Below are 72,089 nucleotides of genomic sequence, written 5' to 3' on the forward strand. Positions count from 1 at the left end.
AGTAGAAAAAATTGACTTTGTTTTTTTTCTTTTCAAATTAGTTAGGGTTAAATAAAAATTTGATTGACTCTTTTAATATAATTGCAATGCTTAGTGTGTGATTCGTAAGTTTTTTCTTTAAAATTTAAAAAATAAGAACTGAAAAAGTCAACTAATCCTTACTAAAAACTTTTTTTGTTTTAATAAAAAAAAACCAACCTATTGCTTCGTATTATCAAGATCCCAAGAAAAAGTCACTATAATGATTTAAATATGAATAAATCATATATTTGTAGCAACTGAAATCTCTTCATTTTTCTCTAATTCATAAGAGAAAAAATCCGATTATTTATTTAAGTAAAAATAAAGGGATTTTTATAAAAGGAAAGGTGATAGAAAGAAAGAACAAGATATCAATGTTATATCATCCCAATATGTATGGTCTATAAATCACGTGATAAAAGAAAAAGCAGTGTAACAAAGCATCAATAATTAAAATTTGAATCTTAATCAAATATTCAATTCAAAAATACTGAAAAAAGAGAAATATTAATAAAATAAAAAAGAATAAAGAGTCCTGAGTTAATAAAACTAAGGAAATTGACTCAAAAACAAATTTTGTTGGAAGCTCCATTGCAGAGTTTGGGCCTAATCATGACATTTTGCATTGGTACTCGAGACATATCTGCATCGGTTTAATTTGGTCATTGTATCAGCTTATGGAAACATTAATTGCATCTATCAGTTTTCCAAAAAGCAGGGGCAGATCTACATATATGTCAAGGGGTGCTAAGTGACTCTATATTTTTTAATTTTTTAATTATGTATATTAAAATTTAATTAAATTTTTGTATAATCTAGCCCTCCTCATAAAATAACAATTGTATGTTGGTAGTCTAGTGGTTTGAGTTTTAGTTGGTATTTGTAAGGTCATGGGTTCAATTCCCACTTACCATACTATTTTTGTCTTTTTCACATATTACATTTTAGGAAAAATTAGTTATTTGCCACTCCAAAATCTTAAAATTTGAAAAATATCACTCCAAAATTACAAATTATCCTAATGCCACTCTAAACTTAGTTAATTTTTAATTTTGTCACTCCAAATAATTAATGACTAAAATACCCTCCCCATCCTCTTCCTCTCCATCCCATTTCTATTTCTATTATTTTGTCTCGTCGAGTAGGGCTGGAATACTTTTTTTTTTAAAGCTTGACAGAAGCTGTCAAGTGATTAATATATACCCTATGAGTTACATCACAGCTATTCCGGCACCTCTATGTACCAGGTTGTAAGTTAACAGAAAAACAACCACAATTTCATTTCATCTATACATCTTTTAGCTATTACTAGAGCATCAGTCTCTTTGTTGTTGAACACCACATTGTTCCTTTGCTTCCAAATGTGCCACGCTACGCATGAGAACCTGACCACCCATTCTTTCATTGACAGATAGCCTCTCTGTTTGACCATTTCCCATGATACATTCCATATCTCCTTCACATTTCCCATTGGTTTCATTAGCGGGTATCCAAGCAGAGTTGCGACATGGAACCATACCGATACAGCATATGGGCATAGGTATAGAACATGTGCAATCGATTTAGTAGGGCAATTTCGGCATAGAGAGCAGTGAGATCCAAAATTCATGCCTCTTCTTCGCAAAACATCTCTGGTCAACAATTTTCCTTTGATTGCAAAGAAAACAAATAGTCTGACAGTAGGAGGAATTTTGCATTTCCAAATTATGCTATATTGCCATTTTTCAAGGGCAGCTTCAAAAATTACTTTGTAAATCGATCTGGTTGTGTAAACTCCCCTCTCTTCCAATCTCCACTCAAGCTTATCCTCCTAATTTGTGAAGGTCATACCTGTGCAAGGTGGTTCATTTGGTCTAATATGAGATTGAATTGGCCACGCCTATTGTAGAGATATGGATGGCTGCGTTATGACATCTTCTGCATCTGCCAATCTAGTATGCCGATGCCATACATCATACCAGTGCCATTACCTACCTCCCATGTAGTACATCTGTGAAACAGACCTATCAGTGCATTAATTGTTGGGTTTTTGACGGTTCAAACCCATTGATTAAGTCTGTTGGGGTTTTGACGGTTCAAACTCATTTATTTGCTTAAGCTGCAAAAAGAGTAAAATAAAATTTTTACATCTAACTTAAGCTACGGATTAAATGAATCAAGAAGATCCATTTAATTCTATTTACATATCTACTCCATAATTGATTTCTAAAACATTAAATCTATTTACCAATTAAATAGATTAATATAACATGTTTATACCTCGTTTCCAAATTCAAATTGGAAAGTAGACCGAGCGAGTAGAACGATCAGGAATTGTTGCCTCGGAGTATCAAACGAATGATACCTCTATCGGTTATCCACCAGGACTAACCGGAGAGCGGTTTATTTCTTTTGCTAGAAATACCGTAAACTGCGATTTTCTGCAAAAACACTATTCACTGATCTCGTGAAAACCGAAACCGTAAAAGAGAGAAAATAGAAACTCGAATCGATCAGACAGATCAGATACGATATATGTGAATTAGTGAATTTCTATCTCCATGTACCTCTATATTTATAGACTTTTGAGGAGGTTCGCAAAAGACCGAAATACCCCTCAAGTTCAGCCTATTTACCAAAATGTCATGCCACCTTTCATTCCATGCCACCTTGAATGACACCTTAGGGTGTAGAAGCATGGAGAAGAGTGTAGAAGGTGGTGTGTCATGATTAGTAAAAGGCTTTATAAATTGGGCTTTGACTTTGGGCTTTTAATTTTAATTAAGGCTTTGATTATTTTTGGGATTTAAACCCATAATTCAAATCCATAATTAACAATTAAAATCTAAATCAAATATATATATATAATTGTCATGTACAATTATATTTCTTTTCGGTTGTTGTTCGGTAACTTTTATACAATGTAACGTGTGCGTTTATAAATTAATCGTTGTTTCTGCTTGTCATTTTTGTATGACATTTATAATTTAATTATAACACGTATAATTAATTATAACCATCTTAATATTAATTATAATCAATTTATAATTAATCAGTAAGATTCTCCGAGTAGCTCCTATATGGTGTGACCCAATAGGATCTGTGTTATGTTGGTAAATAGAATTAAAACTGTTTTAACTTCTATAATCATAGGAGGCATCTACCCGTATACACTATGACCATCCAATTACACAGATGATGCTGTACTGTACAATATCACGATCCAATAAACAATTTACTTGTGTCAGTTCTTTTGTCACATAGCTATCAGATCAGTTTCAAGGTAGATGTGTGTCATCCTTGCTAACTTAATCTTTTCTTGATCTTGAGTAGATTATCAAATATAATTACTCTTGTAATTATACCGCATGCAGATAATCTAACTCTACCAAGGGGCCCAGTGATGCTATAGCTCGTACAAAAATACGAGGGACAATAGTACTTTTGGTAAACCATCACTTCCTTAGCTAAGCTATACATATGGAAGTGCTACCGTTATGACTGTTTTTTACGGACAGCGTTAGATAACACTCACACATACACATCTCTTAGCTAGAACGATGAATACCTCATACTGTAGAACTTTACACTGAATGAAAACATTAATGACACGAACACAATTCTATTCAATGTTTCATTCGAGGTCTGTCAAATACCATGTTCCTAGAACATGTATCTATGTGATTAAAATGACATCTCGTGTCTATGGTTTGTAAAACTTAACCATCTTTTAATCCACATACTAACCTAGTAACGGTTAATTAGTGTTCCTGCTAATTACCTCGGTTAGTGACTTCTTAAGAATATATATATTATCTTAATTATGGAGTTTCACAATTCCAGTCATGAACTCGAAATGATCCATAATCCAATAATATTCAAGGCAACAAAATGATATATAATTAAACATTCAATTCATGAACAAAGCTTTATGATAAATTATCATATTATTGACTTCTAGATTATTACAAACTAACATTAATTTGGTTCCAAAAGAAGGATCCCATTTTAACCCAGATCCTCGGTCTATCTGTTACTCCACCTTTCCTCTTCATCATCTCAATTACCAATGTCCAGAGTGAGTTTGGCTCACAATACATCTTCCATAGCCATCTTCCTAAACCCCAAATCCCAATTCCTGATAAACTGAGATAAAACTGAGATAAACACACTGTAAAACCAATTATCTGAAACCTAAAACACTATAAAACTGAGATAAACATACTGTAAACTTCAATACTATAAATTTAAAAGATATAAACAGTAAAACTAACAGATGCAAACTATAAAATATCAATACATCAATTATTCACAACCACATTGTTAAACATTAGTAACTGTTCACAAGCATAAATTGTTACTATTAAAAACATCAATGTTCAACAATAGCAAAAACAAACAATAACGTTCTAAACACAAATTCATACATTCCACACTAGCATACTATTCAGCATACAAAAACGTTTACTTCATAACCCTTTGTTTAGCATTGTTTGGATGAGTTAGAAGTCTCATCACTAGAACAATGCGTTCTTTAGAAATATCATCCTGCAAAAAAAATAAGGTTAAAAAATGTGAACTATATCATGTAAAACACTCTACATATCATGTAAAATTGTAAACTATATCATGTAAAATTGTGGATTATATATTGTAAACCTTTAAACATCAATAATAATAGATATTGTAAAATGATGCATATATCATGTAAAATTGTGAATTATATCCGGTAAAATACTCTACATAATCTTTAAACCTGATTCATAAATCATGTAAAATACTGTATAGATCATGTAAATCTATTAGAAAAATACTAGAAATTTAAATCAGTATTAGAAACAATTGCATTTTTTTTTGTAAAACTATTTCAAGAATCTTGTACAACTAGTCCAAGAATCATGTAAAACAATTACATCAGCTGGAATACTAACTCAACAAGATGCATGAATTGATCTATGATATGTAAAATAAATATTTGAAAACTATTGCATAATAAACATTAATTAAGATCACAACATATATGAACCTTGATTTAAGTTATATAACATATAAAAGAACGATCTAAATAGATGTAAATAGAAGAAAACAAATTGATGTAAATAGAATGAAACAAATAGATGTAAAAGAACGATCTAAATAGAAAGAAACAACAGACCTAATATGATTGGACGCCGTAATAGCGTTGGAGAGGTGGTGCGGATGAGAAGGAAGTGGTAAGCTCTGTCGAATACTATAAAACAACAAGATTAATAGTCCATATCGCCTCTATGTCATCTCTCTCCTCCATATCGTCTTCTCTAATCTTCTCCAGATCACCTTTTCATCATCTCTTTTCTCCAGATTTCTACAAGATGAATACTGTAAAATCACAAGTTGCATATTATAAAACCACAAGGTGAATACTGTAAAACGACAAGATCAATACTCCAAATCGCCTCGCTTTCATCTCTTCTCCATATCCCTCTCTCATATCATCTCCTCATATTTCCTCCATATCGCCTCTCTCTCATCTCTCTCGTCCAAATTGTCACAAGATGAATATTGTAAAACCCAAGGTTTTAAATAGCGATTATCGCGTCATAGCGGAAAGGCTTAAAAAAAAGGTATTGCGAATAGCGTAGCTATAGCAAAAACTATCCTACATAGTTTTATATTTCTACTAATTATCAACATTATCTAAAGTCTCATTGAGCAATAAGCCAAAAATTAATACAAAATTGATTAAGGAATTAGAATATTCATATTGAACTAGTACAAAGTCCAAATTGCTATTCAAAACATCCATAATAATATCATAAAATATATTTCTTTTCTATTCAAAATAACATAAGCATCACGGCATAAACTATATATTTTTTTTCTATTAAAAAATAGGCATTAGAATAAACTATCTACCTTTTTTATTTAAAAGCAAAATCAATCTAGACCTTGAAAAACTGATCTTTAAAATTAATTTTTAGTTTGGATTTTTATATAAAGCCTGTGTAGCATAGCGTGCAGCGCAGATAGCGAACCGCTATTACCGCTATAACGGTTGTAGCTGAAATATCACACTTTTATCACATAGTGTAGCGTTTAAGGTCCGAAAATGCTATAGCGCCTACAAGATGCATATTGTAAAACCACAAGGTGAATACTGTAAAACAACCCGATTATGCTCCAAATCGCCTCTACCCTCATCTCTCTCCTCCATATCTCTCATCCAAATAGCCTCTCTTAGATCATCTCTTCCCATCTCCGTGGTTAGAGCAGCGACTGGGCCGACAGTTGTTGCGAATTCCAATAGCTCCTGCAGCTTGAAATGACGCACCTGATGCGAGGAATAGATGGAGAAGAGGCAGAGGGACGAAGATGGGAGGCGGAGGCGGCCAGAGAGAAAGCAGCGTGAGAGTAGTTCTCCATCTGAAAAGGGTTTTGTTTTTGTATGGGAGAGAGTGAAAGAAATATGAGGAAAGGAGAGAGAATATGGAAAATAGAAAAAGATACTTATAAGACTGTTATGAAGCCTAATTCAAATATTTGTGGACAAAGTGTGGATAGAAACATTTTCTCTATTATTATTATGATGAGGGTTCAAATGTCTCCATCATGCCTCCATTTTTAAAAACTTTAATAACTAAAAATTTGAAACTTACAATTCAAAATAAAACCGTTGAATATGATATATATCATTTTCACCTATGCACATGTAAAATATTACGACATTTCAACTTTGAGAAAATGTGATAATATTTTATGAGCATATAGAGAAAATAGCATAGATCACATGTAACAATTTTATTTTGATATTTATAGTTTAAATTTTGAGTTATTTAAGTTTTTAAAAATAAAGACATGATGGAGGCATTTGAACCCTCATCTATTATTATTGCTACTACTACAAAATTTGGATTTCACCAAAAAGGAAAATCGGACAAGGCGGTACAATACACGCTAGTATATATCTTATTTTTACTATATAGTACGTACCATCTGTGATGGGTGATTCCTGGACATTTCTGTACCATACAGAGCTTAGGGCATCTCCAACTCAGCAATTGGAATTAATTGTTAAATAACAGTTATGGAAATTTTAACAATTTATCTGTTGTATTGGTGCAATTAATTTTAATTTCTTTTTATATTCACATCAACACATCTTTCTTTTTTATTGGAGAGAGAACATTAGAAAAGAATTTGAATCAAACAAATATTTGTTTTTAAAGCAAATTTATTAATTTAAAAACTGTGGTATACTCTAACAATTATATTAAGAATTGACACATCAGCAATTTAAAAACAAGGGTAAATTTCGCTGGAGGTCACTAAACTTTGTTATTTGTCACGAATTGGTCACTCAACTTTGATTTGTCCCTTTTGAGTCACTCAACTTTGTTATTTGTTCCAATCAAGTCACTCAACGTTTTCCATCCAAATTTTTAACGGAATATGCTAATTCCGTTAGTTTTTTGGATGGAATATGCTAATTCCGTTAAAATTTTGGAAGAAATTGGTATATTCCGTTAATTTTTTGGACGGAATAGGAATATTCCGTTAAAAATTTGGATGGAAAACGTTGAGTGACTTGATTGGGACAAATAACAAAGTTGAGTGACTCAAAAGGGACAAATCAAAGTTGAGTGACCAATTCGTGACAAATAACAAAGTTTAGTGACCTCCAGCGAAATTTACCCTAAAAACAATTACTGTTGAAGATGCACTTAGATTCTGCGCAGCGCCATGTTATATCATATTGCATCAGATATATATATATTTTTGCATTTTGATTTCACATCTCTCGAAAATCTACGCAACACCGCAGATTCTGCGCAGCGCCATGTTCTATCAGATTGCATCAGATATATATTTTTGCATTCCGATTTCAAATCTCTCGAAAACCTACACAGCACCGCCCAATCATGATGATAACTGTCAAAGTATGGTGTACGTGTTTTTAAGTGCTGAGGCCATGTCCCGGGATTTTATGGTTATTGCCTTCTTGCTGTTGGGTAGAGTGAAAAAAACGTATCGTGCCGTGCCGTGTTCTGACTTTGGTCTCGTGCCGTAATCAAGTGAAACAGTAACATGTGCCGTGTCGTGCTGTGACCAAAATATTGAGGGGTAATTACGGCACGCGAATGGTCACGGTGTGCACGCGAGTCACGCCATAACTATTCACGTGCCGTGTCCAAATGTAACTGATTATGTTTCTCACGTTTAACTATTTTTTTTCATAATTTAAGTTAGTTTATTCAAAATTTAACATTTGATTAAGAACTAACGGTACTATTTACACGTGACTCACGTGATTACGTGACTCATGTGATTACGTGACGTGCTGTGCCGTGACCAGATCTTTCGCGTGACGTGACGTGCTGTGTCAAAGTTTCAAAAGCTAGTCACGGTACGCGAATGATCGCGACACGGGGGGCACGTGAGTCACGCAACGGAACAGTCACACGTGTCATACCGTTCCATGACGGAGCCAGCTCCGCTGTGCCATTTTTCCCACTCTACTGTTGGGCCTTTTTCTTTTCATCAGAATATGAATCTAGGGCTACATAAAAAGTTCGTAGTTCGTGATTCGATTTTAGTTTGATTCGAAAAAAAGTTCGCAATTAATTTGATTTGAAATTAGTTCGTTATGAAACAAATCAAACCAGTTCAGTTCGAGTCTTATTCAAATCAAACTCAAACTGTATATAATTTGTTCGAAATTGATTCGCGAACTATTTAGATTTGAATCTCAAATAATGCAGCTAATGGATTCAATCATCAATTTTTTAATAATGCAGGAACCAAACTTAAATCAGAGTTCAAAATTATTAATATAATGATAACTTATAATAGAAAAATATTTCACCAGCATAACAAATTAACAATGGAATAAGCTATATTTGACTAGGTCCATACCGTGATTTTAATCAATCCAGAAGCGTAAAAGGTAAGGAAATCTTAAGCTGGTCTATAATCTATCAATGTGAATTCGTAAAAGGTAAAAGGAAACCGTGTGAATTTTGTTCCGCGAGAAGAAAATTAATGCATAAACTATCGATATAACTAGGGTTTTCAAAAGAAATTATAGTTTGTAATTCGATTGACTTCGATTTGAAAAATTTGTAGTTCGCAATTAATTTGATTCGAAATTATTTTGTTCTGAAACAAATCAAACTAGCTGATTTTAATGAAATTAATGTACGGACACCTTTAATATTAGTGCAAATTCTTATTGAAATATATATTCTGCTGTTTTTAGCGAGAGAAAGCAAAGCGAATTGTTTAAGAAATATAATTCGGGTGTGACTTTATATAATAATCTTAAATAGAATAGTAAAATACAAATGAATCCGACTATCTAGTTAATTTATGATGTGACTTTTCCGTAATATGCTCAAAATGAAATATGGGAATCATTCATTATTGTAGATGCTGATGACGCCTAAGGTAAAGCATTGTAACAATTCAATGCCATACCGGACTTCAACGGTGCTTAGAGGTGCTATCGGGTCGGGTCGGGTCCGGGTACTATTATATTTGGACCCGGATCCTAAAAGTGTTCTGATCCAAATTTCGATCCATATACTTATTTGTTTCAAATCGGGTCGGGTCCGGATCCGGATACCTATCTACCCGTAGATATTTCGGGTCCAGTCTTTCGGTTCCGGGTAGATAGATACCCGTAACTTGTTTGTGGATTATCGGGTCCGGTTCGGATACGGGGCGGTTCCGGATCCAGAGCGGGTATAGATCACAACTCCAAAGTATTCGAGAAATTATTTACATTTAAATATAATTATAATTTCTTAAACATCTCATATAATAAATCATTACAATATAAATTAAAAACTACTGCAAAATAAAAATTATACTATTAATCATGTTTATAAATAATAAAATATATCATGCTACATAGCAAAATAAAAATAATAACTCTAAATTATTAGTTGGTTGTTGGTTGTTTGGAGTACTCATGGTATAACAAAAAATATTGAATTCAGTTTTTTGTTAATAGTTTTTGAATTCAGGATGATGGAGGAGATATAATTTTTAGAAAGTAAAATATTAGAGATGATGATTTCCTTTTCTATAATTCAAAAAAATCTATGAATTGAATGTAATAGAAGAAAAAAGGTATAAAATAAGCTGGTTATGGAAGAATAAATTTGACAATCATGTGTCATGTGTCACATGTGTATAATATAGAACAAAAATTAAAGAGCGTAATTAAAGGGCTAGTTAAGGATGTAATTAAAGGGTAGTGTAAAACAGTAGTATAAATTTGGTTAAGTTTTATCAAATTATAGCTCGGCTGAAATATATTATCTAACACAAAAACTTGATGCAGAGTTATTAATATATATTTTATCGGGTATTTATACGGGTATCAGGTCGGGTCCGGTTATGGGTCGGATAATTAAATGATACCCATATCCTACCCATTACAGTATCGGTTCCGGTTCGGATCCAGATCGGATATTAAATTATTAATTTTGTACCTATACCCATAATTTAATCGGTTATATTTTTTAAACCATACCCTATCCAAATTAATCGGATCCGGGTCAGTTCCGGATCGGATCCGGATAATCGGGTAAAAGTAGCACCTCTAACGGTGCTATATAAAATTCTATAACAACTGTATTAAAAATGTAATCCAAAAAGTTGCACGTTCTATTTGATCAGGCCAACTGCTGATCAAATAGATTTCCATATTTCGAGGTATTTTGACTTACTAAAAAATCCGATATTTTTAATTTTATCCAACAAATAAATTATTTTATTATAAATAACCAAATTAACGACAAAATTTTATTTCTACTCAAACCGTAAATAATATTTACGGTTCGAATCTGAGAATCTACATTTGAATTCTGATAGTGAATCAGAACTTTCTATTTTCACAGAAGGAAAAGGTTCTAGGAAAAATGATGTAGCGGGTCCTTCAATCACTCAAGATAAGTTGCCACACAAAAAATCCACAAACTCCAATCACAATAAACCTCTACGTGAATCCCCACAAGTTTCTAGAATAACTCACGTTACGTTACGTTGTTGAAAGAAAAACTCACGTTACGTTGTTTTTAACTTTTCAAATGTAGATTCTCAGATTCGAACCGTAAATAATATTTACGGTTCGAGTTAACAATTCGAACCGTAAATAGTATTTACGGTTTGGGTAGAAATAAAATTTTGTCGTGACTTTGGTTATTTATAATAAAATAATTTATTTTTTGGGTAAAATTAAAAATATCGGCTAAAAAATGAACTGTTTTCCTTTTTCTTCTTTTGTTAATATTTTGGCTATTTGAAAGAACAATATTCCATATGTCCTTCGACAAAAAATATAGAATCTTTTCTATTATTAGATTTTTTTTATTCAAACAATTTTGAGTACATTTTCCCCACATATATTTGAATAAGTTTCTTTGAATTTAGTATATTATAAAGAGGATCATTTCAGCAGATCTATAATCATATGGTAAATCTACATGATATTTTCAAATTAAAAATTAACATTGTAGATCTATTCTTATTAGGAGGAATCCAATTATACCATTTTATTTTATTTTTTATTTTATAAAATTACACAATTTTATGTTGACACATCTTGATATCATATATTTATAAGTCATTTTTACGATTTCAAAATTCAAAAGTCGATCCAAACCGTTCAACATGATCTCTATATTAAAATTTGCTTGGAGACCAAATTTTACATTGTTTGAAAATTGTTTACTATTTTTTTAGAATTTTTTAAATTGTTGTTTTTCAATGGTCCAGAATTGTCTGGAAACAACAATTTTGTACAGATCTTAATAAACACTAAAAAGTTTCAAAAAAATGTAAAATTTGGTCCCCAAGCACATTTTAATATAGAGATCATGTTGAACGATTCGTATCGAATGTTTGAACTTTGAAATCACAAAAATAGCATACAAGCATATAGTGTTAAGATGTGTCATCATTTTAATTGGATTTATTTGGACATGGGCATATGGCGTGCATTCTATTTGATTTAATTTTAAATTAGCTGGCCATCATAAAAACTTTAAAATTCAATTATTAAAATTATAAAATTATTTAATTGTGGGCTAAACATCATTAAAATCAATTCAAATTTTATATACATTATATTTAAATATAAATAACATATGCAATTTTAATTTTCTAATTTAAACAAGAGTAAGGCTACGGTGCTATGGGTTGAATAGAGGGCTACGGTGCTACGGCTCAATATTCGAGTTTTCAAAATTCTAACGGTCGATCTGAACCCTTCATCTTATTCTCCATATTAATATGTGTTTGTTTACTATTTTTTTAGAATTTTTTAAATTGTTGTTTTTCAATGGTCCAGAATTGTCTGGAAACAACAATTTTGTACAGATCTTAATAAACACTAAAAAGTTTCAAAAAAATGTAAAATTTGGTCCCCAAGCACATATTAATATGGAGAACAAGATGAACTGTTCGGTTAGAATTTTGAAAACTCGAATATTGAGCTGTAGCACCGTAGCCTTACTCTTTAAACAATACTTTTCAAGATATCAAATATATATAAATAAATTTGAATATAGGTGATAACTATAAAAAATAAAGGTTAATTGGTACCGATGCCAATTTAACCCAATTTCTATGATATTGATCTAAACTCCTGAAATAATTCAATTACCTCCAAATTGATTGGTCACATCGTCTTCACAACAAAAATTCCAACAAATATTATTTATTGAGTGAGTCTATGGTACTATGCATATCACGGGTTGGTCCGTGCTACGGCTCAATATTTGAGTTTTCAATCCTAATGGTCAATCCGAACCATTCATCTTGTTATCTATATTAATATGTGTTTGGAGACCAAATTTTACATTTTTTGAAATTTTTTTACTATTTTTTATATATTTAGAAAATCACTTGATCTGAAAATTCTGGACCATCCAAAAATAGTGATTTTCAATAAATCTAAAAAAATAGAAAAGAAATTTTAAAAAATGTAAAATTTGGTCTCCAAACACATATTAATATGGAGAACAAGATGAACAGTTCGGATCGACCGTTAGGATTTTGAAAAGTCGAATATTGAGCCGTATTACTGGCCAAATCGTAATATGCATAGTACCATAGACTCGCTCTTATTTATTTGTTTCCTTTGGTATATTAACTTGGCTATAAGAAAGTTGAATTGAATATTATATCTATGTCAAATTGTGAATGTAATGAACAAAATCAAGGTGACTAGAGGTCTGTAAATGATTCCATGTCTAACGTGAAGTTTTCAATCAATTACATAGATAGTAAATGTGAAGTTATATATTATTATTACTATTTTTAGTAAAGATTAGAGATCAAGCTACTCAATTATATAATATCCACAAATAATTACTAATTTCGGGTATCAAACATACAACTTCACAAACTGAAAACATCACCTTTGTTATTAGATCAAAAGCTAATTCTAAAAAAATAAGTTTACTTTGTGGGCAAGCCTTGGTTAGATGAAAAGATAGACCCAAAGATGCTTGCATGGCATTTGCACAACATATGGGGTCCATATATTCAATTTTAGTTAGGTCATTGCTTGTTGGCTAGCTGCTTTGAAGGCCGAGTTGTCAGACAGTATCATGTGTTTTGTATATCTAGCAGAGTAGCAGTGAAATTAATACAATCCCAGGTTCATTGATATGTCCAAATGATTTCCGGAACATAATGCGTGACAGCTTCATTAAACCATGGTTTTTTTGCTCTCCTGATCTTTCTGTGTACTACCGGTTTTGAAAAACCGCTACGCATAGATCTGTAATCGTAATTTTTTGAAGGAGAGGGTACACAAGAAATTAATGTTTTAGATCACAGGAGGGGCCGTGTCAAGGCCAACTCATGTGCTTTTGTCTATATTTGATTTGCCTCATCTGGTCTAAGCGAAAACATAGTAGCCTCGATGCTTATCGGATCTGTAAGAAAATTATGTGGCCCAAAATAAAACATTAATGGGCTGGTTATGAGGCGTGATTTAAATAGACTTAATTAATATATCAGATGATTAAAGAATGCATAGTGATATGTTAATTAAGGATGTGCTATTATATCCACAGGCTAAAGGGTGCGCTATTAATTGATCTGTCTACAAGCTAAAGGGTGCATCTCATACAGCCTGATTTAAAGGATGCGAATAGACAGAGAGGCATAATTTTCTGATAGGATTCAGACCTATTCATGAATATCTCAAAATCAGTCTGTTGACCCATTAATGATATATATAAAAGGATACAAACTCTTCTGATAGGTGCCTCCTTCTTTTTATATTATTATCATTAATTAATTAATTAAAGAGGATAATGGAGTGATTTAATTGGCCTGTTCATTCCGCACTATTATCTCATATAGGCTTGATTTAAAGGGTGCATAATGACAGACTGATTTAAAGGGTGCTGCGCCTTTATCTATGTTATGCCAGATTCTATCTCCCCTATAAATAATTGTTTTAATGACAGGTATTATATATGAATTCTAACAGTAAAGTTGATTCTCTCTTCATCGAAATTTCATAAAGAACAAATTATCATTGCTTAGAAAGGAAAAGATGAGAGAAATCGCTTTACGGTTCTTCTGACGGTTTGCGAAGAACGTTTTTAAGTATTGTTCTACATATAACTATGGATAAAGGTATGTAATATATTTGATTGATGTACACGTGGAGACTTTGATTTGCTTTTGATGATTTTTTAATTCCGCTATTGAAACTTTAAAGATAATTAGTTGTACTTATTTTTTATAATTGTGTGTAAGTAGTTGAGCACGATAATGTCTACTTACAGGATCTACTCTTGAATTCAATGAGTTCTAAGACTGTCTGATCTACTTGCATATCTGTGTGTATAAAAATTGAAGCAGATTTATACCAATTTTAAACATAGTGCACACATCTTAAAGCAGATCAAAAGATGATTGAGTCCATTGAACCAAAGTAGATCCGATATACATCAGACCTACTCTCAAGTTAGGTCTAAGCATGCCGTTGGATTTGATTCTTAAATTTTTTTTTTTTTTTAAAAAAAAAAACGTTTGTTTTAGTCCACAAAACTCAAACAAAGATACTAGAAAGGTGAAAGGACGTCTATTTTATGGAAACAGAGTAGGTCCGATGGGCATCGGACCTACTTTGGTTCTAAAGGGTTCAATCACCGTCAGATTGGCTTTAGGATTCGCGTCAGAACTTTCGCGTCTGCTTTAATATTCGTGCTCACAAATCCTGAAGCAAATTAAACGGTATATCTGCCCATCGGAACCAAACTAGGTCCGATGGGCATCGGACCTACACCTTTCTCCTATTTTATACCTATAGTTTTGTTTGACATCGGTACTGCAAAAAGTATCAGTTATCTGATATCTAAAAGCAATTATTTTGTGGTTTCTTAATAAAATCGAAGGATATCACCCACTATTAACAAATAAACAACAAAAAAGGCTTTTAATACGTTTGTCAACATTATCTTTAATCAGCATTGTTAATTTAATTTATTCAATATGGCATATTTTTAAAGAAAAAATGATCTATAATATATAAATAACCATTATTTTCATTTTTTTTTTATATATATATTGGACATTTAAGCACGACAACGTTCATAATACATATTATAATAAATATACGAAAACATTATCTCAATTATTTTATTTTTTTTCGAAAAGTTTGACACAGAGGCTGTTAAGTGGTTTATTAATAAAAGTTTTGAACATCCAGAGACATCCAAGCACTATATACTATTACAAGAAAATAGTAAAATAAAAACCGATCAGTGATGCATCAAATTGGAAACACTACTTTTAGTATAAATTGGAACACTAGCAAGATACAAAGACTTTACACCTATTAGTATGTGAAGGGATTTGGCATATAGTACACAGAACTATGTATGCAAAGATACGATAGAAAGCAATTTCAAAATATAACGAAATTTCAAATCAACATAGATAAAATATAAATTATACTAAGACATAATAAAGAATTCAATACATCTTAACCCTAGAGATGAGAAGATTAGCTTCTCAAAGTCATCGCAAAATAAAATAAATAAAATAAGAAAGATATAAACCACAACCCTTGAAGATTGAATAACTCTTGCCTCCTTAGATGATGCATTCTTCTCTCATCTTAGACTTTGATGGCCGCCCTTCTCTTCTCCGGAATTTACTCTCTAATATAATCTAATTAAAAGAGAGGTATTTTTAGTATTCCTAAAGAGGTGTAGAGGAGAACAGCTCGGGTCCGATGGCCATTGGACCCAAAGTGGTTCCAATGGGTTCGCTCACTATCGGATTTCCTTTAGGATTCGCACCCGCACTTTTGCGTATGCTTTAAAATTCGTGCGCACGAATCCTAAAACAGATCCGATGGTGAACGAATCCATTGGAACCACTTTGGGTCCAATGGCCATCGGACCCAAGCTGAAGTCGGTGTAGAGATGGTGAAGATCATGGAGATCATGGAGGCATGGGGCCCACCCATGATGTGTAAATTCTGCCAAAAATAGTTCGCTAAATTTGGAGGTGCAGTAAGTGTGTTCTTCTAGAACGATTCTGCTCGAAATTCGCATTAACGGCTGATATTTAATCCAATCAAAACAGTCAACGGATTGAATCCGTAGACTCATGCAGTCTCGGCGTGTAGCCGCATGCGGAAGGCTTAGGCAGCATGGCTCCTGACTTAGCATATTTTCTGTGTTTTTCACCATTTTGCATATGGTGCACTTCGTGCTACATGCTCAATGTGATGCCCTATTTTGATATTACCGTCAGAAATAGTTTAAATATGACATTTTTCTCCGTTTCGGCCTAAATATGCATATTTCTCCAAAACCTGCCAAAATAGCCTAAAAACACATTTATTGTAAATAATTCGAAAAAATGACTACTTTGCACACACTTTTTATCCATTTTTAATACTTAAAAGTAGTAATTTTTGCCATATAATTTGCTCCTTTATTTTCTTTTCGCTAATAACTAAGAGATTTGATTTCTTTTCTTGTAGTTATTCTTTTATCCGTCTAGGGTCAATCAATAACAAAACACATTATTCCAATATATCAAATATCGATTCCAATGACTTTTGCTACTAGAACCTTCCCAACCACGATTCTTGTTTTTCTTCCCATTCTTAAATAAAGAATTCGATATTCATTCCAAAAAAAGAGTTGAACTACTTTCTTTTTTTACTCCAATTATTTTCAAAATAGATAATCTGAAACCTTTACTCATAATTCAACGAGGAAAACAAACATTCCGCGCACCTTGTTAGAATAAATTGGAGGGCAAATTTGAAAAACAGATCAATTCCTATTTGACTTATATCTAGGGAGGAGAGAAGTAAAGAGGAGGAAAGGAAGGAGAACAATTGAATTAGGAAATGGCATCGAAATCAAAACGGGTGGGAAGCAGGGAGAGAGCCGAAATTTTTTTAAATATTATAATAAAAAAATAAAATCAAAACACCTCCGTTTTAGAAGAATTTTACATTTTCTTAGATCACATATTAGCTCTGCGGTTCCATTTGAAGGGACCGCATAGCCAATCTGCGATCCTATGGTGCATGTTACAACTACCCAAAGTACTCCCTGCGGACCGTTAAGTAGGGCCACATATTAGCTCTACGGGCTGAGTAAATGTGAAATTCTCCGTTTTCGGGAGTTTTTTGGTTTGTTTTTTTTTATTATGGTATATAAAAAAAATTCGGGAGAGAGCAGAATGGACAGCGGCGGAGGAAGGGAGAGAGAGGCGGAAGTGTGTATTTGTGCCAGTGATAACTCCGAGTCATTCAATACAATGATGGATATGTTATTGTATAGACTGTTAAATTTGATATTTTTACGTGTGTCATGTTATTTATGATTTTTTTTTAATTTAGTTTTTAAAGGAAAGATATGTCTTCTCTTTTGAGAATATTTTGAAGGAAAAAATTAGAAACAAACATTCCAAACATTCCACATTAGCTAATTTTATTAATAGTAAACAACAACTTTAAAAAATAATTTTATTTTACTTATAATTTTAACGTAACAAATTTAATTTATATTTTATTTATCGTGTGCATATCAAAAATAGTAAAAACAATTCAAATTTAACATCATAGCATCTAACAAATATAAAATTGATTTTCTCTAATATTGAAATGTTCTCTAATATTCAAATTCTCTCTAATATCCAAATTTAACATCATAGCATCTAACAAATCTCCATGTTAAAATTGCCGCGATAAACGCTACCTACATTACAGAATAAAAATTATGTTCATTTGTGTATAATTCTAATGGCAGATTACGTGGCAGGAAAATACTGCCTTATTTAAAGCCTGGTGTTTTATGGGCCTTTAATTTAATTCTCTGTCATAGGAGCCCATAAGTCCTGGGCCTAGTGATGCAAGGTCTATCATGGAGCTGCGCCGGACTTTTTTTTTTTTTGAATCAAAACCGGGCAGTGACTGCCAGGGATTTATTAACCGAAATAAATTACAGCAGTTTGATTTCTCATTTACCAGAAATACCCCTGTCCATTACCTGGTAACCAGACAGTAGGCCTACCACTTCACTATACTGGTAAAATGAGAAACAAAAACAGAAAACTGCGCCGGACTTAATGATACCCATTTTGTTGAATTCGATCATTAAGTCCAGCTGCGCCGGACTTAATGATCAAATTCAACAAAATGGGTATCACATTTCCTTTATTTTTCTTTTTTAAAACTGCATCTAACATATGAGGAGGGATCTACTTATTTTTTTTTTTGTGACATCGAATTACATCTTACATTTTAAAGTTCAAACAGTCGATTCAAACCGTTCAATATGATAGATATATTAAAATATGTTTGCACATCAAATTTATTTATTTTTTGAATTTTTTTACTATTTATTAAGATGGGTACAAAAATTCAATGGCATGAAAACAACGATTTTGTAAAATACTTCATAAATAGTAAAAAAAATAAAAATAAAATGTAAAATTTGATATGCAAGCACATTTTCATATATCCATCATGTTGAACGGTGATCACTCTACATGGTAACACTACTTTCGGTATATAATAATATACTTTTTATACCCTAGTTCTACTTTCGTTCGGATCACAAGCACATAATCCTACCGTATAGTAGTGTTAGGTGTCGATCCATAGGGATAATATATTAATTATTTAATAATGTATACTAGTCTTAGGTTCTCCAGGTTTATATTTGAGTTTAAATCACAGGTAATCTCATTCTAAACTAAGCAAAGTATAATTTCAACATTTATTTACCTCGCATACGGCACTGTCACTCCTGCAAGGCAGGCCACATGCAGTATTGTCACTACTCGCAAACACCTAGGGTTTATGCCTTGTGTGATTTGAAAGGTTTTCCGATCTTTCGATCAGCTTTTGAGCTAGTAATTCAGAATGTTTTAAGTATGCAATTAATTATCTTCCTCACACCAATACAATTGATCATATCATATCATATCCTATCTCAAATTAATATTCCAAAGACCCTACTTATTTCTAAGCAATTCCTAATTATTAATTAAAGATGCAATCTACGATATCCTGTCAAGGAAGCCCCTTAGGTACTGCAGCATGCCCCCTACAAGCTGAGGCTAGAGCTTTACTGAAAGTAGTAAGGTATGTCAAGGAGAATGCACAAGAGGACTGTGTCTTCTGGACAGACAATGCTACGTTGACAAATGCAGTTTCAAGATTACAGCCTCCCACTGAAGTGGATTGAAGAGCAGCCAGGGAAATCGAACCCTTTGGGAAATGTTCAAGTCTCATTCGAATTTCAAATGTATGCATGTGTCTCGATGCCACAATGATTTGGCAGATTACTTGCGGGATTAGAAAGAAGGAAAGATTTAGTTACTTGGGGTTTACTTTTCCGCTATTCAAAATGTAACCAAGTACCATATAATGATTTTCCCGAGTATTAATGGAAATTGCCTACGGGCGTGTTTGAATCAAAAAAAAAAAAAACTTTCGCGTTACCCTCAACATAAGATTTTTTTTTTTTTTTTTTGAAAACTTGGTAGTAGCTACCAAGGTTCGTGAGGGGGAATCGAACTCTCGATCTTTGAGTCTAGAACATTTTTCTAGCCAATTGTGCTACCTTTCCTTTCTCCTCAACATAAGAATTTAATTCGCATTACGCATGAGCAGTCTCAAGTATCATAGAGCATTGCATTTCAAATTAACGGTAATGCAATGATATCATGACTAAGCAAATAGTAGTGGCTTCAGTAACAAGTAAAGAATGCAAATAATTATGAAAAAAAAAATAGAACAAGAAGGGCTCCTCGACTGCACAGTACTTAGAAATAATACTTTTATATTTTTGCACTTCAATTAAAAAAATACTGATTTAAATATGAAATAATTATGAAAAAAAAAAATAGAACAAGAAGGGCTCCTCGACTGCACAGTACTTAGAAATAATACTTTTTTATTTTTGCACTTCAATTAAAAAAATACTGATTTAAATATTATAAGAGACCTGTGCAAAAGGCAATAGGATCAAGTACCACCTCTGCTAATGGGGATTAATTTATAGTGTATCTTAATACTACATGACTTCATGTAGTGTATTAATAATACCCGGGTCGGGTATACCCTACCTTGCCCGCCAGCGTCCGCTGCCCGGGGTACCCATGCCCGAGCCCGGGTATGGGTCAGGTACGCGGGTACGCAGGTAGGGGCAAAAACCGGACCGGACGGGGTTTTTTGGACCCATACCCGACTATACCCTACCCGACCATACCCGTATCCGACCTTACCCGTACCCGACTTTACCCTACCCGGGTACCCGTCTACCCTTACCAGTACCCGTACCCTTATACCCGACCCAAATTCAAACCCCAAATTCAAATTTCCCCCCAAACCCTTAATTTCTATTTTTAAAAATCTGTTTTTTAATTTCTGTTTTTAAAATTCTTTTTTTATTTCTGTTTTTTAATTTCTGTTTTTTAATTTCTGTTTTTAAATTTCTGTTTTTAAAATTCTGTTTTTATTTCTGTTTTTTAATTTCTTTTTTTTAATTTCTGTTTTTTCATTTCTGTTTTTAATTTTCTGTTTTTAAAATTTTGTTTTTATTTCTATTTTTTAAATTCTGTTTTTATTTCTGTTTTTTAATTTCTGTTTTTTAATTTCTGTTTTTAAAATTCTGTTTTTATTTCTGTTTTTTAATTTCTATTTTTTAATTTCTGTGTTTTAATTTCTGCTTTTTAATTTCTGTTTTTAAAATTCAGTTTTTAATTTCTGTTTATTAATTTCTTTTTTTTAAATTCTGTTTTAATTTCTGTTTTTTTTATTTATATTTTATTGTTTTAAAGTAAAAAAACACATAACAAAAACAGAAAAAAAAAATTTCAGGAAAAAAAACGGAAAAAAATGAAAAAAAAACGAAAAAAAACAGCAAAAAAAAAAAATACCCATACCCGCCCTACCCGTCAAGGGTACAACGGGTACGGGTAGGGTATGGTTTTTGAAAAAAATACCCGACATACCCGTACCCGTATACCCTAGTACCCGTCATACCCGTATCTGAGACGTACCCGTACCCACCCGCCCATTAAACCACTAACTTCATGTAAATCATTACATCCGTATCGGCTAGGGCGTACCCACATTTGGAGGAGGGGGCAGCTACTCTTTCTGAATTTTGAATTTTAATGCAGATTGGAACGTTCCGATTGACTTTATTCTCCTTGAAATCAGGGGCGGACCCAGGATTTTCGTTGGGGGGGGCAAAAAAATATCGAATCAGATTTAAACCCATTAACTAATTGGATACTTGATAAAAAAAAATAAGAGTGAGTCTATGGTACTATGCATATTACGATTTGGCACCATGCTATGGCTCTATATTCGAGTTTTCAAATCCTAACGGTCGATCCGAACCGTTCATCTTGTTCTCCATATTAATATGTGTTTGGAGACCAAATTTTACATTTTTTGAAATTTTTTTACTATTTTTTTAAATTTATTGAAAATCACTGTTTTTGGATGGTCCAGAATTTTCAGATCAAGTGATTTTCTAAATATCTAAACAAAAAGTAAAAAAATTTCAAAAAATGTAAAATTTGGTCTCTAGACACATATTAATATGGAGAACAAGATGAACGGTTCGGATCGACCGTTAGGATTTGAAAACTCGAATATAGAGCCGTAGCACGGTGCCAAATCGTAATATGCATAGTACCATAGACTCACTCAAAAAATAATGTTTTGACTTATATTTTCCAATACCCTGACTTATAATTTATGATCCTATAACTTATAATTAATATTACCAATCATAATTCAAGAAATTTATTTTGATTTTAACACTAAATTTAACCCGAATTATAAATTAAACATCCAGAGGGGGGCAAAAATTTTCCAGGAAGGGGTAAAGTCAATCGGTAGCAATAAATCACCACTAAAACTCGAAATCCAGTAGATCTGCCCCTGCCTGAAATTCTTTTTGCCCTCCTCTGAATGTTTGATTTGTAATTCTAGTTAAATTTAGAGTTAAAATTAAAAAAAAAATTAATTATAATTGGTAATTATAATTATATGTTAGGGTATCAAAAATTATAAGTTAGAGTATTGGAAAGTATTATTTTTTTTATCGAGTATCTAATTATATCTCCATAAAAATTTAACATCCTTTCTTTTACCCCTTTATTTATTTAACCTATCGTTGACTTTGTACTAAAATTTTGATTGACCATTTTACCCTCGCATAAGCTGGAGATATCCATTCCATTATTTAACAGTACAAACTACAACATGAGCATGAATAAGACTCATATACTAAGGTATGGATACAAGAAGAAAAGAAAAATATCACGGCTTTCAAATTTTATTAGATCTTTATTTAAGCAGAGACAGAAATTACAAGTTTCAGATTTAATTAAATCATACTTCCAGTTGACTCACAGAAGTTTTGATGGGTACACTAGAAATTAACCCATTATAATAGTAGTAGTCCAAATGAGCCAGATAAGTTGATAACTGCCTCGCTTCAAATTCTAGATGCCATCTCCCGATTAGAAACCGCAAAAAAAAAATATGTGCCAGCAACAGAGAACAAGAAACTATGCAAAGAGACAATAGTACATCTAAAATTAACAAGAAAACTATGAAACAACAAACAAACATAAGAAATGCCATCTTAGATAAAAGGAAAGTACATTTACAATGATAAAGGCAGGAGCATTCTTCGCTTCCACTCACGGTTTTGTTTAATTTGCTTTGCAATTCTTGCACAAACAAGAATAATTCCAATAATGCATATAAACAAAAATGCAAGACGAATGTGTTTCAAGTATAAGGAGACTCCAGAAAAAATTAGGAAGGCAAACATCAATAGCTCCAGTATCACAAGTAACACATCTCCCCTGCATAATAATACCTATTATTTATGTTTTTATCAAAAGAATAAGCATTGTATAAAGCACTATGAAGGTGTGCGAATGATTTAACCCAATAATAAGGGGTAATTTTACAAATTGACTTGAACTTCTCGAGGTTCTAAACGGTGAATTCACATTGCTAATTCAAACCTTAATCCCATTTTGCTTCATGTGCGATCTAGCTCTAATAGATTAGACAATACGAGAAAATTTTGAGAAAAACTGAGGGTCTAAGCTCACATTTAATGTGAGAAAAAGGATAAATAAGTACCGTGAGGAGGAAGAAGAAGAGGCAGCAACAGCAGTAGGAGAACCAGATGCGAATGATGCCACGCGGATCCACTCGTGTTTGGGTCGGATCTGGTAACCGTACTCCTTCAATTGCTCCGCCATTTTCGATCCAGCTTTCATTCTCATGAAATTAAGGTAAAAATTGCATGGCTGGATCGAGAAGAGGAAAGGGGAAGTTCGATGGCGGAGAGAATTTGGAAAGAGTTGTTTTTATTCTTTTGAATACAGTCGAATTTGATGCAAAAAATATGAGTCCGAATCTGCTGTAATCCCGGAGGAATTACAGGGTCCTGAAATTTCAATATCAACCGTTCAAATTTCTTCTGCACCGATCTTAAAAAAAGTAAGTTTTCTTACACAAATCTCGAGAAAGACTAACGGTTCGGATTGAGATTACAGGATCCTGTAATTCCCCAAGAATTACAGCAGATTTATTTTCAAAAAATATTCGACGGATTGTGGTCTCGAAAAAGAAAAGTGCAAGTCTCGACGCTGGGCTTGGTGGTCTCGTTTCTAGAAGTTGGAGAAGAAAATTTGCACGGTATAAATTTACGACTCTCAGACGGGGAAAAACTTGTGCTTTTTCTTTTTTTGATGGAGTTGGTAGTGGGCTAGTGGCAAAATTATGCTTTTTCACTGGTTGATTATCTGAGCTCCTTTACTTTACGGACCTGATGATGCCAGATCATCAAATTAGTAGGTTTTTGTATAGTTATTCTGTTGAAACAATTCGCTACTGTTTAATTAAATGATGCCGGTTTTACTTTTAGTAAAGCTTGTAAAAAAAAATTTATTACTATAATTGCTACAAAAAATATAATTAAACATGAAAAGTTGGAGAAAATTAAAACCTCACAATAGGGTAGAAGTTAATGTACAAATATTTTCTATGATATATCTTATTGCAACTCATTTTTTTTCTTACTAGTCACCATTTTATTATAGTTGTTACACGACAAATTATATAATTTGCTATTGATATTTTTTACTCACTAGAAAGACAAATCTTAAACATTCAATTGGTATTATGTACATATTTTTATACAAATCAAACGACATAGAAAATAATAGAAATGAATATTGATAACGCCCCTACCAAGCATTTAATAAGAAAAAATATTAAAAACGCTTGATATAAAAGTAATGTGGCTAAGTTTGAAAATGCAATGACGTTACCCATTCAAATAATATATAAAATTAATGGGGTTTTTTTTTCTTTCCTGCGGCTTCCGCAATGCAAAAATATAACATTTTGTTGCTTATAATTTATATATGAGACTATTTCTATCCGTTGACCGCGGAGACGTACAATATTCAATTTCTTATTTTATATTATCTGTTACGTTATTTTGCTACTTAAATGAAATAATTATTTTTCTTAATGTTCTGAATTAAATTATTTTTTTCATGCTACTGGAGCATATAGTGACATGATACACCAGTGGTTTACCAGTTTCCATATGCATGTACAATTATGTTAACAATTTAACATAGGTATTATAAAATTCCAAAACATAATTTAAAATTGGTAAATAACAGTTGGAGAAAATTAGAATATATTGTGTGTGTATTTTTTTTTTCATCTCACAAGTTATCATGATCAGCGTGCTTTTATAAATTGTTGCAACGACGTAAAATGGGTTTGTGCCATTTCAATGGGTACTGTACTTTTTCCTGCACAGATATTGTTATGCTATCATTCCTAATTTTTCATTTATTTTTTACAATTTTACTTGTTTTATTTGTCTGGAAAACATATTACATGTGATTTTTAATTAAAATAACTTGCTAAACTTGTAAAGTTAAGATTAAAAAAAATATTATTTTCTTTTCAATTCTAGCAACAATACTATGACAAGAGTATCATAAAGTTAATTTAATATAAGTTGAATCGTAAATCTAACACATATAATGATAAATTTTGTTTATTTACGTAGACCCATAGATTTTATTTCCATATGATATTTCCGAAATAATTGCATATCAAAATTTACAAACTCTTATTTAAAAAACTTAAAAATAATTAGTTCACTTAATTCCTATGAAATCTTTAACGGAACTGTTGATTATATCCTTAGTTTTGTGCCTCAGTTTTGTGTGCCAAATGCAGCCAAAACCTCAGCTTCACACAATCCCGGAGCCACCAATTCAATGCAACCAATTTGCCAAATGCAATTCTACTTCCTAAGACTAGCATGCAGTGTTGTCCTGTTGTTAGTAGATATAGGCAATCAAGTATCTACACAATATCAATTGTAAAATAAAGTAGAAATAGTTTGTGATTGAAACACAGTATTGATGAATTTATATTTCAGTAGAAGTACGAGTCCTTACCTCTGCATTAAAGCACTGATCGCTTTTATCTCTGAATCGTCCGATAAAATGCTAGGCCCCTCTGCGGAGTTTTTCCGTGCGGAGCTGTGCGGAGATTTTAATCTGGTCCGTTGGTTTCGGATCGGACGAACCGAATTAAAAGTTCCGTAAATTTTGAGTTTTTTTAAAATTCGGGCAAGATCTGATCTAGTCCGTCCGATTCGAAACGAACGGACCCGATTAAAAGCTCCGCACGGAAAAACTCCGCAGAGATACGCTTCCCCTTCTAATACTCGTGCTGGTATGTAACGGAACGATTTGATCTAAACTCAAATAATGCGTTAATGCAGAGGATGTGAATTCGTATAAGTTAGTTCTCTCTTTTTATTATGAAAGAAATCCCAAAAAAATAAAGGACAAAGCACCTCTCTTTGTTCTCTGCTTCACTCGTGCTATTTCTCTTTTTCAGATATTTAGATTTGATAAACAAAGAACACACAAATCTGAAGGAAAGAACATCAGATCAGTCGACAAGAGAGATATGACACAGGTTGTTGATCTAGACGAGTGGGAGGTACTGAGTTGCAATTCCTCTTGCAAAGACGAATTTGAGGAGAATGATTTCACCTACTTGAATTATTTCTCCAAGGATCAGGATCTGGGTCAAAGAGGTGAGATTTCTGATGCAGAGAAGAAATCTGTTCAATTTTATCATGACGAGGTTATGGATCCTGTCGTGGGAGATAGTTCGGGTAATAATTTGTTAGCTTTATCTAGCGATTTTAATTCTGAGATGTTTGTTTCTTCTGATTTAACGAGGGGGTTTGAAGAGAAGGATGGTAATTTTGTTAGAGGTAATTTAACTGAGGTGTTAGTTTCTAGTGCTACTGGTGATGAGCATGATTCAATTGGTGAATTAGGGTTTGGAGAGATGGAGGTTCTAAATGAGTTCTATTTGAATCAAATTGATGATGGAATTGTTAATTTAGAGGGCGGCAGTGAACGTATTTATTCAGAGAACATGAATAGCAGTATATTTCCTTTTCAAGGAATTGATAATTCAGATTCGGTTTTTTCAAGTGAATCAAAGGGTGGAATTCTTGATTGGAAAAGTCCGAAAGCAATATTAACTGATGCAAGAAAGAAAAATGGTGATTTCTTCAAAATGGAATTGGGTCTTCAAATTAATTCAAATGGAGATTGTTCAAATTGTTCAAATGATAGTTCCTTAAAATTAGATAAAAATTTAACTGAAGAAAACATTACCTTTGATGAAAACAAACCCGAGAGTACTAAAGAGCAAATTAGCAAAGGTCAAGATGGAGCGAAGGGAGAGGTATTATTGGCATGGTGGAAAGTACCAATAGAAGTGATAAAATACTGTGTATTTGGAGTCAGGCCAGTTTGGTCAATTTCTATGGCAATGGGGTTTTTAGGGTTTTTTATGTTTAGTAGGAATTACTACTTGTACAAGATGAAACAGAAAGACAGTAAAACCAGGCTGCCGGTGAAAGTTCGTTTTGATGAGAAGGTTAGTTCTCATTTCTTTTGCTTCTTTTTTGTAATTTAATGCACTTTAATAAATTCGAAGTGTTGGATGCCATTATTGATTTAGGTAGTAATAGATGATTTGTTTCATTTAGTAGAACATTTCATCCAAGGTTAACTACCATAAGAGTAGATATGTCAAGTTTAATGGGCCTTTTTGCAAATTTTTACAATGGTTCTTTTCTTACTTGCCAACAAACAAAATGTTTCTCTTGTGTATTGGTTTGGTAAAATTTTGTTAGTAGGTAGTATATTAATATATATTTTGTTTCATTTAGTAGAACATTTCGTCCAATGTTAACTACCATAAGAATAGATATGTCAAGTTTAATGGACTTTTTTGGAAAATTTTACAATGGTTCTTTTTTTACCAACTAACAAAATATTCTTGTCTCTGTGCATTGGTTTGGTAAGGTTAGATTCTTATCAAGAAGTCTTGTACAAGCTATTGTAACCAAGTCATGTCTACTTCATAATAAACAAATTGAATTAAGAGTGACGCTATGGTACTATGCATAGCGTAGATTGATTCATACTATGGATTAATATCTTCATTTCAAAGTTCAAACAATTTATCCGAATCGTTCAACATGGTCTCCATATGAAAATGCACTTGTAGACTAAATTTTACATATTTAAAAAATCTTATTTTTGAATGGTTCAGAATCTTTAGATCAAGCGATTTTCTACCTATCTAAAAAAAAATGTAAACTTTGTCTACAAGTACGTTTTTTTTTTTTAATATGGCGCTTAAGGCCCGTTTCATTGCCATGAAACTTGAAGTTACAAATACCAGTTTCACCGAATCAGGTATATTTCCTAATATAGCAATTCCCGTTCTCCCTAAGCACCTAGAGTAATCTACAAGTACGTTTTCATATGAAGATCATGTTGAACAAATTTAGATCGATTGTTTGGAATTTAAAAATGAAGACATTGATTCATAGTACGGATCAATATGCACTATGCATTGTACCGTAGCCTCACTCTTGAATTAATTGTCACCAAACTTCATCTAGCACAAATATGTTTATTTAGAATGACAAGCAAACAAAAGGAATTTCTCGTAATTATATGTTTAAATATCTTTTATTTTTCATTTTAAAATAGAGGAGAGCTGTGGTACAAACAAGAGCAGCACGTTTGAACAAAGCAGTGAGCTTGGTTAGACCGGATCCGATTCTACGAACTCTGCATCCGGCATTCGGTGTAACTCTTTTTCCTGCGATGAGCAGCTTTCAGTGGGCCCCATGAGTCTGTCTCTCCTCTTTTTCTTTTTCTTTTGTTCAACACTGAATTTTAATTTGGTATTGCAGGGGACAAGTATTATACGCACAAAATAATTTCGGGGTATATTTGGTTGTATATATGATATAGTTTACTGAATGTATCTTACTCTTTCCCATAATCTTTTTATACATTAGATATTTGCTTGGATTTGCAGTAGAATTGTTTCTAAATTAGGCTTTCAAGTTTGAGATGTTGTCAATTTAAATAAAATTAATTTGTCAATTTCTAGCTTTTGCAGTGTAAATTTAATCAGAACATTGGATGCATTTAAAGTTTTAAAAAAAACTTGTACACCATCAAACTATTGTCTAGAATTAAACTGGTACCTTCAAATTATACTGCGATCTAGAATTTAAATTGATTCAAAGTTTGATGTTTCAGCTGAAATTTAAGAACCACTCGTTATTATATTTCTCCCTTTGATGTGTCCAAATCAACATGAAAATGATAAAGTAGTGACAGATCTAACAATTCACATCATTTAACTCTTAAACCCTTATTTTATTTTATTTTTGAGAAGACCCAAAAAATCAAAATTATTTTCTTTTGACAATTTTTTTAGTTCATTAAATTTATCAATTAAACTTCTACAGTGTAAACTGTGGATCAAAATTAAAAGGAGAGCCAACAGTAATTAGTTAATTGTAGAAATTTGATTTTAAAACATTGCTCTTTCTCTGTAGTCCTTTGAGGCGTCAGTGAAAACGATCTCAAATTGAAACAAATTTGACGAAATAAAATAGATTGTTAGTTAATTGTATATATCTTAATTAAGTGTTAAAATAAATTATTACTGTTGCCTGAAAGTTCACTGTCAAGTCAAACATTGTTCCGTAATCTTCAATGCTGATCCTATAAAACACAACAAATTCAGTTTAAATTATCGAATTTGAAATGAACTATTCAATTTTACCTTAGAACAGTATAAGGAAATATGTATCTCGGTATCTGCAGAACAGATCCGAACAGTCCGTTTCGAATCGACATGAATATTAAGGAAGCTTCGTGAGTTTTTAAATTGATCGAATGTATCCAAATTCTGATTGAATGGTCCAAATTTTAAATTCCAATTTACGTTACAACATGACTTTGCATGGTTGTCGATGGCTTCATAATTTTTTCATATTAAATGAAGTTTATTTTTGTACATAATTGACAAGCTTAATAGAAATTGTACAAACCCAGAGAGAACTCAGTGCATGGCAAAACAATATTAGTAAGGGAAGTGTATCGGTGCCGTGAGGGTAAAAACTGGAGCATCATGTGAAAGCGCAATCCAGTACCAGTCAGAGGTAAAAACTAGTACCCGTACCAGTGATGGTAAAAAGCAATATCCAGTAGCCGTACCATAGACATTGTGAACTAAAACAATACAAGTGGGTAGATGATAACCGTACAAGAGACCCACTGAACTCAATACCAGTATTGAAAGGGCAAAATGGGAAAACCGTACCAGAGATCCGCTGAAACCGGTACCAGTATTAAAAGGGCAAAACTACAAATTGGGTAGGCTAAGTTAAAAGGGATAATTATCAGTATTTAAATGGTAGGTACCGGTAACAGTGTTGAGTACGTATTACCTTGAGAAAGCAACTACTCAAGACGGCAATACATTACAAAGCAGCTATTGATAGCTTTTGTGATCAACTGATCTGACCAGTAATAAACTAAGAAAAATTTAAATTAATTTTCTCTGTTTCCGGATGGGTAATTCTTAGACAAAATATGACAGTTTTTCAATATGAAATGTAAAATAATCAATCGTGCCTTTGCAAGAGACTTTTAACAACCTATTAGGAAAAACAAGGAAATATTGCTAACCACATTTCTATAGCAGCAGCTATGCCAGATCAATGCTGACATGAATACCTAGATTTTTTGAACAAAAAAACAAACATATCATAGCATTCTCTTCTTACAAAAACTACCACATTTTTATTAAAACTTGTTAATTAATACATAATCAAGCCGAGTCAAAAGCAAAGCATACTTCTTTTCATGATAGTATAAAGCAATTACAGGAAAATAATCATTGATAGTATAAAGTAATTACAAGTAAAAACAAATACGAAATACCTAGGAGAAAAAACCGCAGCAATGACAAACCAATTTGCATTTCAAAAGGGACACCAGAAAACAGACCAGTTAAATTGTATTTTAAAAAAAAAATAAGGGAATAAAAGCATATATTGCTCACAGCAAGTTCAACAGACCAGTTGACTTGCATTTCAAACAAACAAAAAAGTAGCTGTTAACCACAGCACAACACATCATACCAAGTACCAACAGATAAATGCCTACGGGCTTTTCCCCTCAAAAAAAAAGTACCAACAGATAACAAAAAGTAACCATACCTGATCGCCTCTATATGGGTTTCAAAAAAAAAAAAAAGTAACATTATATCAGTCATATTTCTAACATCTATTACATCTTTGCACACTACTCACAGTAACTAAGAAAGAAAAAACATAAGGGAATTAAAACGGGAGGACTGACAAAACTAATAGAGTCTCCCCTTGCACTCTGATGCACCGCAATAACACTCTTTAACCTTCACACTGCCGTCAGAACCACGCACCGCCCCTATACCATAATTGTAATGATACGTCAGTTCCTTCAAAGGCGGTATATTTTCACACGCAAAGAACATAACATGTGGCATCTTTTTATCATCGTGATCAAACAGCACGTCTTGCGCGTATAGATTAGGAGAGCAACTGTGATTTATAAACCGCCCCACATTCCCCCTCTCCAGTGCATCTATAGTGTACCCCTCCTCTGACGAGGGGGGGGCCACCTCGTCATTGATGATGATGTCATCGCTCAACAGCCCCTCCCACAATGCAGAGTCATCATAGTTGTGCCCGATGTCAAAGAGATACTCATCATTTGTCCTCTGCTCTGCCTCCAGGTCCTGCAACAGCTCCCCTATGTACTCACAAACAAAACTGCCTGAAGGGATTGAACTCAGAGAACGCACTCCCCAGCCCCGTTTGTCGGTCTGGAATACTTCTAACGGGTACTTGATGCAGTGTTGACTGACCCGGTTGTAGCATGAGGGAGGGCATCCACACATGGGACCGCACTCATATATCAGCCGCTTTGCCTTCACAATAGCACCATTGAAATTGAACGGGATCTGGCCCCCGTTTTTAACCGCACAGGAGCAGGTTTTTGGATCAGAGCAGGGACCTTTGCACGTGCAATCCTTGGGCCGGGTTTTCTGGTACCATTCCGGGTAGACTGTTTTAGTGATGTATTGAAACTGCCGTGGAGTCTTGTTGTCAATGGTGTTTATAACACAGATAGGCAGTTTTTCTTTACCTAGAGATATATCTTTGAAGCACAACCCTTCACGCACCTTTGACCTCTGCACCTTTTTCAACTTGCTCCAGTTCAGTTCGGGTTGCCCTTCTAACCGTTTTAACCGAAACTTGAACACGGCTACCGTCTTTGGTTCTCCTTTAACTATATAAGTCTCCTTCTCACGCCAGTACTTCTCGACCCGGTACAGCCCGTCATAAGTAAAGGTCATCACGACCTTGCCTGAGTTGCTTGTGCTCTGCCCATGTATAACCCGTACCGGTGTTTTCGTCTCTATGCTGTTTTTGAGAGCAAGATTGCCCCTTTTTAACTTCTGATCTTCAGGCTCAGTGTGACCAGGCTTACCAGTCGGTTTCCCTCCAGCACCAGTATAAATCAACACGTTTTCATTCTCCATGTCATCTGAATAACCGCCTGAGGCAACAATACTAGTGGCAATGTGTATGCCATTCCGCATTGTATAGTCAATGCCGGCTTGGGGAGGCCGGTGGAGGCCCAAAACAGAGAGTTCAGCCCGGTAACGGTACTCATCTCCAACGTCAACACCCGGCACGGGACCCACAACTGGTTTGTCTCTGTTTAGGGTTTCATTTAGTTCCCCCAAGATTTTGGCAGTTCTCAGGTCAATTCGGTTTATTCCCATATCTGGAAGCTTCTTACCAGTTTCAACCTCTTGCAACAGTTGTCGGGATATTACTTGGAAGAGGCGCAGGCACCTTTTCACCTTTGCTCTTGGGTCTGTCGGTACATCATCCTTCTTACCTGGTCGGTACCCATTAAGCCCACCAGATTGCATAATGGCACGGCTACCGTACTCCTCCAGATCCACATCCCCCGATTCACGCCTATCAATACGGGGAAAACTAGGCAGGCGCTTGATGCCAACCCGTTTCATAGCAATGACTTTCATGGGAGACTTTTTTACTATTTCAGGTGGGCTCTTAACGGATGGGACAGTTGTTTTAGATGCTTCTTCATTTTTCACCTTACACCGAATTTTTATCTTAATTGGTTTCCCCACCTTGTTTTCTGCGGTATTTAAAGTGCACTTGCTATCCAAATTAACCCCCTTTCCTTCAAATCTCTCTGCACCTCTGTTATCCAAGTCTCTTGCCACTTTGGGATCGTCAGACTCCAAACCGAAGGATTTATGCTTGAGAGACTCATTTTTTGCGTGTTCATCCGCTTCACCAACCTCCTTGCTGTTTCCATTAACCTTTTTGCATTGCACCCTTTTACTATCAAAACCAGCCACAATGAAACCTAGATTTCGACCACAGCCCGGCGGGTACCGACGAATTGCTGAAACCGATCTTCTCTTAGGAGGTGGGTACACCTTTGACCTCATCCACCACTGATCGCTCGCACCATCATTCTCTAGTATAGATTTACCATTTTGCCCCTCAGCGACTAGAGGCTCTCCTGCAAGGCCTTCTTCAATAACTGCACCTGCTTTATGTGAAGAATTACAGTTTTGCCCCTCGTGAAGTGGCATCTCCTTATGGGTTATCTCACCCTCCTCTAGTTCAGGTTCAGCCGATATCGACCTTTGCTTCAGATTTTCGGCCAATGGTACATCAGAGATCTTGTTTGACATCTCCTGTATAATGACCGTTTCATCCATTCTATGGCGACTAAATAGAAAGAAGACCTAGTAGTAATTTTTCTGCAAGAGAAATAAAGAGGAGTTAAAACAATAGAAAACAAGGAATCCAATACGTTTAACAAAAACACAAGCTGCTGATATATAAATTTATAAAGTCGAAACAAGGAAAACAATCTGTTGATATCGACCTTCATCAAAAATGCTACATGCACTTCAAAATTTATAAATTTTTAGTTCACTCCAGATAAGATCAAGAATGCATCAAGTTAACTACACCATACTAATAGAGAAATTTTTGTGTGTTCGTCTTTCAGACTCTTAATCTTGTACGTAACTAACTCGAAAAGAACATGAAATTTGAATTCTTCTTCTGGACTCCAGATTTTGGAAAAGCATTGTAAAAAGATAGGACGATAACTTGTGGTATAAAAAATTGTGTAAGTTTGCAAGTGTTCTCCTTGCTCAATATAACCAATCGAGACTTCTAAATTTGTAAGCTATAATTGTTCTTCATAAGAGTGCAAGAACCAGACTAAATCAAACACTAATTCAGCCACAGATCAGACCAAAAGTACAACAGTATAAACAATAAAAAAAATGGCAAACCTAACACTTTCTGGTGACAAAATATAGATCAGTTATTGGATTAACTCCTAGATAAAAATGAATGCATAGTTGTTCGAAATAGTCACCAATTCATGTTGTTTCACTATTTCAATTAAAGATCGGATTAGAAGCTATTCCAAATAGTTAAGTTAGCCACTAACATCGTTAACCCTGCTTGCAATTCATAAACATTTTTGTGTCTTCTTTTGAAATTGTAATTAAGAAGAAATCAACAAGGCACATGTAATAATTTTTTTTTAGCATTTTGGTAGATCATTTTGAGAATATATCCATTTTTAGCATATTGATGCATCAATATGATGTAAATCATCATCCAAATTTTGTTTTTAAAAACATACTGGACTTCTTATTTGATGATTGATTATTGTAGGCATCAATGGAACATCTTATTCAAGTCAGCATTAGATCCTACAATAAATTAAATTATTGTTCGATTTTTATTCACCTCAATGAATTAACTATTGCTATTTCGAACAACTATGCATCCATTTAATTTAGAATTAACTCCTAGATAAGAATCAAGATCATGTTTTGGAGTGAGATAAAGTAAGAGATAAGATAATAATTCTTCTCTCTATTCTCACTGGACCGAGTACTTTTTCTTTACTTTATCTCAATCTCAAACATAAGCAATAGGATTAGTACTTAGATTAATCAAGTACCAAGCTACAAGTGCAAGATCCCTAACTAAAAAACCAAAACAACTAAAGATCTAAATTTTTATGAAATCAATCTCAAGAATACAGATCCGGATCTCAAGCTTACACCTCTCAATAGCCTTGGAATAGCTTCCTCTAAGTGAATACTGTAACAGAATCGGATCTAATCATACTATCGGGTCAGTTTAGGTCTAACAGTTCAGATCTCACCTTACAGATATAAAGATCGAGAAAAAAGAAGAAATCAAAACATAGTAAACCCTGCATTGATCGCCATCTCAACTCTACCATCAAACACTCGTATTAATTGATCTAGATAGATAATAACAATAAAGAATAGAGAGTAGACAGATACTACCTTGATGAGAGAAAAGAAGTCTATACCACCATTGCTAAGTCAAGCTCTCTTCTCTTAATTTTGAATTTTTTTTTTTTTTTTTTTTAGGATATTAGTGATTTTAAGTAAGAATTGATAGACTAGAGAGCAAGTGATAGTGAACAAACTAGTGAAAGGTTTTAGAGAAATAAGGAGGGTTTTGGCTCATTATAAATTCTTGCACCGGAGAAACATTAAGAGATAAATTAAATGAGATTTGGCTTTCGGTGTAAAAATTAATTATAGAACCAGAGTAAGTAAAATCACGGGCGGAGATGAAGATGCGAGTAATTGGAATTATCACTTAATCTTAAGAGCGAACCCATTAAAACCACTTTGGATCCAACAGGCATCGGACTCAAACTGAACTCAAAATATAGATACGACAAGGAATTTAATCGGAATTTGAATGTGTAGAAGGTGAAATATTATTTTTGATTTTAATAAAAAATTTATTGATTTTATTATATATATAAAGTTTCGACTACATTATTTTTATTGGTTTCTTTTATTGTTCAGATTAAATAAGAAAATTGTACTAAATATTAATAATATTTGCTCTTTTTTTATAGAGCTATTACATATCCGAGAAAAATTAATTAAATTTTAATATGTATAATTAATATTTTAAAAATAACAAAGATGACTTAGTCACTCCAACTTCCTACAAAATCCGTCCCTAAATATAACTAAATATAATACACATATAAAAGTAACTAAAAAAATTGAGCCCAGTGCCATCTGCAAATTTTCTCCATTTATTTTTTTTTTTTAAGTTCCCAATAAACTTCAGAGGAAGCTACATCAGAATTATGTTCAGAAGATCTAATCCTTCCATCCTAATTCACGCTTCCCAATTGTCCAATTTTCTAATTAGTCAATTTTCGATTTGGCCCAATATATTATTCAATTACGTACTATAAATACTGACTTGTCTTCTGTTTTTTGAACTGAAAATCTTATTTATTAGACACAAAATCTTATAAGTACTGTGATCTGTGAAGCGAGGATTAGTGAAAGCTGTTTTAAATTTCCTTTTAGGATTTAGTAATGAGTTAGGCTAATATGACACTAGTGTTATATCAAACTAAATAACACCACATCTTAAACCCTTAGATCTGCTTTAAGATTCGTACAAAATGAAGTGCTTGAACAGTAAAAGCGGATAGTACGAATCTTAAAGCAGATCTAAGGGTTTAAGATGTAGTGTTATTTAGTTTGATATAACACTAGTGTCATATTAGCCTAACTCTTTAGTAATATCTATTACAGTAATGAAGATTTCAGTGTTATGAATATTGTGCAAACTCTTATAAGCTACATCATTGTTTTTTAATGTAGTATTTCTTAAGAATTTTAATATTGAAGATATTTTGTTTAGTTCAAATTGGAAAATTAGTATGGAAGTATTCATGATTTTCTATTTTCTACCGTGCAAAAAAAAAAAAGTTACTAAAAAACTAATTCGTGGGTTGATTTTGAGATTTCTAATTTCCTATTAAAATTTTGAAATAGTACAATTTGTCAATGTTGTAAAAAAAATTAGGGAAAATTTCCACTGTACCCATCCAAATATTTGAAATAGCCAATTTCCCCATCAAATTACCATAATATCCAATTTTCCCATGAAAATTTAAAATTCTTTCTTATATCCCCTTTTACTTATTTTTCTTTTCATTTAATTATTTTAAAATTTAAATTGACCACTATGCCCCTCTGATTTTAAATGGATATGTCCATTTATGTTTCAACAGGATTGAATTTATAGGATTGAAGAAGAAAAGGAAAGACGCTTCATCTTCGCACCTAATATTTCATTATGTCTATCGTATCTTCCCTTCCTTTCTTCGCTAGAAAAAATCTAATTTCGAGGATTTAGTTGAAATCAGTGAAATGGAGACCTTTCTCATTTGACGATTTAGTTGAATCCGTGAAAAAGCTCGGTGACATTTCTCATTTAAGTTGAGACTGGAATTTCTCATTTGAAGGTTAGTTCTTTTGTTAATATTAGCGTTGCCCAAATGAAAATGAGAAAAACGGTGACCTTTCTCATATATATATGGTGATATTTCTCAAGATTGTTGCTTTTTTCTTGATTTACGTGTGAAAAATAGAAATGAGAAATTTCTGATATTATGATCCAGAGAGATGTTGGTTTCTAGCAGCAACTTTGGTTGCGACAATTAGATGTGAATAGTAGTTTTTTTTTTTTTTTGGAGATTAGATGAATTCTGAGATGTAAAAAAGGGGTATTGCAGGTGTTTATTTTTTCTAATATTAAGAGTACTGTGTTTGTAAACCAAGATTAATTATTACAGAACTAAATTATATTTTCTTCTAAACAGCATTTACTATGGAAGACGAAGATCCTTTCTCTTCTTTTGTAATCCATCCCGACCCTAATCCATCGATTGAAGCTACAATCTCAAGCCAAAACCCCGAAGATCAAATTGAGAATCCAAAGTTACAAGCAAGGAGAAAAAAGAAGAAGCATGTTAATAGGAGTTCAAAGTAAGTAGTATTTTTTTCTTCATTTCTAATTATTTCTGCATTTAGCCAACAAGTTATAATTTAGGTTAAATAAATAAAACACAATCTATGTAACTTAACCCCGGGTTTCTAGTTAATGGAATAGGTATTCTGCCTTTTATTAATAAAAACATAAATTTATAACAGTGACTGAAATTTATTAAAAAATTTAATATTAGTTTTGCAATATCTGACTTCTTATTTTTTTTTTCCAGCATAAATGAATCTCATTATAAGATAATAGTGAAATATGGTGGATATTTTAAACCAATCAACAATGGAGCAAAAGAGAAATATTATTCAAGGAAGCAGAGGACTATTTATTTGGAGGAGACATGCTACAGTGTAGAAGAATTATTTGAAGAAGTTAGCAAGTTCTATCTAGAGGATGACTCTTTGAAGCTCTCATTACTTTTTGTAGACAAACATGTTAGTTCTCAATCCTTCATTAAAATTGAGGATGATACAAGCTACAGATTGATGCTTTCAATGTATGAGGAGGAGAAAAAGGTGATAATATATGTGAATGCAGAGAAGATTACAACTTTAGAAGATGGAATAAGGATAGATGAAACTGTTGGGACTGATACAGAAATTTGGGGAAATGAATATCGGTTGGAAGATATTGAAAATGGGTCAGATTATTGTCACAGTGAGGATAGTTATTCAAGTCTTGATAGCGAGACTGAGGATGAAATTGATATCGAGTATGAGGGAGAGTTCTATTCATATGACAAGGATGATCCTAAGATGGATGTAGGTGCACAGTATCTACATGTCATAGCATTTAGAAGGGCTTTGAGTCACTATTCTACCACCCATGATTTCGAGTTTGACTTGGGTAAGAGTGAGCCAACACGAGTAACAGCAACTTGTGCAAGTCGAGATTGTAATTGGAGGATTCATGCAGCAGTGACTGAAGATGGAGTGACTTTTGTTGTGAGGACCTTGCAGGAGGACACTGTGAACTGAAGATGTAGTGACTTTTGTTGTGAGGACATTGTGAACTAGTACAGATTTTTGATTGCTGGTACAGATTTTTGATGTACTGATTTAATGTAGTCTTAGGTGTTTTAATGTACTGATTTTTGATTGCTGGTACAGATTTTTGGTAACTGGTACAGATTTTTGATTGCTGGTACAAATTTTGTGTTTTAATTAGAAGTTTTAATGTACTGATGAATGCCTAATTATTGGAGTAGTCTTAAGTGTTTCATGCATTAAGTGCATCAATTTATGTATTTGGTCTCAGTTTTAGGGTTAATTTTCAAATAAATAAACAGAAGAAACAAATAAATTTGCAAAACATAAGAAACTGCCCCATGTTGCTGTTATGAGTGTTTTATGTTGTTCCGTACTACTGGTACCAACTTCTCGTATCTACTGGTATAAAGAAAGTCCAAAGATATGTTTGTAAAATTTTCTAATTTATATTCTGTATCGTGTATGGATCTTGATGGATTTGAACCATCATCCCCCTGAAGATTCAGGGACTCTATCCAATTGTTTGAGCTAAATATCCATTTCAATGTCGGACTTGAGTTAAAGAGCACACAAAATGAAAATAAATATTACATAATTGACTAATCACATCATATTCCAATGTCAGACTTGAGTTAAATTATGAATTGTCTCATCTGCCGTTTGATGAAACTCTTCCTTTGTCATTGTCAACATATTATTAATTGAAAATAATAAAAAGGAGCAATTGTATTTTATACTATTAAAGCTTGCATCATTTTTTTTGTGGTTGAAATAACCCTTGAGCATCACTTAACAAAATAACTGTTACATTGTTTTACATATATATTAGCATCTCGTACCAGTAACCTCAAAACCAAGTTAAAAATATACATCACTACTCAGCCTTACATCAAGGAAATTAAAAAGAGGATATGAGAAACCTAGATATGAAAATTGCCCTAATCTAGCCATTTATGCATTAGGTGGGCCCTGTTGTTTTCATCTCTTGATAAATAACCACATTCAAATCCCTGATTTGCCCTTAGTAAATTACTGACACGCATCAGTTCAGAATATGATTGCCAATGAGCAGCTTGGAGACTGTTTCCTCTTCTTGGATGCACCATTTGTACCAGTACTTGTGAGTCCGTGTAAAAAATGCAGCTATTGAATTTCAGAAAAGTTGCTACCCTTATTGCTAACAACACTGCACACACTTCGATAGAGTGCATAGCACACAAAAAAGAAAATATATGAAACAAAATCACATAAGTATGGTGCATTATATATATTAAATCTCAATCAGTACTGGTTCGCATATTCAACCTATACCTTCTGCAAATATTCAGTGGAACTCAATATAATCTTGACTTTTTTTAATAAATTATTGGACATGGACTTGCTTCAAAAAGATGAAGGATGCCAATTATTTTAGCATGAGCTTACCTTATCCATTGATTTTCGTATTAAAACTCATTAGACCTAGAAATTGATAAGATTTCAAAATTTAATTTCGACAAATGTTTGGTCATACCTTTGATTAGTTCAAGCGAGATAAAATCACAAAACCTAGAGAATAAGGATGTCGTGATCAAATTCAATCTCAACCGCTTTAGCTCTGAATTTTCTCGATTTTGCTGAGAGTGACACGCATGAGGGAGAACTTGGGCTATACAAATTTCTCGTGCGATCTTCAGTCAAATCTCAGTTTTGCTGAGAGAGTGACTCACATGAGGGCCGGGAGAACTGGAGCTGAGAGAGGTGGGCCTAAGACATTGCTTTGATGTTCAATGAGTTAGATGGGAAGAACGAAGGAATGGAGAAATTTTTGTTCTGAAAAGGGGAAGGGAGGAAGAAAAAAAAAAGGCAATGGACACCTCAAGTTAAATTTTAGGGGTACAATGGTTAATTTAAATTTTAAAATAATTAAATAAAAAGAAAAATAAGTAAAAGGAGATATAAGAAAGAATTTTAAATTTTCATGGGGAAATTGAACATTATGGTACTTTGATGGAGAAATTGGCTATTTCAAATATTTGGATGGGTAAAGTGAAAATTTTCCCTTAATTGTTTAACGGTAGTCTATTCTTCCAACAAATGCATGTTGTTATTTACAATGCTTCTATTGGACAGAGGACAATAACTAATTAAAAACTTCAAGAAATAATAATAAGAATTTGATGGGCTTGAGAGCACTTTCTCAATAATTCTGGATTCGACTGCACAAGCAACTGTTTGCTTGGTGACTACCCCATTCCAATTCCCATGGAAAGCTCCAGCATGTCCGGTAAAAAGATCGATCCCAAACTCGTCCTCTCTCACAAATTCGCTGAGGTTCTCTCTCTCTCTCCGTCTCTGTACAATTGCGAAGTCAAACAAATTAAAACCACTGATCCTTTCTTCCTTCTTTTTTTTTTTTTCTTTTTTCTTTTCCGTATATTTCCACAGGATGAATTTTCCTATTCTGAAAGGTCAGCAACTCTGTCTAGATTCAATTTTCAAGCCAATTTTCTGTATTTTATTTTTAATTATGATGATCAGCTCCCGAAACTGCTTTACTAATTAAAAAATAATTGTTTGTTTTTAAAGGTCAGTGAGCTTGGTGCTCACCTACAAAAAAATAATTGCTTTATATATTGAGAAGTATAATTCTGTAATATACGTTCCAATTTGGCAAGTAGTTAAAGTAATCCATTAGGATTCAAAGAGGTCCTGACTTTCATGTTGGCATAATTTGGCTTAAACATAAATTAATATTATTTTAGTATGCACTGGTATTATACCTGACCGGCGAGATGCGTAGATCTAAGTTGTGCTCATTGCATGATATAATTAAAAAAAGATGTTGATTTTTTTGTGGGAACAATTTTGTAGAGATGTAGCAATATATGCTCTTGGTGTAGGCGCATGTGGTGCTGATGCGGTAGACACAAAGGAACTCCACTATGTCTACCACAGGGATGGCCAACCTTTTATCAAGGTTATTTTTTCTTCACAGTTCAAGCATTGTGACACCGAAATGAATTTAAGCATGCTCTATGCCATTATCAGCACACAATAAAACACAAAGGAACCACCCATGATGAAATAATGAGAACCATCATTCCCACTAGTTAAGTGAAATTGTTTCGATGTTTTCTTGTTTCAATGCAGGTTTTGCCTACTTTCGTTTCTCTCTTTCCATTTAAGAAGAGTAATGGCCTTGGACTTGTGGATGTGCCTGGTTTAAAGTATGCATTTTTTTGTCTATTTTCAAAATCGCAATAGGCCCCTCGTAAAAGGGCTTCTCGAAAGCCCATTATAATATCATTTGGATGCTTTAACCTCCACATTTTCACTTGATGTAACTATAGAAAATTGGAAGCTAGCCCATATGTCATCGAATCAAGTGCACATATACAAAATTAGTGGGACTTGCAAACCACCAACATTTGTTATTTGATTTGCTCATTTTGGTCTAAACCATGATTTTATATCGTGGAATTTGATTCTTTCATGAACAATTTTGAATTGTACATTTTTTTCTCTGTGTTCTATAAATTCGTGATAGAGATTTTTCTCTATTTTATAGGATGCATTTAAAAATGTTCAAATTTCGAAATATTCATTTCGAAAACCAAATTAAGCAATATGCTAAGCTCATTCACGGGCTTATGCTAGCCTATACATTAATGTCCATTAACGAAGAACACTGAACCTTTTCATTAATATGTTATTTTGAGTGGTAGTATGGACCAACAATAATTGTTGCTTAAATTTGAACCTAAAGAAGTCAGGTGATTAGCTGAAAACAATAAAAGGAACTGGCATTTTGTATTTTTTTATAAAAAATTGTGCAACTTCTCATTTTCTGAATTTGGCAGTCATGATCCAAGTCTTTTACTTCATGGTCAGCAATACATCGAGGTGTATAAACCTATCCCCTCAAGTGGCACTGTAAGTCCTCAAGTTTCTTGTTTCTCAGTAAAGTTGGGTTGTGTTCGTCTTAGTTTTGATATTGAATTTGTATAATCTAATATTTTTGTTCAGATAGTAAACAAAGCTTCCATTGCTGGTTTGCATGATAAAGGTTTGTGCACGTTTCATCTTTATAGCTTTATTTTTCTATCTTTGAGGTGCTGTTTTCAGTCTAATTAAAATTGATGGTTTTTTGGATGAATAATTCTCTGGGATATAATTTACTACTACAAGCCTGGAAAATCTCACAATGTCAGAAGTACCCTTAAACTTCTTTAAACTGAGGAGTGATGTTATCAAACTTTTGACAGAATGAGTTTTCTCTAATTTTAATGGTTCATATTCACATATCACAGGCAAGGCAACGATTGTTGAGCTTGAAACCACAAGCTATTTGAAAGAAACTGGAGAGATACTGTGCATGAACCGGTAAAGATATTTATGTAGATTAATACCAGCTAAGTAAGCCAAGAAAATAAGGATTAAATCTCAGTAGCCTCACATAAGCACAATTAAGATGATGTAAAAGAAGAAATCAGAATATGCTGAGTCTAAGCAGTACTGAATTCTGTAAGGCTTAAACTCATGTTTGCATCTAATATCCAGCTGCTTTTGGACCATTTGCAAATTGCAAATAACACACAACTTTTAGGTTTTATTTTCAAGTTTCAATAAAGTAAAATATTAGGTAGAACTTAAAAAAAAAAAAAAACAGAAAGCATCTCAGTTTCCTCTCTTGGTTAACTTTGACAGGAGTACAGTGTTCCTACGTGGTGCTGGAGGTTTTTCTGATTCTTCAAAGCCATATTCGTATACGACTTATCCAGCCAATCAAATCTTTCGATTCTCCATTCCAAAATCTAATCCGACAGTTGTATATGAAGATCACACTCAAAATTCCCAGGTATTGTTTTTTGTTTTCATTTCATACAAGTAATACACTATTTCCTCACTTCCGAAAAGACTAAAGACCTGCTGTCACAGTAGCAACTTATACTGTTTTAGTACCATACCGTAAGAAGTATAGATACTCATATACTTCTCCTTATCTGCTGCTTGAATTTACACCTTATTTTTTTTTGTTTATTTAAGCTCTTCTATAATAGGCACCTTTTTTTCAATATAATGTAGGCACTTCTATACCGATTGTCAGGCGATTACAATCCTTTACATTCAGATCCATCAATTGCAGATATTGCGGGGTTTACATCCTTATTTCCCTCTCCTACCTGGGTCCGGATCCCCTAAAGTAACCCAAGTTTGAGTTTAGATCCAGACCCGGACAGAGGTCGAATGCACGAGGCCCCTTTAATATCCGTGCCAGTGCAGATCAGATGGCTTGGATTACTTTAGGGGATCCAAATTCTTCCTACCTACACAAGCAATAAATTATTTTATAACTCAATTTTTTTTCCCTCTTTTACATAGGTTTAGTCGCCCAATACAGCATGGACTATGCACCCTGGGATTTTCCATTCGAGCTGTGGTAAAATCTCTCTGTAATGGTGAGCCAGCAGCCATAAAAAGCATTTTCGGCCGGTTTCTATTGCACGTCTATCCAGGAGAAACTTTGGTCACTGAGATGTGGCTTCAAGCCCCACGGTACATTCTCTCTCTATTTTGCTGCTTTTTACTGGTCTAAGTTGCATACTGATCAGTGAGTTCGTTTATTACTTGAAGACCGCCCGAGACGTGATTTAGGTTTTTAGCTGAAAAATAAAAAGGGGGCCTATCATTCGTACCATTTTGAAAAAATGCCCATGATGTATAGTACTTAATGAAGACATGCTGTTAAAAGTACTTCGAATCTGCTGAAACCACACCCCCCCCCCCCCCCCCCCCCCTGTTTGATTTATGCAATATTATGTACCCCACCAACAGTCATGAAATTTGCTGCATGTTTTTCTGTTTAACAAACAACTTGAAACTAAGACAGTTACTTGTGTCCCTATTATAGTTATTTATGTTTATTTAAGAAAAAAAATTCAAGACTGTCAAGTTATTTAATTTTCAAAACATTGTGTCCCTATTTAGTTATAAAAACCAAGACAGTCACTTCTAGCTGGGTGCAATTTAAATGCCATCTCTTGACATTTCGTTCAGTGATATGCACACTACAAAGTTAATTTGTTACGGCAACTTTAAACTGATTAAGAATTATCGTGGATATCACTCTGATTGTTGCTCTTTATTTACTTATCATCTTGTTTCTCATCATATATCCCTAAAGTTCTTCAATTCCTGAATCCTAATTACTTGTAACACGAGAGGCAAAAATTAAATGAAATTGTTCTCTAAAGTTGATCACCGGGACATGATTGTGCTCCAAGTGTGTAGTGGAACTTATTATGGTAAATTGCTGATTTCCAGCTAAACAAGTTTTTGTTGCAAATAAATCTATAGGTGTCCTCTACTAATATAAAGAAAAAATGGGGCTGTTTTTGCAATCTATTTTATGCAACTGTTGAGATGGGATTTTAATTATAATTATGACTTTAGTGCTATTTTAGATTGCAGTAGGTCACTGCTGTTTTGTTGGAATTGTATTATCCTTTAATGATTTTTTTTTTAAACTCTAATTTCTGATAGTTAATCAATTTTTTTTATGCAGAGTCATTTATCAGACAAAAGTGAAGGAAAGAAATAAGGCTGTTCTTTCCGGTTACGTGGAAATCAAACAAATTCCTTCGTCATTATAACAGAGAAAGCAAAAGTGAAGAAGGGAAGCTGGAATTGGTACTGGAGATCTCCAGTTTGTTTTCAGCAATCAGCAGCAGTGATTTATAGGTAGTTGGGAGATCAAATCAAATAATAATGTAGACTAGTAGAGTAAAATAAAAGGGTGAAAATGCTCAGTGAACTTTTGTCATGTTTCAAATAATGCCTGCCTGGATTATAACTGCCACATGTAAAAAATTTCAGAGGTTGTCTCATTATTATTTTTTTTTCACTGTACATTCAATAATTGAGATGCTTCTTTTGCACTAGAGTTCAAATTTTTGACACTGCATATATATAACAAGACCAATACAGTTTCAGAGCACCCAGCATTGATTTCAATTTAAGTTAAAAGCTATGTGTCAGAAAAATGAAGAACAAAATTTGTTTTTGGTTATATCAAGTATGATATTTATTTTAAAACGAAATTTTAAATAATGTTGTGCTCTTCCCGCAAGCTTTGAGTATGTGTTAAAATAAGAGAGGTTTGCTGTATATCATTCGAGATGATTTCATACTAAACAGGTCTAGCAATTTTGTTGTGTTCAGTGTTGTAAATAATGGTACGCACTTGTTAGACGAACATGGTATCGTTAAGCGATTATTCGGGAATAATCAGAAATAATTGGGCATAATTGAAAATAATTGATCAATTATTCGGAAAAAATTGTGACGGTTTGATCACCGCTAACGACTAATCAGACGATTAATTGGCCTAAACGGACCTTTTTTACAACGATGGTTGTGTTACGTCACACTTGCATGATTGCATCTTCGTTTATGTGTGAATTAATAAAAATTTGAATGTTTGTACAAGATTTATATTTATTGAAGTTCACACAAATTTCAGCTTCCTCGAATAAAGTTCACGCGATGCGCGACACGCGAGCAAAGCGGATTTATTCTGGGCAAGCCAAATTATTGCATATTTTAGCAACTTTATCAACAGGTGAAAATTGAAAAACCTAGCTTCCTGATCAAAGAAAATAAGAATAGCACATTGCTTTCAGTGTAACAAAATGCGGCCTATGCAGCCGCATATGCGTATGCGCTTCTGAACCGCATAGAAAAATGATATGCGGTTTTTACTGTGCACGTGGCGTATCTTTCTTTCAAGAGTTAATATTTTATTATTTTCTTCACGCGGTTTATACTGTGCACGTGGCTTCAATTATGTATTGATCTTTTAAAGTAACAAATAGGAAGATATGAACCGAATGGTTTCAAATAATTTGGACCTAATAATTTTGGACTAATAACTACAGTAACATTTAACTATAGAGTTCAACTACTAAAATACAGATTAATAATTATCTAACTCATAATATATTATTATACAGATTTTTTAGTTTAATATTTTACAATATTATTTATCTGCTCCGTATATATAAATTCACGTAAAAATTCGCATATACAACCGCATACCGCATAAAAACCGCATTTTGTTCAACCAGATGGTCAAAATTTCATCAACCCCCAGATCCCGACCCTGCAAAATATGTACAATTTTTTGTGCAAGATGTCTTTTGTCAGAGATTGGTAAAAAAATATAAATCACACTACAGTCCTCGAGCTCTGGCAGAAATCACACTACAGTCCTTGGTAAAAAGAAATCTTGAGCTCTGGCAGAAATCCTGTACATTTAAAACTCAAAAAAAGAAGGCAAAAGATTTGTCTGGCAGAAATCTTGCTATATCCCATGTCGGTTTTTTCTGGTCAATAAATGAGTGGATGGCAGTTGTTTTGCTTAATGTGCTCTTGCAGTCTTGCTTACATATTCAAGGGAAGATATGTAAGCCAGAGAGAGAACAGAGCACTCTGCACTAGTTTTGTTAGCTATATTTCCTCAAAAAAAAAAAAGTTTTGTTAGCTATTACGCCTAAGGGCTTCCAATCAAAACAAAAACAAAAAAAGTTTTGTTAGCTATTCACATGCCATGCAATGATGCAAGTATGCAACTAGCACATAGTACTATTATTCACCGTAGTCAAGTAAAAAGTTAAAATTGAAAGCAAAAAAAAAAAAAAAAAAAGTACAAAACTAAAAGACTTGCTTTGCTTTTGATTGTCCTATGACCTATGGTCAAAAGGCTGCTTTATCTCGCTAGTTAGTTATTACACCAGAGACTATATATGAAATAGTGAGTTAGCAAGAATGAAGCTAGTGGAGTTAGTAATTTTAATAAAATATTTAATTCATCTCGATTAGAGTTAGTTTAAATATTAAACTGGTATTAAATAAAATATTTGATTGGTATTAAATAAATTAAATATTATATTAGATTAGTATTAAAAAAAATATTAGTTCAAATATTAAATATAATATAATATTAATTTAAAATATATATTAGTATTAAATAAATATAATATCAAATTAGATAGATATTAAATAAATGTTAGATTAAATATCATATTGTAGCCATTTAAATATTAAATGTAATTTAAAAAGAGACAAATCAAATTTTAGTGATCAATTTTTGACAAATAACAAAGTTTAGTGACTTCTAGTGAAATTTACCCTAAAAAAATGATAAATACGATGTAGAAGTTTTTTTTTTTTTTTTTACAGTTGTAACAACTGGGAATTTATTTGTGTTCTATCATTTTATGCGGTGACACTGACAATCGCTCAGAAGAAATGACCTTAATCCAAAATGGTAAAAACCCTTGACATCAGCTTGAAATCATTTCAAAACCGTACTTCAATCATGATATGACAAGGTATTTATTATTTTCACCCAGTCAGCTGATTTGTAGACGTAGTAGTACAGTACCACTTTTTTCTCCAATACATCGAGGAATTCTTTTTCAAGATAAAAAGGGAAAAGAGTAAGAGAGGAGAGAACTGAGAAGATAAGCGCTCGTGACTTGTGCATGTTTCTCCGGTGCACCGATTGATTCTCACTGATTGAAAATTTGATACGCTTGTTGGTATTTTATATTGTAGAATTTTCATTGGAACTTAGTATTGGGATTCTTGCCTAGGCGGTGTTTTCCTTTCCGTCAACTTTTTGGTCTCAAAACCTGTAGGCGACTAGGTCTGTTGACATAATTTAATTTTAAAAATCTCTAAGATAGAGATATAATTTGACATGATGACATCTATATTAGATGGCTTTTGCCTTAGCCCTTGACTCCTTGAGCGAGTCCATACCACCTTTTGAACTATCTTTCTTTGTTTTCTTCCCCCAATATAACTAGAATTCATATCACATGACATGAGGTACGGTACCTATTTTAAAGAAGCCTCCCTCGTACATTGTGTAGAATTGAGTTGAATTTAAACGGCAGTGAGGTAATGCAGAGAATCTAAACTCACATAAACAACCATCCATAATACATATCCTCTGCATTAACTCAAAAAGGAAATTCATTTTTGAGTTAATGAATTTCAACCATATGATTTTAAACGGAGCCAATCCAGCTCCTGCTTATCGTATTGGGGTCCTTTAATATTAAAGTGTCTTGAGTGACAAGATTATCACCTGATACCTGAATATCTGACACGAGCATTTAAACCGTGCTATATTAAAATTACTTGGAAAAAATCCCTTGTCACTTTTTACTCTTTGTAATTGTTTTGCACATATAGAAGCTGAAATATAATTCATTGGAATGCGACGGGGCCAATTGCGACGAAAACAAACATCCACAAATCATGGTCCAGCTAGCCCTAGCTCTAGTCGTAGACGAGACAAAATTTATAATGCCGCTAACCGTCTGACGTTTCACCAACCATGTAATCCAATCCGAGGTCATTCCATTTGAAAGTTGAAACACAAAATAAAACAAATAAGATTCTATCCAGTTCAAATTAGTAGGATTTGCCTAGGCATCTAAGATCTAACCAGATAGGAATATAGGATACCTGGCTGGAACAAGTATTTGTACAATGTAATTTCGGAATACGCTCACGTGAAACCTTGTGGCCTTCTGGCCTGGGTCTCTCTCACACGGCCATCGATGATTTATGGAATAAAATAGTACTCTGTTTCATATTAATTAATCTATTATTCCTTACAAAGGGATATCCAAGTCACCAACAGGGTACCCAAGTGGAGCTGGTAGAGGTCCGCCCGAAGATTTTACGGTATTGGTTTTAATTTTTTTTTAATTAAATAGAAAATATTATGATTTATTTATTTTTTGTATTATTAGAAATATTAGAAATATTTTTATATTTCTTTCAAAATAGATGAAATACTTATATAATTGAATTTATTAGAAAGACATTGACAAATAGCCCGGATCAATATTTTTCAAAGCGTATTTTTTGTAGCTGTAAATTTTTTTTAATATTTCTTTGTGTGTTATTGAAAAAAAAAATATATATATTTTTGATATGAGTTATTGATCTCGGTACAAAAGTCACTTTTGAGTAGATGAACAAAATATTGTGGTACTTCTATTACATTAAAATTTTAAAATATTGCATTTATTTTAAAAAAAATTGATATCAAAATTATTTCGACTTTGTCAGACAAAATTGTGTTTTTTAAAAAATAAGACGACCACGATATTTTCTTTATTACTCATATGTGATTTTTGGACTGGAATCAATAACTCATATTCAAAATATTTTTATTTTTTTCCAGTAACACACAAAGAAATATTTTAATTTTTTTTACAACCGCAAAAAATCCGGCCTGAAAATGTTAATCATGATTATTTGTCGCAGTCTTTTTAATAAAATAAATTATATAGTATTATATTTATTTCAAAGAAATATAAAAATAGTTCTAATATTTCAACATAAAAAATAAAGAAATCATAATATTGTATATTTAATTAAAAAAACCGAAGAATTATTTTTCAGAAACTCAAATTCGAAAAATAATTTTCTGAGAAGAGACCATTTGGTTCCGAAGAATAATTTTCTAGAAAGATAATTTTCCAGAAAGAGATGTTGGAATCGGAAAATAATTCTTCGGTTTGGGCAGATCTAAAAATAAGTTGAATTTGGATGTAGATTTTGAAATTTTGAAAAAAATTAGATATTAATAAAAATTTCAAGGTCCACTCAACAGGTACTGGCGAAGCCACGCCAACACGATTTGACAGTTTTAGGCACAGGTTTTGGTACAAAATATGAATCGGAATATAGATATGTTTTCGAGATATTAGACCTCATTGAACCTGTTTTTTTTTTTTCAAAATAATGAGTCCAATTTTTTTACAAAGAAATAAGTTGAATTTTAATGTAAAGTATTAGGTTTAACTATTTAAAATTTAGTTGAACTTCAAAAAATGGTCTTATAATCTATGCTTCAATGTAATTTTAATATTTTCATATGATTCTCTGAAAAGAATGTTTTATGTTAATTTTTTATTTTAATATAATTTTTACTTTGAATATTTTCATATGATTCTCTGAAAAAAATAAATTGTTAATTTTTTATCTTAATATAATTTTTAAAAAATCAAGTTTCCAATGTAATTCGATCGGTTCCTACTAATTTTCCCGATTTCCAATTTCATGGTCACTTAAGAGATTCTACTTCCAGTGAATATCGTATGGTTTGCAAAATCAGTTGACGAAAGAACACATTAAATTAAAGTTATCATTTTGGCCAGCATTTCATGATTAAACATTTCTTATTCAACAATTGAGTGCAGATTAGTCCAAGATCGATGTATAAATCATAATTTTTTTTTTAAGTTAGTGATTTTTATACCTACTAACAATTTGATTGATAACAAATATATTTATAACAAGTCAAACAATCTTGGTGATGTGTGATATCGATTGGAGGCTAGGAAACTCAATCATCTAATGTCAAGTAACACTGTAAAAAATATATATATATTTAATGACACAATATCTGTATCACTCTAAAAATTAATATCCACAAGCAATTGAAAAATTCAAAATTACAATCAACAAAGCACAAGATTGACAACAAAGATCTCTCGTTGATACGCTTGATCAACACATTCATTAGTCCTATATGTGGTATCATTCTCTCTATATAGCTGCACGTAATGCTGTCGTGCAAGTTGATAAACACTGACGTAAGGAATCAATATGCTCTTGTGTTTACAGTAATTAGAAAGCATCATCTGCTCCTCAGCTTAGTTTTGTCATTATTTTGAATATTAAGTTTATTCTTATAATATTTTATAAGAAAAACATAAAAATCAAACTATATTTTGGAAAAAATTTGAGGGTAGACAAATTTTGTAATTCTTCGAAGTTTAAGTATACTTTTGATAAAATTAGAGAACTCAAGAATAAAGATAAATGGAGTTTTCTGTTTTATTATTAGATTTTTGTATTACAGAACAATAATTCTAAGAGTTGCATATGCTCCTTATATCATAGAGCAATACAGCTATTATATCTCCAAAGAAAGTAATATTTCTTAATAATAGAAACAATCTAACATTGATTTACTACTTTCTTAGTACTAAGCCGAAATACAAAGGAAATTTATTTCCTTATTAGCAAGATGTAATATGGATTTCCTGTATCTGTTAGTTTGTAATAATCTAGAAGTCAATAATACGATAATTTATCATAAAGCTTTGTTCATGAATTGGATGATTAATATCATTTTGTTGCCTTGAGTATTATTGAATTTATGGATCATTTCGAGTTCATGACTGAAATTGTGAAACTCCATAATATAGATGATATATACTCTTAATCTTAAAAGGTCACTAACCAAGGTAATTAGCAGGAACACTAATTACCGCTATAAGGTTAGTATGTGGATTAAAAGATGGTTAAGTTTTACAAACCATTTGACACGAGATGTCATTTTAATCACATAGATACATGTTCTAGGAACATGGTATTTGACAGACCCCGAATGAGACATTAAATAGAATTGTGTTCGTGTCATTAATATTTCTCATTCAGTGTCACGTTCTAAAGTATGAGGTATTTATCGTTCCCACTAAGAAATATATATGTGTGAGTGTTATCTAACACTGTCCGTAAAAAGCAGTCATAACGGTAGCATTTCGATATATATAGCTTAGCTGAGGAAGTGATAGTCTGCCAAGAATACTACTTGTCCCTCGTATCTCTATATGAGTTATAGCATCACTGGGCCCCTTGATAGAGTAAGATTATCAGCGCGCGGTATAATTACAAGAGTAATTATATTTGATCATCTGCTCAAGATCAAGAAAAGATTCAGTTAGCAAGGATGACACACATCTACCTTGAAACTGATCTGTTAGCTATGAGACAGAAGAACAGACACAAGTAAATTGTTTACTGGATCGTGATATTGTACAGTACAGCATCATCTGTGTAATTGGATGGTCATGATGTGTTGCCAGACGCCACCCATGATTATAGAAGTTAAAACGGTTTTAACTCTATTTACCAACATAACACAGATCCTATTGGGTCACACCATATAGGAGTTAATCGGAGAATCTTATTTTGATTGATTATAAATTGGTTATGATCAATGATAAGATGGTTATAATTAATTATACGTGTTATAATTAAATTATAAATGTTATGTAAAAATAACAAGCAAAAACATTGGTTAATTTATAAACGTGTATGACACGTTGTATAAAAGTTAACCGGTTAATTTATAAATGTGCAGGACACATTGTATAAATTGCCGAAACAACAACCGCAAGAAAAATATATATAATTATTCAGAATAATTATACGAATATTATTTGTGTTCGGGCCGAGGGCATTCGAGTCTTTTCAGATTCGTCCTTATCCGCATGACATGTCATCGATCCTATCCAGATGACACGTCATCAATACCGAAACAAATAACCGAAAGAAAAATATATATATAATTGTTCAGAATAATTATACGAATATTATTTGTGTTCGGGCAGAGGGCATTCGGGTCTTTTCAGATTCGAGCTTATCCGCATGACACGTCATTGATCCTATCCAGATGACATGTCATCAATCCTATCCACAAGGGCAAAATGGTCATTTCACACCTATGCCACCTTGCATGTGTAGAAGCATGGAGAAGGATGTGGAAGGGTGTGGAAGGGGTATTTTGGTCATTTCACATATAAAAGTGTAGGGTTTTCGGATACCACTTTTGGGGTTTCGCGGTAACCAAAACCCGTTTAGGCTTAAGCTGCGGAAAGAACGTAAAACAAAAATTTTTACTTCTAACTCAAGCCGTGAATTAAAAGGGATATGCCGGAAAGACCAAAGCAGAGTTCCTTCTGAAGTCTTTCATTGCAAGGACCCTTTTAATCCTTTTTACAGATCTACTCCATGATTGATTTCTAAAACTTTAATCTACTTACAAATTAAATAGATTAATATAACATATTTATACCTTGTTTCCAAATCACAGTTGGAATGCAGACCGAGCGAGTAGAGCCTCACCAGGGAAGGAATCGACTCGGAGTATCACACGTGTGATACCTCTATCGGTTATCCACCAGGACTAACCGGAGAGCGGTTTATTTCTTCTGCCAGAAATACCGTAAACCGCGGAATTATGCAAAAACACTATTCACGGGAATAAGACGAAAACCCGTAATCACGAATTTTCGGTTGCTCAGTTTCATCAATATGCAAAACTGACATACCGCGAAATTCGGTAAAACACTATTCATCAATCCCGTAAATATTCTCCACAACAACCCGCAAGATTATACGTCAACTACGTATAACTTTCTTTTCTCAACCGAAACACTATTTGGGAGAGAAACCGGGAAAGAGAGAAAATACCGATTCGTTTCTGCACGAAAAGATACATGTGAATGTGCATATGTATATATGTGAATATATGTTTTTTCTCTCTACCCCTCCACCCCTATTTATAGTGTTTTGATTTGGTTGCAAAAGACCAAAATGCCCTCCAAGTTCGGCCTATTTACAAGATATGCCATTGACACCTCATCCTTTTATATGTGAAATGACCAAAATACCCCTTCCACACCCTTCCACATCCTTCTCCATGCTTCTACACATGCAAGGTGGCATAGGTGTGAAATGACCATTTTGCCCTTGTGGATAGGATTGATGACATGTCATCTGGATAGGATCAATGACGTGTCATGCGGATAAGCTCGAATCTGAAAAGACCCGAATGCCCTCGGCCCGAACACAAATAATATTCGTATAATTATTCTGAACAATTATATATATATTTTTCTTTCGGTTATTTGTTTCGGTATCGATGACATGTCATCTGGATAGGATCGATGACGTGTCATGCGGATAAGGTCGAATCTGAAAAGATCCGAATGCCCTCGGCCCGAACACAAATAATATTCATATAATTATTCTGAATAATTATATATATTTTTCTTGCGGTTGTTGTTTCGATAATTTATACAATGTGTCCTGCACATTTATAAATTAACCGGTTAACTTTTATACAACGTGTCATACACGTTTATAAATTAACCAATGTTTTTGCTTGTTATTTTTACATAACATTTATAATTTAATTATAACACGTATAATTAATTATAACTATCTTATCATTGATCATAACCAATTTATAATCAATCAAAATAAGATTCTCCGATTAACTCCTATATGGTGTGACCCAATAGGATCTGTGTTATGTTGGTAAATAGAGTTAAAACCGTTTTAACTTCTATAATCATGGGTGGCGTCTGGCAACACATCATGACCATCCAATTACACAGATGATGCTGTACTGTACAATATCACGATCCAGTAAACAATTTACTTGTGTCTGTTCTTCTGTCTCATAGCTATCAGATCAGTTTCAAGGTAGATGTGTGTCATCCTTGCTAACTGAATCTTTTCTTGATCTTGAGCAGATGATCAAATATAATTACTCTTGTAATTATACCGCGCGCTGATAATCTTACTCTATCAAGGGGCCCAGTGATGCTATAACTCGTATAGAGATACGAGGGACAAGTAGTATTCTTGGCAGACTATCACTTCCTCAGCTAAGCTATATATATCGAAATGCTACCGTTATGACTGCTTTTTACGGACAGTGTTAGATAACACTCACACATATATATTTCTTAGTGGGAACGATAAATACCTCATACTTTAGAACGTGACACTGAATGAGAAATATTAATGACACGAACACAATTCTATTTAATGTCTCATTCGGGGTCTGTCAAATACCATGTTCCTAGAACATGTATCTATGTGATTAAAATGACATCTCGTGTCAAATGGTTTGTAAAACTTAACCATCTTTTAATCCACATACTAACCTTATAGCGGTAATTAGTGTTCCTGCTAATTACCTTGGTTAGTGACCTTTTAAGATTAAGAGTATATATCATCTATATTATGGAGTTTCACAATTTCAGTCATGAACTCGAAATGATCCATAAATTCAATAATACTCAAGGCAACAAAATGATATTAATCATCCAATTCATGAACAAAGCTTTATGATAAATTATCGTATTATTGACTTCTAGATTATTACAAACTAACAATCTCCCACTTAAGCTAGGAGTCAATCATCGTAGACCCTACTTATATTCAAAACTCTATATTCTCTAAGATCTCGTAGATCCTGAGAAAATCTCACAGCCAATCTTCTATGTGTTCCAAACTCATAGAAGCATTAAGCATCTAGTGCTTGGCTTGAGGAAGAGATTTTGTGAGTGGATCGGCTGTGTTGCTGACTGTGTCAATTCTACTTATCTTTACATCACCTTTATATTAATTATATCTTTTATAATTAATTATAAACATCTTATGATGTTTATGATCTTTCGTATTAGGTGATAACGTTGTAGACGAGAAACATATCCTTAGTTCTTCTCAAGAACTTAAGGACATTCTTTACTGCATTCCAGTGCTTTATGCCTGGATTAGCCTGATATCTACTCGTCACACTCAAAGCGTACGAGACATCAGGGCGAGTGCACAACATGGCGCATATGATAGAGCCAATAGCCGAAGCGTATGGTACTCTACTCATAGTGCTTTGCTCATCAGTTGTCGAAGGACACTGAGTCTTGCTAAGCAGTGCACCATGATTCATTGGCAGGAATTCTCTTTTAGAATCCTGCATGCTGAACCGATTCAGCACTTGGTCAATGTACGTGCTTTGACTTAATCCTATAAGTCTCTTTGATCTACCTCAGTAGATCTTTGTGCCTAGTATATAGACATCCTCGCCCAAGTCCTTCATCGAGAAAACTTTTCTTTAATGAAGACTTGGCTAATTGCAATAGAGGAATATCGTTTCCTATTAAGAGTATGTTATCTACATATAAGATTAAGAAAGGCGATGACACTCCCACTAGTTTTCCTGTACAAATAAGATTCTTCTTCGCATTTGATGAAGTCAAGCTTTTGACTTCTTCGCCAAATCGAAGATTCCAACTCCGTGATGCATGCTTCAATCCATAAATGGATTCAAGAAGCTTGCATACCTTCCCAGCTTTCTCTGGATCTTCAAAACCCGTAGGGTGTGTCATGTACACATCCTCTTCTTAAATTTCCATTTAAGAATGCGGTTTTGACATCCATTTGCCATATTTCATCATCATGAAATGCGGCAATTGCTAGGAGTATCCGAATTGACTTAAACATAGCCACGGGTGAAAAAGTTTCATCAATTCCCAGAATTTGTTTGAAACCTTTTCGCTACTAGCCGTGCTTTGTAAATAGTCATATTGTCATCCATGTCTGTTTTCCTTTGAAAACCCACTTGTTAGCTATGGGCTTCACCCCATCAAGTGGTACAACTAGGTTCCAAACCGTGTTGTCATACATGGACTGTATTTCGGATCTCATGGCCTCCAGCCATTTATCATAGTTAGGCCTATCCATTGCTTCCGCATAGGTCAGATGATCTTCAGTGTCAAAAAACTGAGACCTTGTGCAGTCCCAAGTACCTCTCGGGTGCATGGACTGTTCTCATTGACCTACGTAACACTTGTTCTTCAGGCTGTCGAACTTGATCCACAACTGTCTGCGGATCCAGTTCTTCTTCAACTTGCGTTGAAGCACTTGAGCTCAAGACTAGAACCTTATCCACAACTACTTGTGGACTTGGTACTTCCAGATGCTCATCAGCCAAAGAATCAAGAGGTGGGTTAATCTGATCTAGTTCAGATATTGTATTGTGTGATGTATCTTGAATTTCTTCAAGTATTACATTACTCCCACTACTTCCTTTTGCAAGAAACTTGTTCTCCAAAAGTATACCATAACGAGCAACAACTAATTTGTTCTCGGACTGGTAATAGAAGTAATATCCTTTCGTTTCCTTAGGATACTCTACGAAAAAGCACTTGTCAGATTTGGGACCAAGTTTGTCAGACGTCAGGCGTTTGACAAATACTTCGCAACCCCATTTTTAAGATAAGACATATTTGGGATTTCCCAAACCATAACTCATATGGAGTCTTTTCAACTGACTTGGATGGAACCATATTTATCATTAGTGCGGCAGTATTTAGTGCGTGTCCCCAAAATGATTTTGGAAGGGTGGCGTCACTCATCATGGAATGAATCATGTCCAACATGGTTTGTTTCATTTTCTTGGCAACACTGTAACATTGCAGTGTTCCTAGAGATGTGAGTTATGAGACTATCTCACATTCCTTTAAGTACGTTTTGAAAACCATAACTCAAGTATTCGCCTCCACGGTCCTACCGTAATGCCTTAATACTTTTGTTCAGTTGATTTTTTACTTTAGTCTTAAATTCCTTGAACTCGTCAAAGGATTCAGACTTATGTCTCATGTAAGTCAATACTTTCATGAAACGTTTTGAGTCTTTTGTTATTGATGTTAAACACGTGGTTTTCCATTTCTAGCATATAAAGATCATTTAACAAGTAAGATGATCCATAATATGTCTCATTTTTATAAATAGAACATCTATTGTCCTTTATAACAAATGAGAAACCATTCATCTCTAAACACGAGATTGATATGATATTTCTAGAAATGGTAGGAACAAAATAAACATTTTCTAGTTCCAGAATAAACCCGCTAGGCAAGTACAATTTTATCCTACCGAATGTAGCGGCCGCAACTTGTGCTCCGTTACCAACTCGGAGTTGTACTTCCTTATTGCGTAACTTCCTCTTAGTGCGTGCATATTCGTGCAAATATGAGCACATGATCCAGTAGCCAGTACCCAATCATTAACAGAGGTCGCAACATTAATTTCAATAACATAAATACTTGAGACTGAGACTTTTGAGACATTCTCAAAATTCATATCTCCAAGATACTCCGGGAAGTTTCTCTTCCAGTGACCTTTGCTATTGCTAAAATAGCAGTCAGAGTTAGCAGAAACATTTATCTTGGGAGAGTTCGTTCCTGGAACCAACTTCCCTTTGCCTTTGTACTTAATCGCCATTTTTCCCTTTTGCTTTCTTGATCTTCCTCCCACCTTCTTGGATCATGAGGACATGAGAACTATTCTCAATGTCTTTATCAATGATCCTCAGCATCCCTTGGAGCTCCTGCAAGCTCTTATCCAACTCTTGCTTATGGGAGTTCACAAAGAACTCCGAATAGCTGGGAGGAAATGAGTTCAGGATAACTTCCGTGGCCAACTCGTGGCTCCACGGACAGTTAAGCTTCTCCAGTTTCTCATCATCGCTTGTCATACGAAGCGTGTGAGTACTGACAGAGCTGCTCTCTACTATCTCAGCAGGGACCGGTGTATTTAGGATATTTTCCTTTTTCTCACGCATGTCTACCTTTTTCGAGTAAGGAGCGTAAAGAGAAAGACGTTTCTTTAGCCATATTTCTACAACGTTTAAAGTAAAGATTTTAGCTTTGTTCATGTAATGTTTTATTCAATGAATAAAACTCCCACTGCAAATTTGTTTTATTCCCGTTTGCAGTAGGACCAAGATCCATGTTTTCACCAATAACCAAGGCAGTGTATGCATATCATGGCTATCAGTTATCTTAGGTAAGCAAACATGCTAATCACAACTTTTTGTGATTCTTAGTTTCGTTAAAACATCACGTGTATTTAACGAAGACTTTGCCCCGAGCCTAAAACTCTTTTAGAAATCATCGGTAAGTAACCTCACTCTATTTTGTTTTGTTATGTCTCACATAACCCTCGACCACCAAAGGTAAAAGGCGATGCCTACTGAGTAGGTTTCAATCATACAACCAATGAACAACGATGTGAGGAGGATAGAGTGGGAAGGGCATACTACTTAATATTTAATGGGTTGGTGTTTATGCTTAATAGTGCTAGCAATATCCAAAGGGGTATGTCAGAAAGAACAACTAATGTGATTCTATTCGTATCTTTATAGTGACTTCTTTCATATGCTTCATTAAGCAATTATAGAAAGGAAGTCTTGAATACGGAATGTGATCTCCATTTCTTTTCTTAGCTTATGTCAGAAAGAACGACTAATGTGATTCCATTCGTATTTTTATAGCGACCTCTTTCATATGCTTCATTAAGCGGTCGTGGAAAGGAAGTCTAAATATCGAATATGATCCACATTACTTTCCTTTCTCAGCATATGTAAGAATGACTAAATGTGATTTTATTCGTATCTTTATAGCGACCTCTTTCATATGCTTCATTAAGCGGTCGTGGAAAGGAAGTCTTGAATACGAAATGTGATCTCCATTAGTTTTTTTTCTTTATCAATATCTCTTTGATATGCTTAGCTTTGTTAAGCAGTCAGTTCTTGTAACTGACTTTGGACACGTGAAAGTCGTCTGCCAGAAAGACAACGGTGAGTTCCTTCACAAATCTTTCTTTGACATCACGTTCTTTCACGGTTCCTTTGAAAGGAATAAATCTAATTTATTCAATTCATATCAAAGCAGTAAATCTAATTTACTTATATACGGGAGCAAGTCAGGTATATTTCTTTCAGTTTTAAAGCAGTAAATCTAATTTACTCTAAGCTGTAAATCTAATTTACTTATATACGGGACCAAGTCGGGTATATAATCTATCAGTTTACCAATTCTTTATTTTGCAGCTATGCTCAGTTCTTATTTATACCATTTAAAGCACATAAACAATTTATATGTTTTAAAATCAGATATTCTTTTCGGTCCATAAAGCAATTTGGTAACGTGACAAAGTTCCTTTTGGGCCAGCCATTAGGACACGTGAAAGGGGCTCCCAGGAAAGATCGGGGTCACAAGGACCGCTAAGACTCAATCTTTCCTAGACAGAACCATCTCTTTCTTGTGTGGAAATGACAGCTCTTACTCAGGTACTTTATTGCTTCATCACATTCTTCGATGAACTTTACTTATCCGAAGGTTTTCGAAAAGGCAAAAACTTACACTAAATTTTGCCATTTCAAAAGCATAGAGTAATTTGGTAACGTGACAAAGTCCCCTTTGGGCCAGCTATCAGGACACGTAAACGAGGGTTAGACGAAAAGTCGAGACTTTTCTTGTCATTAACCTTGTCGTTTACGGGTGGAGATTAACAGTTCTTACTTGGGTACTTTATTGCTTCATCACATTCTTAGATATACTCAAATGCAGTTGAAAGTTTTGAAAACGAAAACATAAAGAAAGCATAAAATCCTATTTTATCTTTCTCGGTCGGAAAACCGATCCAAGAAATGTAAAAGTTTACATTTCATAAGAAAGCATAAAGAAAGCTTAAATCTAATTTAACTTTCTTAGTCGGTAGAACCGATCCAAGAAAATCTCATTTCTAATCGGTTTTGGACTTAAGCTGCAAATGTAAGAATTAAACTGATATGCGGTATATGCACCTAATTTGCATAAGTTATAACTTTTAGAAAATCAATCAGCGGGAGAGCCTTGTGCTCTGATACCACTGTAGGGTTTTCGGATACCACTTTTGGGGTTTCGCGGTAACCAAAACCCGTTTAGGCTTAAGCTGCGGAAAGAACGTAAAACAAAAATTTTTACTTCTAACTCAAGCCGTGAATTAAAAGGGATATGCCGGAAAGACCAAAGCAGAGTTCCTTCTGAAGTCTTTCATTGCAAGGACCCTTTTAATCCTTTTTACAGATCTACTCCATGATTGATTTCTAAAACTTTAATCTACTTACAAATTAAATAGATTAATATAACATATTTATACCTTGTTTCCAAATCACAGTTGGAATGCAGACCGAGCGAGTAGAGCCTCACCAGGGAAGGAATCGACTCGGAGTATCACACGTGTGATACCTCTATCGGTTATCCACCAGGACTAACCGGAGAGCGGTTTATTTCTTCTGCCAGAAATACCGTAAACCGCGGAATTATGCAAAAACACTATTCACGGGAATAAGACGAAAACCCGTAATCACGAATTTTCGGTTGCTCAGTTTCATCAATATGCAAAACTGACATACCGCGAAATTCGGTAAAACACTATTCATCAATCCTGTAAATATTCTCCACAACAACCCGCAAGATTATACGTCAACTACGTATAACTTTCTTTTCTTAACCGAAACACTATTTGGGAGAGAAACCGGGAAAGAGAGAAAATACCGATTCGTTTCTGCACGAAAAGATACATGTGAATGTGCATATGTATATATGTGAATATATGTTTTTTCTCTCTACCCCTCCACCCCTATTTATAGTGTTTTGATTTGGTTGCAAAAGACCAAAATGCCCTCCAAGTTCGGCCTATTTACAAGATATGCCATTGACACCTCATTCTTTTATATGTGAAATGACCAAAATACCCCTTCCACACCCTTCCACATCCTTCTTCATGCTTCTACACATGCAAGGTGGCATAGGTGTGAAATGACCATTTTGCCCTTGTGGATAGGATTGATGACATGTCATCTGGATAGGATCAATGACGTGTCATGCGGATAAGCTCGAATCTGAAAAGACCCGAATGCCCTCGGCCCGAACACAAATAATATTCGTATAATTATTCTGAACAATTATATATATATTTTTCTTTCGGTTATTTGTTTCGGTATCGATGACATGTCATCTGGATAGGATCGATGACGTGTCATGCGGATAAGGTCGAATCTGAAAAGATCCGAATGCCCTCGGCTCGAACACAAATAATATTCATATAATTATTCTGAATAATTATATATATTTTTCTTGCGGTTGTTGTTTCGATAATTTATACAATGTGTCCTGCACATTTATAAATTAACCGGTTAACTTTTATACAACGTGTCATACACGTTTATAAATTAACCAATGTTTTTGCTTGTTATTTTTACATAACATTTATAATTTAATTATAACACGTATAATTAATTATAACCATCTTATCATTGATCATAACCAATTTATAATCAATCAAAATAAGATTCTCCGATTAACTCCTATATGGTGTGACCCAATAGGATCTGTATTATGTTGGTAAATAGAGTTAAAACCGTTTTAACTTCTATAATCATGGGTGGCGTCTGGCAACACATCATGACCATCCAATTACACAGATGATGTTGTACTGTACAATATCACGATCCAGTAAACAATTTACTTGTGTCTGTTCTTCTGTCTCATAGCTATCAGATCAGTTTCAAGGTAGATGTGTGTCATCCTTGCTAACTGAATCTTTTCTTGATCTTGAGCAGATTATCAAATATAATTACTCTTGTAATTATACCGCGCGCTGATAATCTTACTCTATCAAGGGGCCCAGTGATGCTATAACTCGTATAGAGATACGAGGGACAAGTAGTATTCTTGGCAGACTATCACTTCCTCAGCTAAGCTATATATATCGAAATGCTACCGTTATGACTGCTTTTTACGGACAGTGTTAGATAACACTCACACATATATATTTCTTAGTGGGAACGATAAATACCTCATACTTTAGAACGTGACACTGAATGAGAAACATTAATGACACGAACACAATTCTATTTAATGTCTCATTCGGGGTTTGTCAAATACCATGTTCCTAGAACATGTATCTATGTGATTAAAATGACATCTCGTGTCAAATGGTTTGTAAAACTTAACCATCTTTTAATCCACATACTAACCTTATAGCGGTAATTAGTGTTCCTGCTAATTACCTTGGTTAGTGACCTTTTAAGATTAAGAGTATATATCATCTATATTATGGAGTTTCACAATTTCAGTCATGAACTCGAAATGATCCATAAATTCAATAATACTCAAGGCAACAAAATGATATTAATCATCCAATTCATGAACAAAGTTTTATGATAAATTATCGTATTATTGACTTCTAGATTATTACAAACTAACAAAAAGGATGAGGTGTCAATGGCATATCTTGTAAATAGGCCGAACTTGGAGGGCATTTTGGTCTTTTGCAACCAAATCTAAACACTATAAATAGGGGTGGAGGGGTAGAGAGAGAAAGATATATTCACATATATACATATGCACATTCACATGTATCTTTTCGTGCAGAAACGAATCGGTATTTTCTCTCTTTCCCGGTTTCTCTCCCAAATAGTGTTTCGGTTGAGAAAAGAAAGTTATACGTAGTTGACGTATAATCTTGCGGGTTGTTGTGGAGAATATTTACGGGATTGATGAATAGTGTTTTACCGAATTTCGCGGTATGTCAGTTTTGCATATTGATGAAACTGAGCAACCGAAAATTCGTGATTACGGGTTTTCATCTTATTCCCGTGAATAGTGTTTTTGCATAATTCCGCGGTTTACGGTATTTCTGGCAGAAGAAATAAACCGCTCTCCGGTTAGTCCTGGTGGATAACCGATAGAGGTATCACACGTGTGATACTCCGAGTCGATTCCTTCCCTGGTGAGGCTCTACTCGCTCGGTCTGCATTCCAACTGTGATTTGGAAACAAGGTATAAATATGTTATATTAATCTATTTAATTTGTAAGTAGATTAAAGTTTTAGAAATCAATCATGGAGTAGATCTGTAAAAAGGATTAAAAGGGTCCTTGCAATGAAAGACTTCAGAAGGAACTCTGCTTTGGTCTTTCTGGCATATCCCTTTTAATTCACGGCTTGAGTTAGAAGTAAAAATTTTTGTTTTATGTTCTTTCCGTAGCTTAAGCCTAAACGGGTTTTGGTTACCGCGAAACCCCAAAAGTGGTATCCGAAAACCCTACAGTATCCTCACACGGTTTTCCTTTTACACTCCCCCTCACCGTGGTAAGAAGATATCCACCATCCCAATTCGACTAACAACTTGCTGAAACTCCTTACCACCTACTGCCTTTGTTAGAATGTCAACAACTTGCTCGCTCGACTTTACAAATGGCAATGTGATCACCTTAGAATCCAGTTTCTCCTTGAGAAAATGTCGATCAATCTCGATATGCTTGGTACGATCGTGTTGTACTGGATTGTGAGAAATCTGAATGGCAGCTTTGTTGTCACAGAATAGTCTCATTTCTTTTGTGTTTTCGAGTCCTGGTTTTGTTAAGACCTTTTTTTTATCCATATCTGCAAACTCCCTTGACCATTCCTCAAAACTCTGCTTCTGCACTCGACAAAGCAACTACATTTTGCTTTTTACTCCTCCAAGTCACCAAATTTCCTCCAACGAAGGTAAAGTAACCCGCAGTTGACCTCCGGTCCAAGACATTACCAGCCCAATCTGCGTCAGTGAAGCCATCAATATTTAGGTGCCCGTGTTTCAAGAAGGTTATTCCCTTGCCTGGAGTTCCCTTGAGGTATCTCAGTATTCTTAAGACTGCATCCATATGCTCATCACTTGGCGCATGCATAAATTGGCTCACCACTCCTACCGCATACGCTATATCAGGACGAGTATGAGATAAATATATAAGCTTCCCAACTAGTCTCTGATATCTCTCCTTGTCTACCAAGAGGGTGTCCTGAAAAATACAGTGAGTGGGAAACATCAGAACTGTACAATTTAATTCTTCAGTTAACTTTCCCACAGAGATAAGTTTTGTAGAGAGGGAAGGAACCACCAAGGTGTTTTTAAGAACCATTTTTTCATATAAGTGCACATCTCCAGTCCCAGTTACAGGATAAATACCACCATTAGCATTTAGAATTCCTCCTTTAGTCATTGGTCTATTTGTAGAGATGTCACATTTCTCAAAGGTCATGTGATCGGTAGCCTCGGAATCAATAACCCAATTTCTCAAATTTTTAGGACTTATTTGCTTATTTTCGGTTCTAAAATGAACAAGAGATGAGGAGAAATTCTTACCCAAGTCACCATAGTTACCAAAAATACCTGTACTTTCCTCTATTGACCCTTCTCCACCTGGCTTGTAATTTTCGACTTGCTTACTAGTAACCGAAGTTGCTGCCTTCTACTGGTTCTGTATGCCCACAGAATCGCTGCCTCCTGCTGCCGTCTGCGTACCAGCAAGATGCTGGAAACGCAATCCAGTCATGCTGCTGGTTGCCAATGCCTTTCCTGTGTGCTGCCCATCGGTTTGAACAGTTCCAGGCTGATGGCAGGAAGAGTCGTGTTGGTTCGTACCCGTAAACTCTGAAATTGCTACTGTATACGCTTTTCCTCGATCTGACTACTTCTTCTTTCCTTTCCACCATTCTAGGTACCCGACCAATTCAAAGCACTGATCCTTCGTGTGTTTATTTCCCCCACAATGACTGCACTTGAGTCGGGATTTGTCAAGAGATGCATAATTTTTGTTGGCATATGACCTCGTCTCTTGAAGTCTGAAACCTTTGGTTGCTAGGGCAAGTGTGCTTGGTGCCCCTCCTTTTATCATCACATTTTGACGAATGGCTTCCCTTCTGACATTGCCATAAGTTTGTTGAACTTGGGAAAAGGTCAGATTAGCACTATTTGTGCTCTTACTCCATCTAGAGCATCATCTAACCCATCCAGAAAAGTATACACTCTTGTTTTCTGAATGAACATGTTGAATTTCTCAATATTCATGGCATATTTCATTGGATTTGGGCTCCTAAAATCAATCTCCTGCCACAGTTTCTGGAGCTCATTGAAATATTCTTCAAGTGCTCGCCCTCCTTGTCTGACCTGGCTAACTTGTCTATGGAGAGCATGAAGATGAGCCTCATCCTTACCATCATGATAAGTTGTGGCAATTGACTTCCACACATCTCGTGCAGTAGGATACCCGATATAGTTCCCTCTTAATTGAGCCTCTAGTGAACTAATCAACCACCCTTTTACGACTACATCATCGGTTGCCCATTTATGGTAAGTTGCATCAGTTATAGCCGGTGGAGCTGGTCACCTGTAAGGTGTCTTAGTTTTTCACGACCACGGACATACATCTCTACAGCCTGACACCAGAAAGAGTAGTTTGTGCCGTCAAATCTTGCATCAATGGGATTAGGATGTATATTCCCCTCTATTGCGACAACTGTTTGAGGTAGAACTCGAGTCGCCAATGTTTGGGAAGTGCTCATGGCTGCTGTTTGCATCTCTGCCATATGAGCCATTATTTTCGCCATGTGCTATTATAGCAGCAGTGTCAATCTCCTCTTCCTTAGTCTCATCTGTTTTTTTTAGTTTCGTTCATCATTAGTCTTCACAAGCTTGAAGCGTAACACCTTAGATCAACATAGTATGGAGAACAGAGAGGGGACAAGAAGGACTCTGATTCTCCTAACTATATCAACATGTTACAACCTGAGCTCTGATACCATGATAAAATTAGAGACCTCAAGAATAAAGATAAATGGAGTTTTTTGTTTTATTATCAGATTTTTGTATTACAGAAGAATAATTCTAAGAGTTGCATATGCTCCTTATATCATAGAGCAATACAACTATTACATCTCTAAGGAAAGTAATCTTTCTTAATAATAGAAACAATCTAACATTGATTTATTATTGTCTTAGTACTAAGCCGAAATACAAAGGAAATTTATTTCCTTATTAGCAAGATGTAATTTGGATTTCCTGTATCCTCACACGGTGTTCCTTTTACAACTATTTTAAAAAAAAAGTACAAAAAAATATAATTATATTTTAAAAAAAAATCAGCCTAGAGTTGGCATGTACCCATCTCTAACTCCAAAAAAAGTGATTTTGTACATATCTAAACAGTAGTAAAATAAATGAAAAAAATATATAAATTTGATATCCAAGTACATTTTAATATGGAGATCATGTTGAGCAATTCTTATTGATTGTTTGGGCTTTAAAAACGGAGATGAAAAATACAAAGCACAATAACACATTAAATACATGAGATATTTGAACCCTTCTTAATCATTAATTAGTAGAAATAATTTATATTAGCATATCGTCTAATCTTATTTGATCGGAGTTATTTAATTTAACAAATCAAGTGGGGGTGGGTGGTTCAGATGCAATTATCATGATAGAATTATTAACAATTACATTAGGTAAATTTAGTCACGTCCCAACAAATTTACCCTACCGAATAGTAAATAGCTGGTACTGAAAGGACAATTTTATCTAATCGTCCTTTCCCTGCCAACCTTCTGAGAAATAAAAAATGTTTTGAGAAGCACTTTTTCTGAACTTTCTTTCTTAATGCAATCATCCAAATTTTTTCCTGTTGAAGAATTCCAATACACCAACCTTTTGTGAATTTTAAATACTATAATCGTTCAATCGCGCTTTGCTGATATACAAGGCTGTTTAATACAGCGATGGTTATCTATTTTTGTTGGACACATATGATGGAAATTAAAATTTTAATTAAGTTAATGAGCAGCTAATCGTGATTATAATTTTTGAGATCTCTTTCATCGGTAAATACTATATTATAAAAATTAATTTAAAATTGAGAGTAATAAAATGTGAATCCTCTCAATCATTTTTCTCTGTTCAACTAATTAAGGCCTCCTCCTCCTCCTCCTCCTCAATTATTATTATTATTATTTTAAATGAGCTTCTTTATTATTTTTGGACCTACACATTAAAGAACTGTGTAAAGTGATTACTTTGGCATTGCATTTAATGATCAAACATTTATTGTTCAAAAATTGAGTGCAGATTAGTCTTCGATGGAGTATAGACTTTTAATTTAAAGTCTTGCCATTCTTTAGGGAATAATTCTAAGGTGGAAATTTAAGTATTTATTTTAAATGAGAAAAGAAGAAAGGCTCGTCATTCAATGTCGTGACCAATAGTTAATTTCTTTATATGATTTTGTACTGAAAAAATCATGTAAGATTGTGAATTGGTTATTTTTCACTATTATCGTGTCCGTGAGTTGCAACGGAAACAAATTTTTCACTAGTGTTAATTGTCATTTTTGTTGTGAACCCGAGACGGTTGACCATCTTTTTGTGACCTGCTCTTATACTTCTTTGCTTTGATCATGGATAGAGAATTACAATAACTTTTATTACAATTATCGTACTATTTCTGACTTATGACTTTTTGATAACTGGATTCTTTTAAATGATTCATTACTTGTAGAATTAATTTGTGCTGCCACTTTATGGTTAGTGTGACTTACCAGAAATATGATATGTTTCCAACACGTACTAGTCCCTAATGTCAGTTCTGTAGGTTCTGCTATTATAGCTTTAATTTCTTATTGGTGTAAGGTAGGACTTGATGATTCATACTTTAAATTAACTCTCATTTTACCTATGGATACAACTTATTTGAATTAGGCAAGTCCTCTAATTATACTCTCAGATACAAGCACTCAGGGAAGGGGGAGCTCCATGAGAGATTCAAATGAGGACGTTTTTCATGGTTTAGAGGGGTCGAACCTCTCTGACTAGTTGCCGGTCTCCTCAATGATTCTCCTAATGACGTTTCTAGTTCTATGAGTGTTGTGGTTCGAAGTGATACATCTTAATTGTTTTAGTTGACTTAGCTGTTATTGGTTTTGTATATGTTGGACTATGCTTTTGTAAGAACTTTTGCGTTTCGTAATGAAACAGGTGGTATCCCCACTTTTTCAAAAAATAAAAAATAAAATGAAGAAGATCAAGGGTTTGATTTACAATTTGAATTTCAAACTTTGGTACAAGTAAAGAGATTTGATTAAAAAAAAAAAAGACAAATGACTTGTAGAAATATATACAAGTAAAAGCTAAAATGATAAAAAATATTTAGTGAAAGTGAATTTGTATTATTAAATTAGTTGCTCCATTTTGTGGCACTAATTATAATTAATATTATTAAAATCCCTCCTCAACATATGTTCTCTAAATAACTAACAATTGAAACTAAGAATAAATCTGAACATACTAATAAAAAGAAATATTTTATCTTACCAAAATTGAAGAAGTAAAATTGTAGAAAGATTCACTATAGCTTAAATTGAGTAATGTATTAAATTTGAAGATATGAAATAATTTGATAAGATATCAAATACGATAAAATATTTTTAAAATATGTCAGCATTTGCTATTTGTAAAAGTAAATTGATCACCCATCATGATTCTTATATAAATAAAGAATGTGAGATAGATGGAGATGAGAAATAAGGAAATGAATAGAGTGATTTTCTCTCCAATTTTATTCTATATTCAAATTTAATTGTAACATATCGTGTGGTAGTATGTGTGACGAGTATATTTCTAACTAAATTTAGATTTCTACATGTAAAAAAGATGCATTTAATAAAAAAAGACATATTATTTGATTGGAGGACTGATATTAAATCCAAAATTTCATCTTTCAATCACATCAATTAACGGATCAGGGCATCTACGTGCATAATATAAGAATTATATGGAGATATGATTCTGCTCTTTGAAAACACATGTAACATTATCAATTAATGAAATATCTGCGCTATGGGGGCATTGTTAGTATTTTCTATCTGGGTTAATTTGCTTACATAATAATGGCACAAACTATATCAATATAAAAAATAATATTCACAAGACAATTTAAAAATTGAACATTAATATTCACATAACATTGTCAATTAGTGAAATATTTTTAAAAGATGTCAGTATTTGATATTCTTAAAAATAAATTGAACATCTATCATGATTGTTAAATAAAGAAATAAGGAATGAGAGATAGCTGGAGAGAAGAAATAAGGAAATGAATAAATTGATTTCCTCTCCAATTTTGTTCTTTATTTAATTTTAATTGTAACATATCATGTGACGAGTATATTTCTAACTAAATTTGAACTTTTAAATGTAAAAAAGATGTATTTAATCAAAAGAAGACAGATTATTCGATTGAATGACTGATATTAAATTCGAAATTTTATCTTTCAATCATAGCCGTTGCGGATCAGAATATCTACGTGCATAGTATAAAACATAATATAAGAATAGAGGAGGGTTCAAATGCCTCCACCATGCCTCCATTTTTAAAAACTTTAATAACTCAAAATTTAAATCTGAAAATTCAAAATAAAACCGTTGGATATGAACTACATCATTTTTATCTATGTATGTGTAAAAAATTGTAAAATTTTAACTTTGTTTTGATTATCATCTTGAGCTTGTAAAAATGTATATTAATGTGGATAATTTATAGACTTTGATTTTTCAACTTCTTGATTCATATAAAAGCAAAGTCAAAATGTGATAATTTTTTATGAGCACATAGAGAAAATAACATAGATCACATCTAACGGTTTTATTTTGATGTTTAAGTTTTAAACTTTAAATTATTTAAATTTTAAAAAATAAAAGTACGATAGAGATACAAAAAATGAAGGAATTTGAATCCTCCCCGTAAAAATATAAGAACGGAGATGTATTCACTTTCCAACAAATTTACCTACCGAACAGTAAACGGTTAGTAATATCCGACCGACAAATTTGCTCTAATTGTCCTTCCAGTTCCAACATTTTTTTTTCAGGTGTCCCCACGCTCTCCATTCCTGAAATAAGGAAGGACCTGTATAGTTACCAAGAAAAGGAACTTAATTTCTTTCGATAGCAAAACGACAAAAATAAAGCTCCTCTCCAGTATATGTAAACAGAGAAGAAGGGTCATCAATACTTTATTGCCAACTTGCCAAGGCCCAAGGGTTAGTACTTGATAGTCAGCTAGTGCAAGTATACGACGATTCCTGGCGCGATGATTCCCGCCCCATTTTTAATAACTTCCTTTTCCCAAAATAGCCCTCTTGGGGACCGGATGTGATGTGAGTAGGTTATTAATGTTATTATTTGAGTACAACAATACATTTTTTCTTTTAACTTTTAGTTCCTAACTTCCTATCCAGCTTACGAGAGAGTAGCATTATTATCGCTAGACTGTTAGTCCCAATGGCAACAGTCAATAGATCACTAATAATGAGGACGCATCTCCATTCTCACCAAAAAAAAAAAAATGAAGAATTGAGTATCGGTATTACAATACTAGATCATAAAAGACTATATGAAAGAAAAACTTGTATAATAGTACTCATGTATTTTCCAGTGATATTATGATGTTTAAATTTCATCCACAGGAAAAATAAATAAAAATCATATAAGAATGTTCATTAAAAAAGAAATGGTATGCTTTAGGTCTTAGCTCTACGTAACTAGTGTTATTAGGTTTCTGCATGTGTGAAGTGAGTGGTTGCTTTGTTGACTTTTTCAGAAAACGAAGAAAAATGACACACACACACACACACACACACAAAAAAGATATATTTTTTTACTAGGAGAAGAATAGAAAATAGTTTTTTTTTTTTTTTTTTTTTTTTTTTGTGAGAGAGGTCTTAAAAGTTTCTCTAAGACATGTTTTAGCCCGAATTTATGGTTCTGTATAAATTATATAAATATGACAAC

General features: G+C 33.6%; 3 protein-coding genes, 1 long non-coding RNA gene and 1 pseudogene across 7 annotated transcripts; 3 read left to right on the forward strand and 2 right to left on the reverse strand.

Annotated features, from left to right (window-relative positions):
* Positions 1 to 23,139: 23,139 nt before the first annotated feature.
* LOC144567571 (uncharacterized) lies at positions 23,140 to 23,942 on the reverse strand. Its single transcript, XR_013515449.1, has 2 exons — positions 23,666 to 23,942; positions 23,140 to 23,379 (listed from the first exon to the last, which is right to left on the reverse strand). It is a non-coding gene; the product is annotated as an uncharacterized LOC144567571 (long non-coding RNA).
* Positions 23,943 to 26,366: 2,424 nt separating this feature from the next.
* On the forward strand, positions 26,367 to 28,989 carry LOC144567534 (uncharacterized). 2 transcript variants are annotated; one of them, XM_078317698.1, is made up of 2 exons: positions 26,367 to 27,533; positions 28,664 to 28,989. In XM_078317698.1, the coding sequence occupies exons 1-2, from the start codon at positions 26,540 to 26,542 to the stop codon at positions 28,798 to 28,800; spliced, it is 1,131 nt and encodes a 376-aa protein (XP_078173824.1). In that variant the 5' UTR covers positions 26,367 to 26,539; the 3' UTR covers positions 28,801 to 28,989. The 2 variants fall into 2 exon arrangements, with proteins under 2 accessions (XP_078173824.1, XP_078173823.1); XM_078317697.1 differs by having other exon boundaries at positions 26,373 to 27,529; positions 28,657 to 28,989.
* Positions 28,990 to 30,981: 1,992 nt separating this feature from the next.
* LOC144567822 (histone-lysine N-methyltransferase, H3 lysine-9 specific SUVH6 pseudogene) lies at positions 30,982 to 35,523 on the reverse strand (annotated as a pseudogene). Of its 2 annotated transcripts, none has more exons than XR_013515514.1 (2): positions 35,437 to 35,523; positions 30,982 to 33,826 (listed from the first exon to the last, which is right to left on the reverse strand). The product of XR_013515514.1 is annotated as a histone-lysine N-methyltransferase, H3 lysine-9 specific SUVH6 pseudogene, transcript variant X1 (transcript). The 2 variants fall into 2 exon arrangements; XR_013515515.1 differs by having other exon boundaries at positions 35,411 to 35,513.
* A 2,010-nt stretch (positions 35,524 to 37,533) lies between these two features.
* LOC144567664 (uncharacterized) lies at positions 37,534 to 38,929 on the forward strand. The gene is made up of 2 exons (XM_078317829.1): positions 37,534 to 37,939; positions 38,173 to 38,929. Exons 1-2 carry the CDS (start codon positions 37,782 to 37,784, stop codon positions 38,927 to 38,929), a joined length of 915 nt encoding a protein of 304 aa, XP_078173955.1. The 5' UTR covers positions 37,534 to 37,781.
* Positions 38,930 to 41,127: 2,198 nt separating this feature from the next.
* ECH2 (enoyl-CoA hydratase 2) lies at positions 41,128 to 45,861 on the forward strand. The gene is made up of 11 exons (XM_078317355.1): positions 41,128 to 41,254; positions 41,369 to 41,391; positions 41,795 to 41,900; positions 42,074 to 42,150; positions 42,784 to 42,856; positions 42,950 to 42,989; positions 43,234 to 43,306; positions 43,631 to 43,781; positions 44,009 to 44,079; positions 44,306 to 44,479; positions 45,489 to 45,861. The coding sequence occupies exons 1-11, from the start codon at positions 41,186 to 41,188 to the stop codon at positions 45,574 to 45,576; spliced, it is 945 nt and encodes a 314-aa protein (XP_078173481.1). The 5' UTR covers positions 41,128 to 41,185; the 3' UTR covers positions 45,577 to 45,861.
* The last annotated feature ends 26,228 nt before the right edge of the window (positions 45,862 to 72,089 follow it).

Source organism: Carex rostrata, chromosome 16 (assembly GCF_964058835.1).
Source record: "Carex rostrata chromosome 16, lpCarRost1.2, whole genome shotgun sequence".
Classification (NCBI taxonomy): domain Eukaryota; kingdom Viridiplantae; phylum Streptophyta; class Magnoliopsida; order Poales; family Cyperaceae; genus Carex; species Carex rostrata.

What these genes read in the sequence shown, in the direction of transcription:
- LOC144567534 (XM_078317697.1), top strand. Translation starts at nt 26,540, where the DNA reads ATGACACAGGTTGTTGATCTAGACGAGTGGGAGGTACTGAGTTGCAAT. An exon ending in AAGTTCGTTTTGATGAGAAG is followed by an intron (nt 27,530 to 28,656) that starts GTTAGTTCTCAT and finishes ATTTTAAAATAG; the next exon opens with AGGAGAGCTGTGGTACAAAC.
- ECH2 (XM_078317355.1), top strand. Translation starts at nt 41,186, where the DNA reads ATGGAAAGCTCCAGCATGTCCGGTAAAAAGATCGATCCCAAACTCGTC. An exon ending in GAATTTTCCTATTCTGAAAG is followed by an intron (nt 41,392 to 41,794) that starts GTCAGCAACTCT and finishes ACAATTTTGTAG; the next exon opens with AGATGTAGCAATATATGCTC. An exon ending in GAGATACTGTGCATGAACCG is followed by an intron (nt 43,307 to 43,630) that starts GTAAAGATATTT and finishes TAACTTTGACAG; the next exon opens with GAGTACAGTGTTCCTACGTG.
- LOC144567664 (XM_078317829.1), top strand. Translation starts at nt 37,782, where the DNA reads ATGGAAGACGAAGATCCTTTCTCTTCTTTTGTAATCCATCCCGACCCT. An exon ending in CATGTTAATAGGAGTTCAAA is followed by an intron (nt 37,940 to 38,172) that starts GTAAGTAGTATT and finishes TTTTTTTTCCAG; the next exon opens with CATAAATGAATCTCATTATA.